Source organism: Falco peregrinus, chromosome 6 (genome assembly GCF_023634155.1).
Source record: "Falco peregrinus isolate bFalPer1 chromosome 6, bFalPer1.pri, whole genome shotgun sequence".
Lineage (NCBI taxonomy): Eukaryota > Metazoa > Chordata > Aves > Falconiformes > Falconidae > Falco > Falco peregrinus.
In genome coordinates this window covers 64,683,469-64,755,023 of record NC_073726.1, presented here as the reverse complement: position 1 = coordinate 64,755,023, position 71,555 = coordinate 64,683,469, and the positions used below count along the sequence as shown (strand labels likewise).

Sequence of the window (71,555 nt, the reverse complement as noted above, 5' to 3'; positions counted from 1 at the left end):
GTTAAATGTTCAGGGTGAAATAAAGCTCCATCGACTACCTTTTGTACTTTACGTTAAAACACAATTCAAATCCATGAACATTATGCAGGAAGGATCAACACTAAAGCCCCTCAACCCTCTGCCCTCTAAAAACTTACAGCAGGTTAGAAAGCTGAATCAAATGCTGAGTTTGTCACAGAAAGCTGACTCAGGTGAAATTGCTAAAGGTCAAATTTTTTGTCAGGACCACGGCACAGGAAGGAGTGCAGATTCTATAGAGATCTCAAAATCCCTTTAATATACTTGGAGTCTAATCATGCTTAGTTTTCTCTGGTACATACATTTAATTTTTTTCTTCACCCATTTGTTCCAGTAAACCTCTCTGTCCATAGTGCGAATTTCCTCTGTACCTTCTTTCTTTCTTGCATAGGTTACAAATGTGTCTTCTTTACATGCCCTTTACTACACCATGGTTGTTATCAGAAGAAAAGGGAAGGGTATTTAAACACACACTAAAAAACTATTTTTTTCTCAAATTGCATTTGAACATATTGCAAAAATACTACAATTTATTAAATTAACTATGAATTAATTCTAAGCAAATTTTATTTGAATAAATTCTGAAACTAGTTTCATAGTAGCATACACAAGCATGTGAAATTCTTTGACAGGGCAAAATACCTTTTAGCCAAAGAAATCAAACATTTGATTATTTTTCCCCCCCCCATTCTTGTAACCAAGCATTTAACAACATGCAGACCTTAATAGATGACATGTACAAACATCTGTCCTTAAATAGCAGCAATTCCATCTGTCAATGAAATTGTTTCTGTTCCCCCAGTTTGGGCCCTGAGTTCTCGATGCACAGGCTGGACAAGCAGATGACAGCGCACAGAAAGACTCCCATTTAATTGAGACTGGGGATTACCATCTGGTTTTCTGCTCCAGCTACAAACTGAGCCCTAATAATAGCAGAGGGGGTGTGTGTGCTCAAAACGCAGAAAGAACACAATGTCCTTTCTCCAGCTGAGCAGGTCTTTTCATTTGTTCTGTTTTTTTAAACAGTATTTTAAAGTACTCAGCTCCTTTTAGGAGGACGTATGTCCTCCCACACAGGAGGAAAGGAAATGTTATCAAAAGGTGGTGCCTACTGGAGCACAGGGTGCCCTGTGGCCAGCAGGACTTCGGCTCCACCAAACCCCATGCCCTCAGAACAGAAAACTCAATGTTCTGTATTCTTATGGCTTGGAACAAGCAAATATTTCATGACAAGCTGTATATTTCTAAACTGATCTGTCTTGCACAACATCACTATGCATTCAGGCAGTTCCTCTAATTATCACTTTATAACATTTTGCATCTGCTTCTGTTGAGGCCTGCAGTTGCTAGTATGTTTTCTTGAGTTGTTTTATTTTTAAACAAATCGTTTCAGTGTCTGGCTGTCAACAGCTGCACTCTTAATTTTACGCATTTTACATATACTTATTTTCTGGAGTGTATCCTGCTGCTGCAGCTCAGTTTCAAACCTGAACCCACAGAAATCCCTTGACAGCCTGCCAATTAGGTTTGTGGGTCATCTGCAGTTTCAGGTTTTTTCTCCAGACTCGTGGAATTTGTTCTTGAATGACAAATAATACAATTTTAAGTCCTCACAAAAGCATGGCAACTGTTAGGGGATCTTCTACAAGCTTTTCTCAGTGTTCCCAACAGCTCGCCAACCTCAGTCAGAAGTGGTCTGGTACATGTAGGGGAGTTGTCTGACTCCTTGGTGTTAGCTGGTCTCAACCACTCCATCATTCAACCCGGCAGCAGCACAGCCTGCTAGCTCCAGGTGGTGCTGCAGATAACCTTGTTAACATCTAACCTCTGCCAGTGTTAGGCTTGGTGTCATCAATAGCTCAAAGTAGGGAACATAAACAATGAGGTGAATTGGGCTTAAAAATCACCAGACAGTGACTGAAGTGCAGGGTTCAGTCTTTGATCACTTCGGTTCTTGACATTGTGAAAACCTGAACAAGTTTATTGTAGATTCCATCCTATTTGGAGTAAAATAATGAAAGACCAGAGAAAACACAGGATGAAAGTATGGTACTTTAAAAGATGGTATTCTTATAAGTTTAGTTTTATAATTCCAAATGAGATGCATTTTCTATGAAATGTTTCCTTCATTTCTAAAAAATAATGGTGTCAGTACCTAATGGGCAAACAGTTGTCTAATATATGTCTGTGGCAACATCTATTGAAAACAGTCTACTGCAAAGTTTCTGATGTTAATGTTCATAGATAGTATCCTGGTTTCTTTCTTTCTGTGGTTCATCAGCGCATTTTCTTAAGAGTGAATTTGTTATTTCTAGTGTTTGTTTTTTTCTAAGTTGTACCAATAATAATTTAAGATGGCGCTGCACCATGTTGTACATTGCCACAAACCTGAGCTGGCTGGCGTATGTCAACAGTGACATGCAGTGTCTCAGGTGTTAAATGGGTGAGGATGCTTGTATGCTCCATCATTCATCTGTTGGTGTTTAACAATGTTTGAGACAGCAATTAAGTAATTAGAGATATGTCAATATTTCCTTGGTCCAATATTCCTGAAAAAACACCTGGACAGTACCAGTTTGGACAAAACTCAGACATTTAAATGTCTCAGGTGGAAAAGCTGAAGTTTGTATATCTGAAACACTGAAGTTCTCTCACTTTGCTATGTGTGACAGACTTACTAGTGACAGTAACAGCAGTTGTTTGTCAGCAGCGAGCACCGTTACAATACTCTAAGCAGTAAGGCATAAGCAAACCACGAGTAATGTATACTGTATTCAGTAATTTTCAGTCCCAAGCAGGACACAGGCACCTCAATTTTAAGATTTAGATTTGGTAAAGTATGGTTTTGAGGCTGGAAAACAACAAAGGCATGTGTTGTCACATATAGGTGGCATTCCAGATTTTTCATGACTATGTGGGTGACAAAGTGTGCCCTGTCCCTGATGGGTATTGTGTCAGGAAGGCTGTGACGCTATGTGTCTCTGGGGCAGAGAGGTTTAAGCCGGGTAAGACAGCCAGTCTGGACAAAGGCTCGATTCATGTGTTCCTTGACGGGAGTGAGAGAAAGAAACATAAGTAAAATACAGCAAAAGCTGTTGTGAAACAAGCCTGTTGCTGTTCTCTGAAAAACAAGTATGTGAGGATTCATTTTGAGAGGCGCACTGAAGCAGCAGGGGAACTGGAGGGTGGTCACAGCCACTCTTCTGCCGGGGGCTGTCACTGCCCTGCAACTGCCAAGGACAAAAATCGGCCGGCTTCTTAGAAGAGGACGTGGTGGTGACCATGTGCTCCAAAAAATGTCTGCTGTACAAAACCACAAGCTATTTCCAACTCCAAAGCAAAATCTTTAGTGGTAGCTGTTCTTGGAGTAATTGGAAAAGTTACTCTCATTCCCTTTTTTTTCTAGAAAAAATATCGCCAGTTGCAACTTAAGCTCTTGAAGAGCAGGTTGAAAGTCGGTCCAGCTGATCTAGAAAAACTCAAAAGCCATCGAAATAGAACTTCTTCATTGATTGCTCAGCTGGAGTCAGAATAACATGGTCTATTACTGAGTGCTGATTACCAAAAAATCAAATTAATTCAGTTCTTATTTATTGCACTCAGAGATGTTATTGGCTACTTCTATTCCAAGAGGGTCTTTCCCTCACCAATGATACTAAATGAAACAGTCAGTCATGTTAAAGGCTGATACGAGGAATATCATAAAGCAGTGTGACTAGGCAAGAAGCACAGTGAACCATCATATCTCTAGGCACTGCGTGAACTGAACTATGGATAACACCAAGAAGACTTTGCCTATGTGCAGCAACAGATCCACTGTCATCTGAAGTCTTCCACAGCCTGACAGTCATCCACAGCAGTGGAAAAATAGGTGTGTCTGTTATATAGCTCTGACAAATTATTAGTATTACCAGAAAATTGTGGTAGCACCTCCACAGTCCCTTGGGAGGGTTATGTCTCTGCTGTTCTTGGTCCAAGAGGCACGTGCAGGAGCATCCCTGTACAAATCTACAGCAGACCCGTGTCACTGCTGCGATGCAGCATGTTGGATGGTATTTGGCCCAGTCATCCAGACTCTGCATTCCTGCTTTTGTGCATGGTATGAATGTGAAGTCAGGCTTTGGCACTTCCTTTGCCAATGTGCGTGAGCTGAGGCAACAGGGACCATGCTGGAGGGCAGGAAGGATGGGGAGCATTGGCCAGATGTCAGCACTCACTGGGGTTCAGACACTGCAGAAGAACCCTGGGCCTCAAAGTCTAGGGAGGTGGGTCTCCACAGGCTGCAAAGGTGGCAGGTGAATGAGACAGAAGGTGTAACATGGCAGCCACAGTGTTTTCCAGCAGTACCTCCTGTGAACCTGACAGCGGACAGAGTCAAGGCTTGATTTGCACTAATACTCACTCCAGGTGTGCACTCACCTTGGAGAAGTTGGGTAGGTGGACAAAACCAGAAGCTACAGGAGTTACACTGACTTGGGGGTGACTGCTGTGTGAAGAGGGCTCCCTCCTGACAGGAAGACCAACTGGGAGGTCAATTTTCAGCCAACAATTAAATAATAAAAAAGCAACTGCAGCTCTAGAAAACAACTGGTAATATGTTTCTATGGTTCATAGCAAGTGCTGACAAATTTTACTACGATGAGTTTATTGATTTTGGCAGCATTCCTTGACCATCAGGAAAGTAGTTAGTACAGAGATTTTTGGTGTTGATTTATTAAGGGGTGGTTATTTAATATTTTGATATTCATTAGTTAAAATAATGAGAAAAACATGGGACTGCACTTCTTGCAACAGGAGGAATGGTATGGGATTGCATTGTATTGCTCATACCTGTCTACATGGTGGCTAATGCACGCATCTTAGCATGCAGCTCCAGTAGTTACTTGCAACTGCAACAGAATGTGCTTTTAAATGAAAGTCAAGAAGCAACAATTACAAATTTCATACAGTCCTAAGTAAGATCATGAAAAATAATTTGGAACATACAGATCTGTGGACTTTATGTTTTCTTACACATACATATGCATGTATAAGTGTATATATATGTATCATTGAAAGCTACTAAATGAAATCACACTTCATGAGATTAAATTCTACAAGAACATGGAGGAATACATGTTTTCATATTTTGCAAGAATGTATTTGTGAGACTGCTATGTCACAACTTTTAAAATTACTTTTATTCTGAAAGTACCAAAACCTGTTAACTTTAAATAAGACTTTTCAAAACGCGATTCAATCTTTTCAATCCAATTGCAACATATTTTATTGGAATACTCACACTGAAACATAAAATGATGACAATAATTATTCCTGGAAATTATTAAAAAGTTGATTGGTATGCATATTTTGAATTATGGCTCTGGCAAAGGTGCATTGCAAGTAAATAGACATGGTATAAACACTACACACTCCTCTAGCATCTACTGCCAAGATCCTCTAATAATTTTAAATCAGTTCAGACCGTTGCTGCGAGATAGCTTGCCTGTACTCACTCACATATGCACAAAATCCAGAAGATTCTTAAAGAAACAGTCAAGAGTACAAAAGTGATTTCTTGAAAAAGTCAGCAAGGGAAGGCCAGAAGTGAAGGTAGTGAGGACTGCACGGGCTGCAGTCCCAAGGACTGGCTGTTCAAATGTCTGAGCGACACAGAGAAACCATATGGGAACTCGGTTGCCAAGAAGTCTAAAGGCATTTCAACAGCATATTTGTGAAGTGTAATTTCATAAAGACTTATAAACTGATCAAGTTGGGCAGGTTTTCCTGGGATTAGCAAAAGATGTGGCCTTGCCATGAAAACTGCTGCTCTGCCAGACTTGATGTTCTGCTACAAAGCATAGTTTTTGTCATGGAATAAATGTTATAATGTTTCTTGGGTATTAATGTTGTTAAATAACAACAATAACTTCACAGAAGCAGCTCTCCAATGTGGGAAATGTCAATATTTACACAGAGCAAAGCTAGCTGCAGTGAAAATCAAGTTGTTAGAGTAGGAGGGCTGAGGCAACCCAGCAGCAGTCGGTGTTATGCCCTCCATCCACCCCATGGACATGCAAGTGTGTATGTTTTGTTGCTATGCCAGCTACAAGTCAGCAATGAGAACTCACTGTCCACCTACAACAATGTGCTTCAAGTAAATAATGACAGCTACAAAAAATGAATGGAAAGGTGTATCAGAGCAGGAATTTCTTGGTTAATACTTGCCCTGGTTTCAGCTGGGGTAGAGTTGATTTTCTTCCTAGCAGCTAGTACAGTGCTGTGTTTTGGATTTAGTATGAGAATCATGTTGATAGCACACTGATGTTCCAGTTGTAGCCAAGTAGTGGCATTATGCTTACCCTAAATCAAGGACTTCTCAATTTTCCATTCTTCACCAGTGAGCAGGTGCACAAGAAGCTGGGAGGGAGCACAGCCAGTACATCTGACCCAAACTAGCCAAAGGGATATTCCATACCACAGGATGTCATGCTCAGTATATAAACTGGGGGGAGTTGGCTGGGAGGGGCTGATCGCTGCTCGGGGACTGGCTGGGCACAGGTCAGTGACTGGTGAGCAGTTGCATTGTGCATCACTTGTTTCTCTTGAGTTTTATTCCGCTCTCTTTTTTGTTATCTCCCTTTTCATCACTATTATTAGTAGTAGTGGTATTGTATTTTACTTTATTTCGATTATTAAACTGTTCTTACCTCACTCCACAGGGGTTTTTTTACCTTTTACTAATTCTCCTTCCCATGCTACCGCAGGGAGGAGGAGTAAGCAAGAGGTGGCATGGTACTTCGTTGCTGGCTGTGGTCAAACTGTGACAACACTTCAGCAAAAAAGAAGTCAGGTATAGATTGTCACCCCCAAAAAAAGAAGTCTTTCTTTTCTCTCGCCCTCTGCATCGTCTCCTCCTCTGTAACAAGCAATGAGCACTGCTGCTCTGGTCCCATACCAATCGGGCTGCTGAACCATGTGAGCAGGAACCCCCTCAGCATGGTACGGAGCTCATGTGAGTGTTTAGTGGTCATAACAGTGGGAGCTGGGGAAGCCTAGCAGAAATGTTGGGGACCTATGTGTTTGCCCAGGTTGCTCCAGTCTTTAGTCTCCCTGGGGTTCAATTCCCAGCCCACAAAATGGGGTCACTGCTTTGACCCAGATGAATGCTGGGGGGGTAAATGCATTTAAGACTGGGAGGTACATCCATCTTGCAGTAATGAGGAACCATCAAAACCAGTGAGAGTCAACTGGACTGCTGAAGCCTCCTTGCCTCTGTAAAAGTCACTGTGGCATGTAAAGGAATGCTGACATTGTTGCAGGACTGAAAGACTTGATCAGAAAAGAGGGACACTTCCCTCACATTGAATTTAAGTAACGTGATGTTCAGCTTGTGAAGAGCAAGGCAAATGACCTAATACAACATTTTACCATCAGTCTATATGAGGCTTACCTAGGGTGCATGCAGCTGCTGGCAGCAAATGTAGGATGCGTTGTGAAATTCCTGAGCTGGGGAAAAGGTGCTATGTACATTTTGTCCAATGTCTTTGGAGTCTTTCTTTCCAGGCCATCCTCCATAAAGCATGCCGAGTGCCACTTGCATGAGGAAGAAGCAGGATCCTTGGCTACCATATGTAGATAGAATGGACGAACTAGGAAAAAGGGGAGAGAAAGGACGGACAGCCTAGGTAGGTAATGGAGCATGTGCTCTATGAATCCAGACTGCCTAAAGCTAAAGCAGACAGAGTGAGCTGGGGAAAGTTACAATGATTTAGATTTTCTAAATGCAACATTTTTTTGTTTTATTTTGAAACAATTTTCCCTTAAGGAATGTCCTTTCATTTTAATTTGCAGAAGGCTGACAACTCATTCTGTTAAATGTTTTTCCTTTTGCTGGAAATAATAATTTTTTTTTTCAGTTAATCCAAAACAGTGCTTTTCCCTCTCATATTCATCAACCACCTTTCAGTGTAACTCTCTCCCCATTTCAGTGTATGACTCAGCCCAGTACCTGATGAGTGTTTGGATAAAATTTCTCCAATGGACAGATTTTCCCTGTTGTTATCTTATTATTTTTGCTAGATGCTCTGATCTGATCTGATGTGGTGGTTTGTGTGCTTTGGGAACATAGTGGTCAGATTACACGAAACGGAAATGATGTCTAACTTGAGCCACTCAGCACCAAAACATGGTGCTAGAAGGAGGTGGACAAGTCATTGAGACCCATTCCCCTTTGCTAGCAAGCTGTAGATGTTTAGTTCAAAAGTCTTGGTAGAACATGTACTCCTAACAGCTCAAAAATCTTCCCAAGGCCCTTGAGACAACCTGGAGGTCTGTGGTAAAAGACCCAGCTCTGCAACTGTCATGTGGTATTTGATGGGAACAGGAGAGAGTGAGGGCAGGCCCACCAGAAGGGCTGAGTCCCTGTTGGACAGAGCAAGAGGCAGAGATCATGAAAGGCAACAAGGGAAAATTTGGTTTAGACTTAGGTAAAATGCTTTCTACCAATAAGGACAATTCAGCCCTGTTACAGAATGCTGGGGAGTGAGGATGCCATTCAGGAAAGTCTTTAAGAATATCCATCAAAATAGTATGGTTGCTTCATCCAGGGGTTGGATGACCTTCTGTGGTTCTGTCCAGGACCTGTCCAGGAATCTTGTCCAGATTATTTACCATGTTTTTTCTATAGGTCACAAAATACTTGTTAGCTGTTTCTTCCTCTCCTGTCATGATTTATCTACAGAAATGACTTCTGAAACAGTTTTCAACCATTTCCTCTGAAACAGCATTCCCTGACTGTTGTGCAAAGCACTCTTAGCATCTTACTGGAGGGAAAAAATAGCAGCTGGAACATCACTATCTAAGATCTCATCCACTGGCACAAGAAACCCTCAGGAGTTACAGGGGCCCGGGGCATCTCCTCCAACTATAGCTTTCAAAGAGTTTAGCTGGCTCGTGACTTCACACCTCATCTTTCTAATCACCCCAAACTAGCCTGGGGGTCACCTTACTCATTTCTGGAGGCACATCTGTCCCACCTATGCCCAAAGATATCATACTATCCACACAGAGATTCTCCAAAAGCTTGCATTGATTAACAGTTCTCATAAAGGTGAAAACTGTCTGTGATGTCTGATCCAGGAGTCTCTGCTTGCTTATGGGCATAAAGTTGATGCATGGGGGCTTGTGAGAGCCAATGACACAGAAGCAGCTTCAATAGGATGCAGGCACCCATGGGTGGTGGAGGTCAGTACAGGCAGGGCACTGACATCAGCTGCAGCCCTGAGAGCCTTGCAGGAGCATTACAGTGTTTTGCTCTTCTGGCACTAGTAAAATGAACCATTCTGGTAAATTTAGAGGTCCGTTTGTGTGTATAGCTGGGAACAGGAAGAGGAGCTAGTAAATAAGACTGGATGTGTTATGGCTAGATGTCTTTTGTTCCATTTGATCACTTGAACAGACAGATGACTGCTTACTTTAGGCTATTAGGCATGTTTATTATACAAAAAGATTCATGGACTTTCAGTTATGCTTTTATTTTTAACTTGCTAGAATTATACTGAGCATTAATTAAAACTCTGTCACTCTGCTTGATGGGAAATAAAGACAGCACTAAGTATCAAGGTGCTGGGTAAGTGCACTGTGCTTTACACTGTGCTAATATAATGCTTCCTTGTATTAAAAGACAACAAAAACTCACAGAAATGTGGATAAATAAAATTATAAACAGAACGGTAAAACTAGGTATAAGCACATACATAAAGAAATAAAGTTTTATGTCTTTATTATACATATATTACAAAAGTTGATATATTTCCAGAGGAACAGTTTTCTGTTTGAGGAAAAAATTATTCTGTGGAGCTGTAACAACATAATAACAACCTCTACACCTCATTTTGGAAGAGGAAATTTTTGGAAGGGGCCAAGTAATTTTATTCCAAGAATTACTAGACATGCAGAAAACAACTAAACAGAGGACAACAGGAAGGGCTTCTTCAAGTGCATCAGCAGGAAAAGGATGCCTAGGGAAAATGTGGGCCCACTGCTGAATGAGGTGGGTGCCCTGGTGACAAAGGACACAGAGAAGGCAGGGTTACTGAATGCCTTCTTTGCTTCAGTCTTCACTGCTAAGGCTGGCCCTCTGGTTTCCCCAACCCTGGAGGCAAGAGAGGAAGTCTGGAGAAAGGAAGACTTTCCCTTGCTTGAGGAGGATCATGTTAGAAATCACTTAAGCAGATCTGACACCCACAAATCCATGGGCCCCAATGGGATGGACCGCCGAGTGATGAGGGAGCTGTCAGATGTTATTTTTGAGCCACTCTCCATCATCTCTGAGAGGTCATGGAGGACAGGAGAGGTGCTGGAGGACTGAAGAAAAGTCAATGTCACCAGTCTTCAAACAGGGCAAGATAGAAGACCCAGGCAAGTGCAGGCTGCTTAGCCTCACATCCATTCCTGGAAAGGTGATGGAACAGCTCATCCTGGAGGTCTTCTCGAAGCACGTGGAGGAAAAGAAGGTCATCAGGAACAGTCAACATGGATTCACCAAGGGGAAATCATGCCTCACCAACCTGATAGACTTCTGTGATGGAATGATTGGCTGGGTAGATGAAGAAAGAGTGGTAGATGTTGTCTAACTTGACCTCAGCAAGGCTTTTGACACTGTCTCCCATAACATCCTCATAGGTAAGCTCAGGAAGCATGGATTAGATGAGTGGACAGTGAGGTGGACTGAGAACTGGCAGAGCTCAGAGGGCTGTGACCAACAGCAGAGTCCAGCTGTAGCCAGTGGTGTTCCCCAGGGGTCAGCACTGGGTCCAGTCCTGCTCAACTTACTTGTGCATGACCTGGATGAAGGGACAGAGTGTGCCCTCAGCAAGTTTGCTGAAGATACAGAGCTGGGAGGAGCAGGTGATACAGGTGATACACCAGAGGCTGCGCTGCCATTCAGCGAGACCTGGACAGGCTGGAGAGTTGGGCAGAGAGGAACCTGATGGAGTTCACCAAAGGCAAGTTCAGGGTCCTGCCCCCAGGGAGGAACAACCCCACGCACCAGCACAAGCTGGGGCTGACCTGCTGGGAGGCGGCTCTGCGGAGAAGGACCTGGGAGTCCTGGTGGACAGCAAGTTGCCCACGAGCCAGCCGTGTGCCCGTGTGCCCAAGGTGGCCAGTGGGACCCTGGGGTGCATCAGGAGGAGCGTGGCCAGCAGGTGAGGGAGGTGATCCTGCCCCTCTGCTCTGCCCTGGTGGGGCCGCACCTGGAGTGCCGTGCCCAGTGCTGGGCTCCCCAGTTCAAGGGAGACAGGGAGCTGCTGGGGAGGGTCCAGCAGAGGGCTGCCAAGGTAATTAGGGGACTGGAGCATCTCCCTCGTGGGGAAAGGCTGAGAGAGCTGGGCCTGTGGAGCCTGGAGAGGAGAAGGCTGAGGGGATCCTATCAGTGTCTACTAATATCTTAAGGGCGAGTGCCAGGAGGACGGGGCCAGGCTCTTTTCAGTGGTGCCCAGTGACAGGACAAGGGGCAATGGGCACAAATTTCAACACAGGAATTTCCACCTGAATATGAGGAAAAACTTCTTTACTTTGGGGATGACAGAGCACTGGAAGAGGCTGCCCAGAGAGGCTGTGGGGTCTCCTTCTCTGGAGACATTCAAAACCTGCCTGGATGTGACTGTGCAACCTGCTGTGGGTGAGCCTGCTTTAGCAGGGGGTTGGACCAGATGATCTCCAGAGGTCCCTTCCAACCCTGACCGTTCTTTGATTCTGTGATTCTGTAATTGTGGGCAAGTCCTCAGAACTGGCTTGTCTCAGAGCTTGTTCAGATAAATGATCTGAACTAATTTATTTACAGAAGATTCACACTGACCACCACACTCAGTAACTAACAAAATACAATTTTTAACGGTGATCACTTAAGGTATAGAAAAAGAAAAAAACACCAGTGAAAGCAAAGAAGAAAAATGAGGTCACTTTGCACACAGATCTCTTTTGCAAAGCTCTTTGTCAAGAGCTTTCAAGAAGCAGCAGCTTGGAGGGGAGACTGATCCCAGAAGGAATGTACTTTTCAGGAAATTTGATCGAAGTATATTGTTTCTCAGATGGGTGGAAAGTCCCATCTTAACACATCATAGTAGTTACAAATAGGCAAGAGCTATTGCTTATAGAATCCTGGAAGCGTTCTTTGAGTTTCCTACTATAAACAGGAGGCAGTTGAAGGCAAACAAACTTTAACCCTCCCAATGAAGTGATGACCTTGACTGCTCAGAAGGCTGCAAGAGTTCTCCAGCAGAGATTGTCATTATTTGTCTAAACTCACTACATAACCTGAAAGAACTGTAGAAACACAGCTTCAGTAGATCTCCTGACATGTTGTGCTAGCACATTTCCCTCAAAAATGTCAAGGGAATAAAATATTTTAGGGTCAAAAGGGGATGAAACCCAGGATCTTCTATGGCCTTGCTTAATGCCCTGCTTATTGACTGGAGAAGTGAGTTGTTTAAAGGGTGGTGGAAAATTCCTTTTGTTCTTATTGAGTTTCTGGAACACCCAACACTTGTCCTCTGGATTTTCAGAAGGAAAACCTTCACATTTGTCTCCAGGGGAGAGGCAAATTGGAAATGTGAGCCTTCCTACAATGAAAACATTAGTGTTTAATTCACTCTGGAAGTAGAGTGAGGCTTACATCTCCTCTCTGAACTTCCTTCTGACACCTCTGCCCCTTGCAGGCTCCCTGATCTCCTGCTGCCCAGAAGAGCCCCAGATGCAACCTTAGAGTCACAAATGTTGTGGAACCAAAAGTTGGTCCTGCAGTGGTTGACACTGCACCATCAAAAGCCCTCACCCTGCAAATCAAGACAGATTGTAACAGATCTTCTTCCACCTCCCACTGCTCCTACACACTGGGTAGGATGACTCCTAAAATCGTATCTGCATGGTCCAATGCAGAGCATGGATTCAAGCCCCAGACCCACATGTAGAAGTAATTTAGAGTGGTAAATGTAATTCATCTCAAGCTTCTCTTTTTGCCTTTTCTGACCTGCCTGCTTTTATTTTCAATCTAAGAAAACTGCAAACAAAACAACATCCCGGCCCCAGAAGCACGGAGTGTGCGTGGGCTGTGCCTGTGCTGTGCTACCCTTACAGGTGTGGATTCACCCACTGTCTCCTGGTGCTGCAGGGCATGTCCAAGCCCCTGACCAAGCAGTTGGGCTGACGCAGCCCGTGAGCATGAGCTGCCCCCATATGCAAGCAGCAGCAGAGCTGTGCACAGGTTGCTTTCCTGCAAAGCTGCCTGGTGAGGCAGCCAATGACCAAAGCATGCTCACTGCAGTGCTGGAGGCTTTGGTTTCCTCAACTCGGGAAATACAAGGAAGTCAGGGGGGAGGGAATTATATCACAGCAATGCCTGCAAAGAACATGATTCATGTATTTATTCTTCTGTGAACACCCTAGCCGGATGACTAAGGCAGATCTGCAGACTGATGACCCAGAAACAGTAGAGATAAATTTCATATGTAGGGGAAAACAAAAATAAGTTAAAAGCCATACACAGACTGTTATTTTCCCAAGTTCAGTGGTTTACCTCACAGCCTAAGCCCTAGGCAACGCAAAGAATATAGCAGAGACACTTGCTCAGGGGCTTTTTTCCTACTTCTTCCCCCTCCCAGGGTGGGGTAACTGAGATTAGCGGCACCTGCGACTTCTTAAATTAGCAGCACATAAGATCACCATAGCTTCATGATCTCTCAGATACAAGCGTCAGGGTGGCCTGCTTTTCCTGGTTCCAGCTCAAGCTGCTGAGGTGAGGGCTGCTAGTTTTACTGTACCTTTTCCTTCCTTCAGGTAAGATATTTGCACAGGGGGGGAAAGAAAAAGGAAGAAGTGTCAGGTGAAGTAAGTTTGCTTTGGTAGCTCAGGCTGCTGAGCTCCTACTAGGGAGGCAGGAACCCACCTTCTCCCTGATCAAAGGGTGGGTCTGCGAGGTGGGATGCTGCAGTGATTTTTGAGGAATTGAAAAAAGAGTGGATAAGCACGGGGGGGGGGGGGGGGGGGGCGGAATGCTTCTTGGTTTTGCTTCTGGCCAGTTTATGAGAAAACTTTGTGTGAGAAGAAAGTGTCAAGCTGCAAAGAAAGCAAAGTGGGTGTGAAACAGTCTACTGCAAGTGAACTGGTTAAACTGTGGCTAATATCAACCTGGTGTAAAGCTAATGCAAAGGACTTAAGTATTTTGTTTTACTTGTTAGACCTTAGTGATATTCCCTGGGAGGCTCTATCTGCAGTGCAGGTATTGGGTTTGGGCTGTTGTGCTCCTCTCAGCCTGTGATTCCTTAATGCCAGTGAAGTGCTGTATGGCTGTAGCAGATGCAGAGCTCTGGGTGCCTATGGAAGCTGATGTGCTTCATCCCAGCACCTCCCTGTGGAAACGTGTGGCAAGACTCTGCAGTGGGCTGCATTCCCAGCCTCTGTGCGTGCGTGCCTATGTGAGCCTGTAATCATAAATATACTCAGCCTTCTGGCTGCAAAACTCCAGATATCTCTGTTTTCTTCCTCTGGAAGCACTGAAGTTACTTTTTTTGTGAAAAGTGTTTTTATTGAATGCAACTTAAAAGTATTGAGCCCTGAGCAGTGTGTGAGCACCACGCAAATCCCTTTTTGTAATGCCTGGGTCATGTAAGGCCATGTGTAGCATGCAGGGCAAGGTGGGAAAGTTTTCCTCTTCCCATCACGTTCCTGTCCCACTAGCTAGGCACAGAGGTATTCAACACTGGCTGTTAGACAAGCCATTAGGTTCAAACCCCAGCACCCTTATCTGGCCCTTTTAATGACTGTAGCCATGAATTCTGAAGAGTGGCCCTGCATAGTTAAAAACTCGTATCTTGACCAGTCTTAGGCTCTTCAATTTCTTCGAGTGTTTCCTCATTCCTGTATCGTGATATAGGCTGTAAATATAGAGGATAATTCATATCCCTTATTATATGGTTTGCAATGGGAGACTATTGCTTCTCTCCATACCACTCTACCCAGGCCAGTCTCCATACCTGTCAGTTGGTTTACTCTCCTTCCCCACCACCGTTTTTACCCTTTTCCAGTCTTGACTCTGCCAGAGGCTGTATTCTGTAGGGCACATCAGGCCTTTATTCCATGCAAAGTTCAGAATCCTTCACAGGGATAAAATTACTGAAAGATGTATAACGTTGTTTCCTTTTATTTTCTCTCTCCTAGTTAGTTTTGGTCTGTAATTCTTATGGCCTAGCGCAGCGTATCAACGCTTTAATCATAAATGCCACAGGAAAGATGTTTCACACCCAACACTCTTCTTAAATGCTGGGTTTTACTGGAGCTGGGAGATAGTTTAGGTGTTTGACCTTTCCCTGGAGGTGGGCCACATCAAAACCTTTTTCCTCAGTGGATGGGAGGAAACCAGGAGAATCAGGACAAGTGTCCAAGTGATCTTTGCAGGGAGTGACAGTGTGTGAGGGGGACCCTCACTCAGTTGTCAAGTTTGATTGAATTAGTTGTTCAGGTATGTGGCAAAACGAAACCTGGGAGAGAGCAGAGAATCTGGATGGATGTGTTTAGCTGCAAAGAGGGTCAAAGGAATAAGGTTTGGAGGGGGCAAAGATAATCGCATAGGGTCAGTCACTAATGTTTGTGGAGTGCTGGAGCAGTTGGGTGAGAGGGAGGTGCAAATCAATGTCTTAATTCAGTTGGATCTGTGGTATCTCTGTGCAGCCTGCTGGGGTAAGCGTTTGGTTGAGTGATGCTATAGGGTTTGCTCTCACTGTAGTAATGAATCCTAGGAATGCAGTGAAATTCATGTTTACACATATTGCGATGGAAGGGGCATTTATTTACATCATTCTTTCCAACATACAGAATCCTTTCTGATAATATAACTGGTGGTACGTGAATAAGAAACAGCAGAGAGCAACTCACATAGCATAGGAATGAGCCATGGCACAAGCGGGGAGGTTTTGATCCTTGTTCTGTGGGAGTGTTTTCCAGTCAGCAGTGACCTGAGTGACAGCTGCACTGCAAGTGCCTTCCTTCCCAAGAAAGTACTTTATGTTCCTCAGCTACCAAGTCCTTTCACCCTGATGCATCTGCAATTCATGTGAAGTTGAAAAGTTCAGTGGGGTGGATGGAGCCAGATCCCTTACAGAAGGTTGTGCAGCTTGGTAACTGGATAAGGTGAGACATGTAGGTTTAAACCCCCATAAAGATTTTAACCTGACTCGCTGCTTTGCTTCTCAGTGCTCTAACTGCTAACAGAAGGGAGCTATAATGCCTGCCTTTAGAGCACACCAGCAGTCATGAGCACAGGGGCTTGAGCCAAGCAACTTGGTGGTCTCGGGCCTGGAGAGGTACAGATTGCCAAGGGAATTCATGACTGCTGGTGTGCTCTAAATGCCACGCTTAGGAAAAAAAATAGTAGAAGTGCTAAATCCCATGGGTATTTCTAGTATGTTACCTATTACTTTTCTGCTTTGTTTTTTCTACTCTATACTGAGGGGACCGTACCTCAGAGGGGACCAGAGAAGTTACACTGGCTGTTTGAATGAGGGTGTGGATTTCTGGTCAGTGACTTAGAAGAACCTTTCCAAACGTTGGAGATTCCTTCTCCTACAGATCAATGTATTCAATGAAATGTAAAAGCAATCTCCTTCTCATGCTATAGAAAAACAATGCAGGACTGCAGTCCCACCACTGTGGAAAAGCAGGAAGGAACTGTGTTCTGCTGAACAGCTGGTTTGGGCTATTTGGGGCTGCCTGGGGACACCAGTACCGGGCTTGTGGGGTCACCTTGCTAGGAAATGTCCCTGTTTCACGTTTGAGGATCTGTGGGTGTTGCCCTGTAGGTGGAAACCGGGACATGTATGCATGAGGAGAGAAGCATTTTTCCTAAAAGATCACAAAGATGAAATACTTCTTGCAAGCTTTTCCCAGGGTCTGTCCCAAGCTGGGAGAGAAATATTGGTCAGGCTGATTGGGGGAACAGAAAACTTAGGAGACTTCTCTTGCACTGAGGGCATGGGGACTCTGTTTTGTGCATCTATACTGGTGTAAACCTTAGTCAGCAGTCATTCCTGATCTGTATGTGATGAAATGTTAGCAAGATCCTATCCAGTGTCCTCAGCACCCTGCACTTGCATGGCCTTTTCCTCGTTATGCATGAAGTTGTTCTCTGATGTGTTCTAGGTCATTGTGAGCTCTCATTTAACTTGTAACTGAGTGCACATTTGTCCTGTTGCAGGATTTTGCTTTTGTTGTGTTCAATGACCTTGGACTGATCCGAGGCCTCCATCCAGGTAACTTGGCAATCTACAGAGCAAAAACTGAGCTGCTTCATCAAGTGGTGCCCCTCTGTGTGCCTGTATTTGTGTTTACACACACATGTGTAGTCTTACTTTCCAGCTCCTTCTCTCCCTCCTCTTTTTCCACTTGGTTCTGCTTTGCATTTTATTTGCCATGTGTTGTCCTGTTGTGAGTATTGCTCATGCATGTTGAGTTAAGGCTCCCCAAGGAGTCTGTCTGGCATTGAAAAATTAACTTTTTTGTTTTTTTGCACTTTCAAAGCCCTTTATAAGCTACACTTTTTGCTCCAGGGTAGTAGGATGTTGGGAAGAGCTGAAATATGGCACTGGTGAGAATCAATTAGTGTAAAAACTGCACTAGTACCCAACTGCGTGCTAATTACCACCCCCCCACCCCCAAAGTTGAATGTGTTTGCAGTTTAGGTCACAAGTGAAATAGGCATGTTGAATCTCATTCTAACATGTTGCTCTCTTATGGACTTTCTTCTCCACCTTGGTGCTTTTCTCTAGATGCGTAAATTGTACCCTATTGACAGTTAGGCAAAATACATCTGGCAGCAGCACTCTCCCTTAGAAAATAAGGGAATTGTCCAAACAGATTTATTTCAAAGTATTTGAGCTTGGCAGATGGCAACAAGGGGACTTCGGTACTCCTCATAGTGAGGAAGGAGGTATCTAATCTTAAATCTGCAAATCAGGCTTACTGTACGTGAGGGATCTGAATTTGTCCTCTTGGCTTGCTGCGGAGACCCTAGAGAAGTCTTGCACATCCTAGGCGTGTGAGTTCTTTTCCTTTAAGAGTCCCTACAACACTAGCTTTGTTTCTACACTTAAATGATTAACATTGAAGAATCAACTCGGATTCTGGTTACGAGGTGATCTTAATTAGTTAAGGAAATTGCAGCCTCTCTGCTGTTGAATTTCTTTGCACATCCCAAGGATATGGTGATGGTTAAACACCTTGGCAGTCTGGAGGTGAGCAGCTTTTGGGGTTTGTTGGATTTAAGAAAGGAGTGAAGTGAGTAAGCTTCATTAGGTGAGGACTCTGCTATATGTGACTAAAGGCTTTATCTTTTGATTAAAAAACAAAACAAAACCAAACTCTGATCATCTCCTATTGTTTGAAAAACTTGCTTTCTGTCTTCGGTTAGTGTTACACTTTGACCAGGAGAAGCGAGATCTCATTTTTACTGCAGAGCACCCAAGCGACTCATTTCACACCAGGCAGCAAGTTCAATAAGCCTCTGAGACTTGTTAGATGTGAGCAGATCATCCTTGGGGTTGGGGTTTGGGTTTTTTCTGTTTCCTTGTGCAGTTGCTGGTGGAATGAGTTTCCTAAGCCCTCATCTGTAGGCCTGTTTATTTTCCCTCCTCTAAACCTCTTCTTTGTAGGGCAAAATGGAGAACAATGGGGAGCAATGGTCTGAAACTGAGCAAAGCGAGCGGAAAAACTAGGCTAGACGTCAGTAGCAGTTTCATAACCAATGGAAATGAGTGTGGGAGTGTTTGCCTCTGGGAAGAGGCCGAATATTTTTTTCAGCAGATTCAAATGAGGCAATGCAAAGGAGGAGGAGGATTCTATTAAATTTAGAGGTGGGGGGAAAGGGATTTTCTGGCATGACTTGGGCTGGAGGAGCTCTCACAATCTGTCCTGCCTGTTAACTCAGTACAGATTGAAAACTTGATTATAGGCTATTTCCTGTTAGACAGTCATATCATCTTCCCTGCTCACATGTATGAGGTCACCTGATTTATTAGAACCTCGGGCACTGCCTAACCTCTGGAGGGGATATCTGGAAAGAGCAGAGAGCTGTGTAGGGGGTGGTGTGAGCCCTTAAGCTGAACGTTAGTTGGCATCTGTAGTGTAGAAAACAAGAGCTTTGCCAAACCTGGCCTGAATGTTGGCTGTGGCTGGAGACTTGCACCTGGTCAAGTTACAGTGCAAAAATGTGTACAGTGCTACTGTTAAGCAGTTGAGACCTGATAGCTCTATTTAAGGCTTGTACTTGTGGAGCAACTGGAATAACATGTTGGGTATGGTGGTAACTGTGCTCCTCTGGTTCTTGAATTTAGACTTGGATTTTGTTCAGGTTTCTGGCCAGGACCTCAGCTGTTTGCAAAGGGGCAAAGCAAGGTTGCAATAGCTGTTCCGACCACCCCTGGGAGCAGAGCTCCAGCTGACCATGGGATTGTCCTTAGGTCTACCCCAGCAGATCCCCATTATTTTTTTTATTTTTTTTTTTTAAATTTTATTTCCCCCCTCTGGTCTAAGTGGGCAACAGAATAAAATGGAAATTGCCCTTGGGTAACCTCCAGCAAGCAGAATGCTCTGTTGACATAGTTTCATAAATGCTGTGTGAAAGCCACCCCCAGTGAAAGAGCCTGACCTCTCTAGTGGTGTCCACTGAGCTCATCCAGAGAAGCATTGGCACTAGACCCATTTGGGAGCCTTGCCACCTGCTCCTGTGAAATGGTCACCTTGTACCTCTCTGCCTCAGCTCTGAGGAGCACACCCTGACCCAACAGAAGTGTCTCGGTGAACTGTACAGTCTAGCATTTTCCTGCTGCAGTCACTCCAGGGATAACAAATAGCAATGGTAACCAATAAAAGAAATGCTATAGACTGAAGATTACAGATGAACTTTTTCCCAATGGCAGGATGTGTGTGTTAATACATGAAGTACTACCTGTATACAGTTTAGTTTCTTCTCCAGTAACTCTGTGGTGCACCCGCTCTGTGGCAGGACACTGGAGTGCTCAGGCACCGGAGGGAGGAAAAGCAGCCTTCTGCCAGTGTGGGTATTGACTAATGTACCTGTAGGCTGCAAAACTTGTTGAGCAAACAAGTGGTCTGAAAAAGCAACACTGGCAGGTCCAAGAATGGGGTGTCCAAGTTTCAGCCTGACTGCTTCTGCCTGATTCCTGCCCTTTCTTAGACCTGCCAGTGTTCTGCATTCTCAAAGCACAGTAGCAAATGGTATTTAACAACTTCTCCTCCTTTAAAACTCAGCTTCCTAATTCAGTATTGTCTTGGTCAGGAGCTCTTCACTTAAATTCTTGCTGTTTTGTGTGAACAATTTTCTTGGGTGAATTGGAGCTTGGGTTTGTGGAGCAGGAAATAAGTTTAAAGGATTTTTAATTTCATGAGATAAGGCTCTCAAAGTACTAGCTCCAGGATGGCTCCAGGTTGCATAGGTAACGCTATGCATTACCATCCTCATATAGCAGCTGAAATATAGATGTACTCTCCTGTGTTTACCGAGGTCATCAGCTGGGGTGGGGGTATGGGGATGAACATGTTCATAATGCTTTAGGGCTTCAGCTAGTTGCATGTAGAGCCAGCTGGGGTCTACCTATGGAATATATAGCTCATGTACACAGCTGAAGAATACCCTGGTCAGAGTGAAACAGGCTTTGCTACATGAAGCAGTGAATATATCTATCATCTCAAATCAGATTAGTTCACCACTAAATTTCACTTGAGCTGTGAAACAAAATGATATTGCTTCACATCTACTGAAGCAGAACTTCTTGTTTCAAATCTGAAGAACGTGCAATTGAGTGAAGATTATTTGGCTTGTTTCCACAAGAACTCTTCAGTTTTATCAGCCGTTGGTTTTGAAGCTTCAATGCTGAGTTAAAGCCTCCTAAGCCAAAACCAGAGATTCAACAGGTTAAATAGATCTGCTTTTCCGTAGCAATAAGAGACTGACAAGACAAGAGGAAGTAAATGTCTTGATGTTTTTTAATGCTGATTTGAACAGTCTCCCATGAAGTCAAAGCACCCCAAATGTCAGGTCTCTTTCAGTGAAGCTTAACAGCACTGAGGAACCTGCCCGGACACACCTTGTTCTCAGTATTCGTCGTTGAAGGGATACTCGGGATGATCACGCCACCTGTGAATAGGTCAGATTGAACAAGTGAGCTTTTCAGGTGAAGCAGGATGTCACATCACAGATGCAGTTGACCTGTGCCTGGCAAATCTTTTCCTTGCAATATATAGATGGCCTTCATGGAAGGCTCTCCTGCTTATTCAGCAGCTGTCTGCTCTGAATAATCTTCCCTGCAGAACTGGAAGCAAACCTGTGCATTTAAGGAGAGGGCAGTGAAGGACCATTTTTCAGGCCTACAGGCTGCATACCTTGAGGACAGTTGGGAAAAGCCAAGAGTTTGGATCTCTGTTATTCTTGCTATTTAACTCGGTTGATTTAACTTGAGCTAGTAGGAGTGTTCTAGGGAAGGAGGATGGCTTCACTACATGTACATTGTGGAAGAGGAAGAATTCTTTGTTCAGATGTCTACAAAGACCATCAGAAATTGATGGAGAGGTGGAGACACCAGATGCTACTACTTTGGCTTATGTACTTAGAGCTGACATGTCTGGGTCTGGTCTGGTGCTTTCTCCAAGTGGCTGTCATAGCCAGACTAGGTCTGGCTGTCATCTAGCTCAGCCTAGATATAGATGTCCTACTGGGTTAATATCACCAGTGGCAGAGAATTTACAAAGAAGCTTTACGGTGACCCAGTTCAGGGGAGAAAGGGATGTTCATGGCTGTATACTACCAAAGGTAGCGATGCTTCAGGCTTCATCTAAAAACCTGCATGCTCAGGGAAGATGCTGGTCCAGGATCATTATAGAAGGCAAGGAGAAAATTACCAGTTGTCAACTGCAAGTGAAAAAATAACACCATTTGCTCATTATTGGCAGACTTGAGAGAAAGGTAGTTGTGTTTTGTTGTGGGCTTTGTTGGTTGTTTGAGGAAGTGATGCTAAACCACAAGCCCTGCTTTGACAGATACTTTCCATTAGCAAAATCAAAAATTTCTGAAGAACATTCTCAGGTGCACCATGGCAGCTGGCTGCCTTGCCTTACAGCAGAGCACAACAAATAGTGGCATTTATCCCAGTTGTGAATCATTCCAGTAAGGGAAGGATACATTTCACAATATTGAAGGTAACTAACTGGAAGGCATCAAATATTTTGAATTGGTTGTGCCAAAACATTTCATTCCAATATTCAGCCAAACTGAAGTGTTTACACATTAACATTGAGTTGGTTCAGAAAAAAAACCCAAGCCACAAAACTTTGACTTGTTTGATTTCAGTATAATTTGACAATATCTGAGTTGCCAGTGTCATCTACTTTCCATCTGTGGAGCATGCTTGCTAATCAGATCTCACATGTTTGAAGGTCTGAGTCTTTTGAGTGAAAACGATTCACTCAGAGGAGTCTATGCAGCTTGGAATAACTGGTATGGAAGAATATCCATAGCAGAGACTGGGAGGACAAGATAAATCAAGCAGACAGATTAATGAAAAACTCGCCCAGCATAACACTACCAGACTTCTCTGAGGGGGAAAAGAAACCATTTCAGACTGAGATTTCCTGGAGTTCTCACTTTTACAAAACCTCAATTTTCTGCTCAGATGCTTAACTTGTCAACTCCTTCTGCAATATCCTGTTTGTATGGGCTTATAACATCAGAAGAGATCTGCACACAAGTATCCATGGTAGATGATAACTGGAAGAGCCAGAGGAAAGCTGGAGTTTTCCATTCCTGCTGGCATTTGCATCACAGCACTTAAAGGTTTTACACAAAACTGACTAACCAAAAATATTTCTGTATGATAGTTTGACTTTTCATCCAGCAACATGTATCTGAAAATAAGAAATCTCTTTAGGCTGGTAACTCATCTGTTGCAGTGTCGATTCCAGACACCTCCGTGCAAGAACACATAGTAGGCAGATATATGTTTAGCTGCTCCTTACATGGCAACATCACTTTTCTGAGAAGGAATTTTTCACAGTTGAGGTCAGACTGTATTTAAACGTTTTCCTGAAACATGGCACTCATTTGAAAAATAGAGCCGGCAATGTTGATCCTATGCATTCTGTTTTCCTTGTCCTCAGTGGCCTCCTGTGACCAAATTTAGTCTAATAAAGCAAAGCATTTCATTTATTAGTTTTTGGATTAATGGCTTAAAGTTCTTCTGTGAGTGTTTGCAGCCTTCAACTTTGCTTCTGGAAAAGGCTCTTGCATTTGCACTGAGGTTACATTTTGTGTATATACTCACTAAAAGTTTAAATTATGTTGTAACTCAACTTAGCTATGAAAAAGCAAACAATTTCAAATACCAAAACACATATAAGAATCTTTTGGGCCATATGTGAAAGCCTTCTGGAACTAAGTGCTGCTAATTGATGGAAGGCTATTTTAAGTTTTAAGAAACTAAAGCCTCGGAGCACCTGGCTGAGCTTAAATGTGAAAGATGGGCCCCATTATGATGTTTTTAACTGAGTTCATATTTCTTATCATATTTATGCAGCACAGTAAGTGGTTTATTTGCTCCTTTGCAATGTTTCCCCCCATCTTTTGGGCAACTGTCAACGTTTTAGAGTGCTATTGATGCTGCTATCCTGCTTTTCATTATTTTTAGTGCTTGAGCATGATACAGTTTGGCAAGACACAGATAATCCAAGGTAACAAGAGAAATGCATGGAAAAAATCTCTAGCATTTGGCTACATATTGAGTGCCCTGAAAAGGGGAAAGCATAAAGTCTGGCCATAAACTGTAGGTGCTATTGAGCTGAAGGAAAAACAAATGGCCTCTTTCTCTGGAAAAGATGATGTTGGGTCAGTCTGAGTTTTCTGAGGTAGTGTAGCCTTCCCATGAAGCACAAGTACATTAGGTGGTAAGCTTTAGATCACAAGAAGTAAGAGATCAAGCCTTGTTAGTTCTCGGAGGAGATCATTAGGAAGTGGTCTAGCAGTCAAACAAGCTGTATTGTTTTCTGCTTTCCATGCAAGAAGGTACAACTCACATGACAGCAGGAGAGGGATATTGCTGAAGTTGACAGCATCAAAGAAGAGGCCAAAAGAAAGTTTCTGACTGCTTGTGGTCACTAAGATGTACCCTCTTTAATAAGGAAGTTGGGTAGGTGAATCTTGATACTCTGAACAAAGTATTAAGCAAAAAGGAGCAGAGTTCTCCCTAAATCAGCCTTGTGGTTTCATGTAGCAGTGTTCTTAATTCTCAGCCTTCCATGTGGCAATTTAGGACAAGCTGCCTCTGGAAACACCGGGTTTACAATCCGTAAGCCATTGTACACGAGCAGCAACACGACTTGCTGAGCACTGGAAATGAAGGTGAGAAGGAGGGGGAAGACAAAGTGCTCCTATTTGAATTTTAGCTCTGTCTGCACTGTTAGATGGGGCAATGCTACACCTCATCAGTGGCTGAGGCTGTCACTACAACACATAGCAGAAAGTGTTTAAGGAGATGGAGCAGAGGTGGAATAACCAGACACAGTCACTTTCTACGCGGTGGGCTTTTGACATCTGAGCTGTGAGCAAGTATTGCACGCTTATTTTTGCAACAGGTCCAGGAACATATTCAGGCTGCATTAAAGACCTCCCATATTTAAGCCTTATCTAAAAATAAGGTGATTTATACAAAAATTACTATTAAAAGGAAGTGTTTGTTTGGGTTTTTTAAAATCCTCTGATAAGACAGGAATGTTCTGTGAGGATCTAGTATTCCTCCTGGACTTACATTAACAGTTCCACATAACGAACGTTTTTGTTCAGGGCTTCAATTTCTTTCATCTCTTTCTCAGTGAGGCAGAAGTCAAAGATCTAATGGAAGGACATGTTAGGAATAAGTTAGTGTTTCATGTCATAATCAATGTTCATATGTTCCAGGTTTCAGAATTACAATCCCCTCCCCTTCCCCTGTGTCCCTCACCATACTTGCTTGCACTTGTAGGAAAGTCTTGAGGGCATGAAAAAGTCCAGTCACATTTGCTTATAGTCTTTCACAAGAAGAGAAAGGTAGTCTGGCAAGTACTGGGTCACCAGCTTTGAAAGGAATACATTGGCAGGGAAAGCAGGGAGCAGTGCGGGTACTCATTGCTGCAAGGGACATGGGAACAAATTCTTCATCTTATTTTGGTGTTAGTGGGCAAGCCAGATGATCTCTGGTGGTGTGGTTATTATGAGCCTTTCTGGCACACCTGTAGGCAGCAACCCTTCCCTGATAAAGCTGCCCTATATCTGAAGACTGAGCAGAACAGGTCAGTCATTCCTGAACACCTACAGCCAGCAACCTTGGGATGCTGACCTACTGAATTGCTTCATTTTGCTTGTGCTGCTTACTGCAACAACTGGTGTTCTGGGATATACCACCACCTGAAACTTTATCTGTTTCGGAGGATTAAAAGACACCAAAATTTAGTCTACTTTGCTCTACTAATGTCACATTATGATACCATTAAGTGATGGGCACAAAAACCATAAAATACAGCAAAGCTTGACGTTGGCCAAGCCTTATGTCTACAGAAAGAAATGGGAAAATAACCTTCTATAAGGGCTAAGCCAATGTAAGTGGATTTATCCATGCACCATTGGAGTACAAACTTACCTGGAAATTCTCTCTGATGCGTTGTGGATTGAAACTTTTTGGGATGACCACTACCCCTCTCTGGATGCTGAAACGTAAAGCAACCTGTGCAGCTGTCTTGTTGTACTTCTTGCCAATGGCATTCAGCACAGGATCCTTCAGTAAAGGAGGGGAGGACACGTTTACCCTGGAAGAAAATTGGAAAGAAAGAAAATCAAAACCCCCTAATCTTCCATGTCAGAACATAGTAATCTACTTGTTTGTGGACAGAATACTGCACCTTTTTGACAAGCAGCGTGAAAGATGGGAGAAAAGCTTTGGCAGTTAAGTTGGTGGGCTGTCAGTGGCAACTTCCTATGCGATGTCCTAATGTTGTCTTAGTTTTTACTTCCTTACTTCCTTGACATTCCCAGTTACAGACACTTGCTTTCTGTCAGAGGGGAACTAAAGCAACCTCCTATACAGAAACCTGGCATTTTTTGATGACAGCGTGCGGCAGGAGCATTGCAAGTTTACATTCACAACAGAATATTTAGACATTGAAGTTCAAAACTACTTTGAAAATGGGGACAAAAGTATTTTGCACAGAGATGCAGCTGTGAAGAGCTATTATACTGTTCATGGATATTGTCCTTTGATTAGAAAGTAACATGGGGACTTACCATGTTTCATCTCTTGAGGTTCCCAATGGGCTGTACCCAACAATAACAATGTTGTGTTGTCTGCAAAACTCCAAGAGTTTTGGTTGGGTAAAATAGGGATGGCATTCGACCTACATGAGTAATGCAGAAAGAATAATTAACCAACAGGGCCAGATATAGAAGCAGATGGTGTCCCCATATTTGTGAGAGCTACAGACCAAGCGGTACTTTCAGGAAAACATACAGGTAAGTTAAAGAATAGGGAAACTCAGTTTGTGGTTACTGTTCTAATTGCACATTGCTGGGTGATGGATTTTTTTTTTTTTTCTTTTGTGGACAGCAGATCAATATCCATGACTACAATTTGTCTGCAGGGAATTGTTATTGGCCCCCAGTGGAAAGGTGGCAATGAGGAGGGGGGAGGGAAGCTCACTAGAGAAGTAGGCTGAGAAGGCAACCCATCTCATCTGGGTCAGATCTTCATTTCTCTGCCTCTTGCATTCAGGGTGACTAATCTGATGTTGTTATTAGGGGAAGTGTTGGCATAAGCTGCCCCAGATAAAAAGGTGAGAGGGAGATATGCAAAAGGTGAGACATCCCCAGGATGCTTATGATGACCTTGTTGGAAGCTCTGCCCTCCCACATTGCAAATACTGTTCCCTTACAGGCAGGGATTTTCTGGCTGCATTCTTAGTCTCTGGGAAAGGGATGTCTACAAGGTGACAGAGTAACCACTGTTTGCAGGCAGTCTGAAGCTAGCTGGCACATCTATGTCTGCTGGCTAGCTGCCCGAAGCTGGGCTTAATCTTTTGCCTGGTTTTCCTCAACCCCAGGAAGCAGCAGCAATGCTCAGGGCAGTCATAAGGGCATGCCAGAAACAGCAATTGCATTTTGCGCCCACTGGGCATATTAATACCCAGTGAAGGGTGCTGGAATTTCCTCCCCTCATAGGCTGCCTTTCCCTGCAGGCCAGAGACTGAACTGAAGGTGATGGCCAGGTTCCCTGCCCTGCTCCATGTCAACCCCAGCCCTCCAGGCCAGGCGCTGAGGGTGGGAAGCTGGTCCCAGTTGGTCTCTGGCCTCTTCTCTGATATTGCTAACATGGATATCTGTTTGTGCCAGATGAATTAGAAGAGCTTCCCAGTGATTTCGAGGAAATGCAGAGACCTGCCAAATGCCAGAGTCAAAGTACTGGGCATTCAGATGGGTCACTGCCGCTTACTGCCTTCTCTGAGCTCTGCTGCTGTAATTTAACTCAGACGTGCCTATCGTCTTCACAGGCTTGCTCAGCTCAAGTTGGCTGCTTAGTAGGGTCTCCTCTGTAATTTAAGTTTTTCTCTAACTCTTACTGACATCTTATAGGAAAGGCACGGGAGAGCAAGTACAGGAAATCTAGGAGTTACTTCTCATGGCTTTCAGACTTGGAGCTTAGAGTGACTCAGGATCTCTGATACTTAGTGTTGTTTTGGTGTCAGCTGAGGCAGACGTGGCTTCACTGAGAACTGGCTAACTCTGAATGGATTGTCTTGGGAATTTTTTGGACTTTAAGGTACATGGCAGAGACTTAAGATCTGAATTGACTCAGCATTCAACCTTGTTATGGAGCTTTGGCACAGAGGCACTAGTTTTATAGCCCTGGAGCAAGAACTGAGGAGAGCAATTGTTCCAGCACCTTCAAATATTTATCTTTGGCCTAGATAGGATGAGTAATATTTTCAAGCTAGAAATGGAAGTATGACATTATGGAAGGCAGCATCTGTGGCAAAGTGTACGTCACCTTTCCACACACGGTGGCAATCCCTACAGGGCAGGGGCAACGTGGCAGGCACTGCCTGCAGTCATACCTGGTTGCTGACAGGTTTGTACTTAAGTCCTGGCTTGTTCAGGATCATCTCCAGCTGCCTGCGGTTGAAATTGGATACTCCAATAGACTTTGCCAAGCCTGCATCTTTACATGCTTCCATTGCCTGCAAAGAAAGCAAAAATCAGTGGAGTCCCACATGTTGGCTTGATTCCTTGGAGCATGCATTTTAAAAGTAGGTAGAAGATGGACTTTTCTTGAGACTGCAGAAAAACCTTTGCTGCAGCAGAATGGACAGCTCTCTTAGCATGAGGGCTGGTGCTGTCCCGCTATTCTAAACTCCATTCCTGTGTGGATCTGCTTTCCAGACCAAACCCTTATGTTTTATACCTCCTATGAGGATAGAAATTGTCTGGGGAGCAGAAAGATTAATCTAAGATACAGATACTTAAGTGCCAGACATCTGCTTTCAAAGAGCTTTCTTTACCTTATGCTGCTTTAGTGCAGCCTCAAAAGCTGGAGAAAGGAGAGTGAACAAAACAGATTGCTTTCCTGATAAGTCAATTTATTCCTTTTATTTCTGCAACAGCATTTATATGAAGTCTCTATCCAGTGAAATCCCCTGCATATCTCACAAGGCACATGACAAAACCAGCACAGAAAACTTCAGTACAGTATAAAGTAGAAAAAATAGGGAGGGGAGAGGAATTCTAGGTATTCTGTACTTCAGACAAACTCTAATAGCTGAGCAAGCCTTATGAATACAGGATATGAATACATGCCATGGTCTTCATTAGCTTCATCTGCTAGGATGTTAAGGGGGAAAAAAGGGTCCTTTCCTGTGGTACTCCCCTCTCCTCCCAGAAACTGCACCCAAATGATTCAGTGCCTGTTTGAGGCAGAGCAGACCCCACTGTGGAGCTGGATGCCCCTCCTGCACGTTTTGTTGTTTCTTTCTGTCTCACAGGAGCTGAAAGCAGGGAGGTAAGAGGCACCATGTATTATGACCTCTAGTTGGCCTCGTATGCTTTGTATCACTCAGTGACAAGTTGGCAAATATAATCATGTGAAGCCGTTTTTGTCTGCTAGCACCATACGGAGAGGGTGAAATTATCTGGATTGAGTTTAGCCAGTTTTTTTAGACTGATGTTACTATTTGCAGGCACTCACCATCACCTATTTTTTCTCTTGGCTTACTAGCTGAAGAGAGTAGCCTGCTACAACATACCCTTTACAATAAGCACCAGCTTGAAGATAAAACCGTAACGGTGTTTGGACAGCTGTTGCTCTTAATGTTTGAGCAACTAGCCTGTGAAACAGGAATGAACAGTACCAGCCCAAGACAAGGGTTAACAGCTGACGTGGAAGCCCCCGTTCCCCCTCAGACCCAGCCTGGATGGCTCAGCTGCCAGGGGAAAGCCCAAACCTGCCCAGGCTCTCTCCCATTCTGAACTTTCACTCAAGAGTTTCACCCGTCCTCCACCTCTCTCTGCTGCACCTTGAGTAAAGCTAAACTGGGATGTGATTACCCGGCTCTGGACAGTGCAAGCTGAAGTGGAGCATGTAGTAGCCCATGTTATTTCCCTTGGTGTGAACTGGGATGCATTAGTGATGCTTCTGCAGCAGACCTGGTGCAGAAGGAGAGCTGACCAATTTTGGCCATGACTTAGAGTGTCCAAGGCTTTGAGAGGCAGGAATGTGAAGAGATTGCTAATCACACACATGTGGCTTCACCTGAGATCCTGAAGCCAAGTGGCAGTAGGCTTAAGGAGACACCTGGCTAAAGGACTAGAGTGATCGCAAAAAAACCTAGGATGCCATCTCTCAGACAAATGCTACTTTCCTCCAAGTCGTCTTAGCAGAAATACCTTGTGTTCTCATCTGATAATTAAATTTGAATGAATTTGTTCTGATGGCAATGGATTTGCTGTTTTTTGTGTAGTTTTTTATGGTGAGCTGTAGGACAAATTGTGGTGATTTTTTTTTTTTTTAAGGTGAAAAGCTTCCTTTTTTCCCCTGCTTTTTTTAGGAGGATCCAGTCACTTAGGGCTCCAACTTTCTCCTTCTGTAATGAACTGATAAAGAGGAGGGCTTGGTAAAACCTACAGATACCTCAACTACCAAATATAGAGTGCACTCTGAAAGAAGGAATGTGGATGTCAGACACTTCAGCAATGTTTCATTTTGTTATAAAAATAATTAAGTGATGGCAAGAAGCAACATTCTTAGGGACAGAAGTAAGATTTATCCATGGAGCTAGTAGAATTTGAGTCATTTGCCTCGTCAGTGTGCCTCAGCTCTGTTTACAAAGGCCACAAGTAAAACTGAGAATGAGGATGTGTGGGTTTAAGAGCATGTGTGGATGGATGTTGTGCTTTCTTACCTCCCAGGTGGCACATAAGTCTGTCTCATGGTAGATAATTTTCCCATTTTCATCTTTAGGGTAGATGGCATCTCCAGGCTGAAAAGCAAACCCACACTTTTCTGCTTTAAAGACACATTATCACTCCTCAGAGCAAAGATTTTTTCCAAGACTGTTTCTACTACCAAACAAAAAAACAATCAAGCTTTCTGAAACACTCAGTGTTGTCACATAGTGTGCACTCAGGAGTTCACAGATGGCCTCAATTTTCGGTGAACTTCTGACTTTTACACTATGGCATCCGAAGGATTAGTCTCCTTCCAAAGGGCTGGGTTACAGTACCAAACCTGCATACTTTACTACTACTTCTTTCCTTTCTTCCCAGCCCTTCCCTTGATACTGCTTGTGACCTAAGCACCTGGGAAGAGTACCAGCTCAGTTTTACTCCCAACAATTGGAGGGACTATTTACAAGAACAATTTACTAGTGGTAAAGGGCTATGTGCATAGCTATAGTACAGGCCATGAACCTCTCTAAGTGCATTACCCACCTTTCTTTAGGCACTAGGAACTTTCTTCCTCTCTCTATACCCCACAAACAAGACTTCAGAAATGAGTTATGAGCTGATATCTCATGAGCACGGCTTTCTCTTATTTGCTGGTCATTTCACTGCTGTTGCAAGTAATGCATTAACACTTCCCACCCTCATGTCTGATTGCAATTTCACTTATCTTCATAAAAATGCTTCAGTGATGTTTGACACTTGATCTGACTGCAAGCTGCTACATTTCAAAGGCGTGAGTACAAGATGTTACCATGGTAATTCCTTGGGAACATGCAGCTGTGACTAATATGATCAGTAACTGGTGCCTCCCAATTCAATCAAGTTCAAATTCAAGGCATTTCATGGGGGAAAAGTGAGCCTAAGGAAAATACAGCCTCAGATTTCAGAGGCCAGGGTCTAAGTTACAGGCAAAAGCCTGTCTCCTCCAAATGTGCTCATTTTCCTCAATGAATTCAACAAAGATGACTTGTTGCCCCTGAAAAAAAATAATAATTCTTGACTAGAAGGAGGTAGGTGGCTGTTGCGTACATTCTTATATAATTTTTTCTATTAGAAGGCAAGCTGTTTGCCATCATAACTTGAAGCAAAGCCCTATTTACAAAACTGCCCCATGATATTTTGGAACAAACCATTAATCCTCATGACGTTCCAGACTCTTCAAGGACTGTAAGCTCAATGCATAGCAGCTGGATGTCTTTGAGTTCAGGGGATGAGTCTGAATTCATCTTACTTGAAGACCTTCTTACTCTATTCCACTTCTTATTCATTAACTTCTGTTCAACATTATATAGTAGTCAATAAATGGCTATTGCATTAGCTAATTTATCATTCCCCTGCTTCCCTCTATTTCTATTGCTCATGTTCCAGAAAGCGGACAAAGTCAGAATGAACGATGCTTGAAGGTAAACTTATCCTAAGATAAGTGGTGCCAGCTATTGTGGATTCGCACAAGGATCAATCCTCCTGCCTCCAGGGAACTACACAAGGTATCGGAGCACAGTTGTCACTGCTCAACAATCTCCAGGCAATACCTTCTCGGCCAGGCTCTCCCTTTAAGCAATTCTTCCTGAATGGAAGAATTGCCTGCAGGTGGATACAGTGCTGAAAGAACGGTAGTGTTTTGATGGTGACGAGATGGTGGTTACTGGGTCTTTGCAAACATCTTTCAGAAGTTAGTCTCGTTTCTTAGTTTTGGGTTCTTACGGACTATACCACACCAGTCACTCCCACAAATGCTGTGGTTTTCTCTTGCAGTCAGCCACACACCTTAGACTGAATGCAAGGTGGCTTCTTACCATGCTGCCGTATGAGCACTGAAGTAAGTGGGACAGCACTAGCACTGTACAGTCACTGTCACTATGCAGGGATCACATCATAGCATGTCATTTCAAAGTATGGAGGTATTCCAAAAGCTACCAGACAACTTGCATATTTAAAACACAGCAGTTGGTAACTACTGATAGGAAAAGCACTGCGCCCATTATAATAATTTCCTCGTCAACACAGATGCAGGAAGAAACGTCTGCACATTCTATCGCTTTTCACAAAAAAGAAGACTTTGACAAGCAGGCTTTCTTGAAAGCGCAATTTTAACAGCTTGTGAATGTCTATTTTATAAACAGAAAGCAATAGTAAGTCAAATAGTGAGGCCAATGGTCTGTTTTGATTTAGTCTTTTAAAATGACAAGAAGATACTTGGATGAGACTTGCTCAGTGTAGGGCTAAAATACCTGCTTTCCTGCTAGGTAAGGCAATGTAGTTGGGAGAGATTTGGAGATCATTTTGTGCACAGGTACCTGCTCACTGATAGATCAGTCACCTTAGCAGAGCCCCCTAGAAAACCTTCCAGTGGGTATAAGCTCCTCAGGCAGAGGGCTTTTGGTAGCCTGCAGGAGACCTGTTCCTGCTGGTCGTCTGCCTTGCTAGGGTAGAGGGGCTGAGCTCCACCTCTGGGCTAAAGGGAGGAAGGACAGAAGTCCTGAATGGGGAATCTCTGTGAGGGAAAAAACCAGGGAGGTGCAAGTTAATGTTGACAGGTCAGTGAAAAATGTCACTCCAGACATTATTCTTGACTACTCCAATCATTCTCGGCCACCTAAAAGTGCAGGCATGGTGAGGCTTTCCTCCTCCGAGTGGTGCTCTCCAAAATCCAGGTTATTCCTCCTAAAAGCCCCTATAGCAGTTTGCACTGCTGGGCTCTGCAGGGGCATGTTTCTTACTGGTTTCAGAGTGGGCTGTAAGTTTTGTCTCAAGTACTTTACTGGTTTTAAGCAAAGACTACTATTGCTAAGAAGGCTTTTGGGGAGATAGGAAAGCACCAATGTTTGCAGATTAGGGCAGAATAGAAGTTTTTTAGTACTACACCTGCATGCCCCTCACCAAAGGCAAGCATCACATGTGGGATGGGTGCACTTGTGAGAGAGGAAGCAAAGAGAGGAAACCAGTCACCATTGCAAAAGGGTGCGGGTTTTTCCTTTAGTATTTGGCACAGGAAAATGTATATTTTTCAGGCGGAAAGCAGCTTTTTTCTCTCTCCTCTCATGGGGGACTTGAATGAATCTCTAGGACTGCTACTCCTTTAACAACTCAGATTGTTGATACAGGCCTCAGGGAGTCAGATGTACATTACTTTAAAGCCAGCTGTCTATATCTTTGTATTGTGAGACAATGACCTTCACTATGTGGGAGAATGAACTACTAGAGAATACAAACACAAGCAAAGGGAAACAGGAAATTGCAAGTGGTGGGAAATTTTTAAAAATGCACCCAAAAGGATTCCATACATGGGACCATATAAATAAAGTTTTAATATCGGAGTCTAGTTACTCCTATACAGGTCTTAATGGGATATGGCTTTGTCGGAGGAAAAAAGGAACCACAGGTCTAAGGTGATTGCTTCATTGGTAAATTGTTTCCTATCTGATGCTTTTGGCAGTTTGGAGTCTATAGCAAAATACAATTTTAGTAATCAGAGAACTACCCTCCTTGCAAAAAGAGGCCAGTTTGGAGCTTAGACATCCCTCAGACGTAGTTAGCCAGCTACTTGCCTGACCCTGTTCTCTCTAAGAAAAAGGATTTAATGGGTTCAAACCCACTTAAATACTCTTTGAATCTCATTCTTCTAATTCAGTATTATTAAATTTGCCTTTATATCATGTACTTGCAGAGGAAAATTGTAAAGTAAGGTACAAATGGGTGTGAAGCCAGAAAGTTTAGGGACTTTTAAGGGAGGCATGCAACTCTGATGTGAGCTCCTTGCATTCAATGATTTTGGCTACAAGTCGCTCAGAGCCAGCAGTATGAAGAAACATCAGCCTCTCTTTGCATGGGTAGTGCACAGAAATGTATGAGTGTAATATATATCAAACACTATCTGGCCAATGTGGTATTTTCAACGTGAACTGGAAGCTGCAAGTAAGATGTTAGATGGAGACCTTGGTTCAAGCCAATCATGCATTTTTCAGGCAATTTTTCCTTTTACCTTGAAAGCCATTGGCAGCTCAATAATGTAGAGGTCAACGTAGTCCAGCTGCAGGATCTTCAGGGTTTTCTCCAGTGTGGGACGCACTAGCTCTGGGGGGTGGCAGGTATTCCACAGCTGGGGAGGCAAACACAAGTTCTTTTCTGGGTGCCAGGAGGAACATATGCATCCTGCAGCTGACACACCCCCCCAACCAACACTTCTCTTCTGACAGAGCCCTTTGTACACAGTGCAAAGACATTGTGATCTACATCACTGCGGGACAAAGGTGAGGGGCCTTATTCTGTCCTCTTCCAGAGGCAGATGTAGAGGTTAAGATGGACTCTTTGCCCAGGACTGCAGTGCCAACCCAGTAATGGCAATATATATTTGTTTATTACAACACAGGTTCTTCTGAGTCGAGATATTGCAAACTTCTGCTCAATGAGCTTAGGCAGATGCTTTTTGTTTTCTGAGTTTTCCAAGCATATGCTTTCACTGGAAAACTTTGTTCCCACAAGAAATCTGTGGTCGGTTTTATGCTTGAAGGCAGAAGCTGGGATGGTGTGGGTTAGCTATTGAGCAACCAACCACCCAGCATAAAGAATCTTTCTGTTTTCTCCTGTGGTCATGGAGCTGGAGTGGGTGCCTGACCTAGGGAAGTTTTAATTTACTCCCTAGTCCTCAGTGAAATATGTATTATAGTTTAGTTACTGTAGTGCAGGTGTGACTAGTTAAAGTGCAGCCTTTTCAGCCGCTTTAATCACAACTGCTTCCTTGTGGGCTATGCCCTGAGGTTGCTATGGAGTGTGCTGAGTTGATTAGCTTTCAGTACTATCTCTAACTGAACTCTGCTGATGCAAATCTCTAGCAAGAATAAAACCATAGCATGGTAATTAGTAACCAAGGACTCTCTGTAAACCGATTGCTGCAGTTAGAATTGACAAAACCCAGAATTAATACACAGTAGAAGGTTTAAAACACCATTTGTTTGCACGCAATAAGCTGTATTATTTTATCTTCTTTTTTCAATGTGCAAAACTGACGTGTGGAGCCATGTTGAGGTTTTTGGCACCTTTATTGGCTGGGAAAACCTGCTGTTTGTTGGTACGGTCATTGTCTAGCCAGTTCTGCCAACAAAGCTGGCAGTCAGCGCATGCCAAGGTATAGAGTGAATTCGTTCTTAAGACACAAAACACTTGAATTACCATTTTCAGAGGATAATGATTATAGGTGTCAAAGCACATAGCCTGGGTAAGTTTTAAAGTATTTCAGATGTTTGGCATTTTTAAACCAGATTATTGTTTTCCTGGGGAATAATAACTGTCTACTCAGTTTTGCCAGCAGAGGCAAGGACCCATTAAGTTCACTTGCACTGAGAGCAGCACATCTGACCCTGCCCTAACCTGACAAACCAAAACAGGCTTTGCCATCTGGAAATTCATACTAGGCCTTCCCCAGCTGTATGTTGCAAGGCATGAAGAGTTTTATGATCACTAGATGGTTGTTACACAGGCTGAAGGTATACTACAGTAAAGGGACCAAGGTTCTGCTCTCGGAGTTTCAGGCTGTTCCACTGGATTTCCTGAAAGCCTGTGGTCTGGTGTTTCTTTTAAGTATTTTACATGTAAAATGAGATGAAATTAAATACAGGTAAGGAAATGAATCTGTATACCCTTTCTTCTAGTTTGTTTTGTTACTGTGTTTTAGAAATTTAGTAGCCTGAGTTATGTTGATAGTTTAGAAGCAGTTTTTCCAAGTGCCCTTTCTAGCCCAGTGCTATTGAGCTCAGTACTTGCCAGTGAGTATACTTTACTTTAAAAAACTGCAGAGGCTCTAAAGAAACAGTCTTTAGAAATAGCAAACTTTTGTACTATGTTAATACATAGATGCCATGGAAACTTAAGTTTCATAACTGTTTTCATGATTTGTACAAGTTATTGTATTATCTGCCTAAGTAGAACCCATGCAGACATTTGAGCAGTCAAAGTTGCCAGCTGGCTTTGGCATTTCAGGACACCACATTTCCTGGAAATGTTACTTCTAGTTTAATGAAAGAAATATCCTGGGATGAAAGAGGAGACCAAAAAGGTCTTGCTATATAAGCCAAGTGAGATGTTGGCAGTTGATATAAAACCTCTAAAATTTCTGGATGCTGAGCTGCTCTGCCTGATCAGCCAGCCAGCAGCAAGAGCCAAGTGCAAGTGCTGATGATTTCAACTGGCAGATGCAGCCCGACTGCACCAAGTTGCTTTTCTAGTAACACTGCCACTCAGCGGGGCTGTTCTTGTTAGTCCCTCCTGACTGACCAGCCTTTGGTTTGTATCATCTTTAAGGAAAGATCTGCATGAGGGGTTTGAGTCTGAAGGGTCTCGGGAATTTCCAGTACTTCTGATGTCAGCGTGGCTCAAAACAAAACCAACTTTCGTTATACAGACCGCTTCCAAGAATGGTCTACTGTATCTACCATGTTTTCCAGAAGATGCAGCAATTCCTATCAGTCAGTTCCTTACCAGTGGCTTGATATTTGCCTGAAGTTCATAAGATACATAAGTTTGTGAGGTACATAAAGCTAAAGACACCTAAGTTCATAAAGCAAAGGACATCCAGTCTCGGTCCTCCTGGGAAGTTCAGAGCTTCTGTGAAAATACTCAGTGAAACCTGTGAAAATCCTGGACTGTGACAGATTGAATTGGTTGCAGACTATTTGCCACTTCAGCCTTTGAATTCTTTAAAGACTACAGAGATACTGTAATGAACTATTACTCTGGGCACCTGAAATTTTGTCAAGCACAAACAGGACACAACTGAAAGATAAATTCACACTTATCCTATCTCACAGTCACAAGGCAGGCTGGAACCACGGTGCTCCATGGTACTGTGTGTTGCAGCCCTGTAGCCGGTGGGATCTGCAGTTTAGGGAACAACTGAACTTACAATCAAGAAATCAAATGCAGTTTCACAGATGGCTCAATGTTTAAGTAGTGATTATTAACTAGGCAGATCATCCAGCGATTAGATCAGACAACTGAATATAGAAAGGTTTAATAAATAAAGTGAGTTTGGAAAATCTGCCAAGAGACGCGCTTTTACAGAACCTAAGGTTTTATATGGGAAAATAAACTTCAGGGGAAGCAGTTGGGAACGTGAAAAGACTCAGCGTTGTTAGGACATCTCATTCTAACCTTTTGGCACAACTTTGTGGTTTTGATTTGAAATATTACTGGTAATTTGCAGTAATGAAACTGTAAAACAACTGAAACCAAATATTTTGACTGATCCAAACATATTTTGCATATGAGAGACTGAGAGACTACCCTGATAAAGGTGGAAGATTTGAGGACATGAAGCATTTCTCTGGATGGCAAGCTTGTTACCAGTAGAACAAGCAGGGGACTTGGAAAAGAGTTGCATACCTTACAGACTGGAAATGGCTGTACTTTGATAGCTGCTGAAAATCCGTTTGATCTGCAAACTACCCAATCTGAAGCTTAATTTCCCAGATTATAGAGCTTAACTAAATTGCTCACAGTAAAATATGTCTCTTATCCCATAGGATGTTACTCTAGGAACCATGGTATTTATTTCCAAGGCTGTTGAGTAACTTTTGTGGATTACATCTTACTAGAGAAAGGAGAAACGGAAAGTATTAGGCTGACATCTTCAAAGAAGCACTGCAGGAAGGGGAACGAGGTCATAAACTCCATAAATTAGACAGGCATCATGAATTTTCTGGGGCCATTTGATCTTTATTCTGCCATGTGCAATGAGCTTTCTCTCTCATACCTGGGATACAGCCATCATAGTTGTAACAGCTTTTGTCAGACACTTTATTGGAATTGGACAAGGGATTTCATTTTTCCAGGAGAGGAATCAGCTTTCACAGCTAAGACTTTAAAGCATTAGCTAGCTCATGCATTACTCTGGCCTTGTTGCTCTAAAGTAGAGACGTGATGACATCTTCTCTCCAAGCTGATTCATCATCATAAGAACTTTTTAATGACAAGTGATACACTAACTAAGGGTGTAGCTTGATGAGTAATTTTCTGTCAGTAGTACCAACCTAAGCACTTGATGTTCTCCTGTACACAGACACTTGCATGCACGTGCTTGCTCCCACCCCTTTCATTGTGCAATCTCACAGCAAACCTGTATGGGTTCTAACAGAAAATAATTCAGTTGCAGGATCATTGTCTAGGTTAGGTTCAGTGTGTGACTATACAAATATGTGTGCTAGCACAACACGTGCAACTGTAACAGCTTAAGCAGCACCACTGAGTGTAGCAATGTCTAAATTTGCAGGTACCTACAATACTAAGCAGAATGGATGTTGTGTGGTTTCCATTGTTAACAGAGCTTTAAACTGAGAACAACAGTGATTTCCTGCACTTAACAGCAAATCTAGTGCTCATAAAGCTCCGCAGCATTATGGTAATGCTAGGAAAGAAAAATAAAGGATGTTGGGTCTGGAAGCATGCTAGGTGTTGACCACTGACATTCTTAAGAAAGCCCATTCACAGAAATCCTGGATTTAGCGTGAATAATCTAAGTGCAGCTTCTCACCTTGCCACAGTAAAAAATGTCTTCTCGCTTGATCCTGCCTTCAGCAATCTTCTCCCGGATGGCTTGTCCCACTTCATGCTCGTTGTAGTAGACAAAGGCACCATCAATATGGCGGTAGCCAGTATCAATGGCAATCTTCACTGACTCCAAACAGGAACCTTTGGGAGTCTAATGGGAGAAGAATAAACACAGTTTCAGCCTCCTGCTCACCTCTCCTGCAATGCTATAGAGTCCCTGAGATATGCATAAGGTTCATGCTGGAGTTCATCCAGCCTAACCATCCCTTACCTCCCCAGACACCTGTGTTGCAATTTCTGAAGAAAAATGTGGTGGTGCACTTTTATTCAAAACTGTCGTGAATGCGGAATTACAGTGGAAAAAGGAGCGATGCAAAATATTCACTGTATGTCTGGGAAAGAGAGAGTACTAGAGTTCTTGGAAAGTATAACTGAATGTCTTTGATAAGAAATTCTGAAATAATTTGCCTATCTGGAGAGCAAGTCCCTCACTTGGGTGGAAGAGGGCTTTCAGCTGAGCACAGCTGGTCAACCACCCGCCTGGTCAGAGGCTGTTTGAATACCTTATGTCTCAGTAAAGCTTTCAGCAGAGCAGGAATTTGGTTTTGACTTCTTTCTCCTCAAATCAACTTCCCGTTGAGGGTATCACAATCCAAAGCGTGATAGCTCAGGACTGTCTAATGGTATGGTCAGTTTGGGACAGTTGCTTTACCGTGTGACTAAGAACTAGCAGATGCTTTAGTGTATATTTACATACATCTTCCTGCTTCAGTTTAAGATGAACCCAAGGAACCTCTTAATAAGTCCAAGTGGCATTTTTGTGCTGTGTGCCGCATTTGTTTACTCATCTTTGCTGAAATTCAGAGTAAGCTTGTTTTTTCAAGAACAGTCATATTTTCTATCAGCCAAGGTGGCAAGCAAAATACAGTTAGGCCAAAACAAGCAAAAAAGCAGAAGACTGGTCACTGAAATTGTACTGAAAACATCTTATTCTTGCCACACTTTGTAGAATGAGAGGGCAGCTCAAAGTGGTGGTGGTCAAGGGCTCTCAGTGACACATGGCAGCACTATTCTTCCACCCTTTTCATAGGCATTGCTCTGCTGTGACAGAGACATCTGATTCACTTAAAGGAAAACTGAAACAGGGTGAGTCAACCTGTTCTGCTGTGCTGCTGTCAGCAGCAAATGCCAAGAGATGGATTTTGCTACCTCTGAGTGAAGGGCCAAGACTGCTTCTCCTATAAAGAAAACAGATGCCAGAGAAATCTGGAAATGAGACAGCGTATGAAGAGAGGATGTCAGATTTGTTGGTTTTACTGATGCTAAGGAAATACATGAAGCAGGACTGGCAGTAGGTGCTGTTGGGAAGGACCACAGCAATCGGTCTCCCTCCCCTCCTTCCAAGCTGCCCTTTTACAGCAGCCACTGGTTTGGCTCTCCAGGACTTTGCCATAAAGCAAGCAGCTGCTTTTCCACCACCTGCTGAACTAGATGTGAAACCCATAGCTGCCATAGGATGCTGCAGTGACTAAGGACACTGGACTGCTCTTCCACATTCATGAAAGAAAGAACTATGAAGGACTGCTGAAGACACGTGGGGGTCAATCTGTCTTTCAGTCCCAGGGCTGTAGGCTGGTGTCAGAATATACTGGTGTAACATCCTGGCCTATTTGCTCTGCTCTTCAATGTTCCGTCAGGGTGGCTGCTATCAGTCTTGACTGGACCAACTTCTGTTCAGGCTCAGCGGGACTTCCTGCTCCAGCATGCTGTGCCTAAAGGTTACTTAAAATGCAAAGTCACTTCTGTTTGCTCTGATTTATTACAGGCATGAATGAGGGCTGAGAGGCAAAATGGCACAATTTGGCATGCTAATGTATTTACAGCAGTGATGATGCAATATTGTCTGGTTAATTGAGAGAGACAACGAAACACTTGTTTGAATGCTTTGCTGCTTTCATTGTGGGAGCCCCCCAAAGGCATGCTCAGCCCCTGCCAGGGCCTTTTCCTAATTGTTAGTAGGATATAACAAAGATCATGGCAGCTAAAAGCCTTTCAGGCACAGTCAATGGCTAGTTTTCACTTGGGGCATGTCGGACAGTGTTACAGAAGTGCGAGGCATGAAGCAGCGACAACCTCCAACACGTTCTCTGCTTTTTCCCTGCCTGAACATGCAAGAAAGAACTTTTAGGAAGGCAGCAGGTAAAAAGCTCTGACACAGGTACTACAAGCCTGCAGTTACTGATGACAGTAACCTCAGACCTCTGCCTCAGCAATGAGCTGCATGCCAGCTGTAGACACAGTTGCAAAGCTCAGGCTGACTAGTTCAGCTTAAAGGTCTTGTGAGCTCAAGCCTAAGTGATGACTAGTTATCCAAAGGAGAAGTATATTTTACGAAATGTGATTGTGTTTTCTCTATGAAATCTGATTTTTCAAACAGTGTGACTTCTAGATTGTTTCAGCCCATTTGACATCTATCGTTCAAGTGTATAAAAGCAGAACATTTAGAGTACAGTGATACATTACCTTAATACGGATTTATTTTTTTAAGGAAAAGATGGGGCTTTCTAAAAACTTTTTTTCCATTTGTTGAAGAGCCTGAAAATGGGGTGTGGACCTGATCCTAGATTTTCCTCTCTCTTCTCTGTGCACTCTTGAGAGATTGCATGAACACAGCTCCCAGTTGTCTCCTGAAGCTGTAAACTAAACTCCACCAAGCAAGGAAATGTTGGTTATTGAGTTGCATGTTTTCTCAAACACCATGGCCAGTTTGGTCAGTAAACAAAAGCAGAAGGCATAGGTAAAGAAACATAGAGTCTTATGTATAGGGGAACAGCATAACTGCAGACTTGGGAGGAGGGTGGAATAGAGGAAAATGAGAAAGCTTGCAGTTACTGCAATTGCCTTTGGCTGAATCAGTTAAGTTAGAGCTGAACGTCTATGTATTTCTTAATCTTTTGCATGGGACTTGCATACATCTGTACAAATAATCTTGTGAAAGACTTCCATCTCAAGGAATAATTTGATTCTTTAGGGGCTTGAGGAGGCTTTTTTTGGATCAGACCTTGATTACCAATGGCTGGAGATGAGTTTACATTAAATATAAATGTTTTCATTGCACTATTTCATTTCATGTGATGTGGTATATTAATTTTGACAGATTCTGGTGTAAGGTGCTGCATATAAAAATGCAAGCAAACTTAGGGAACGCTTTTTGGAAAATCCTGCCTCTGTTGAACTGTCCCAGCTGAAGGCCTGGGACATCTGTGAGTCTGGAAACTTTATACCATATGTTTATTTTTATTCTAATGGAGAAACTATCATTTCTAGAATTTCACATATCTAATCCTTCCAAATTCTGCAGTAATGGGCTGTGGTAAACTGTACTGATGAGTTGCACAGGCTAGACATGTTGTGGTTTTGCCACTTTTTAGAAGTGTTGCTTCAAGTGTCATATCTTATTCCACTGTTTCCTGACAGACCATATTAAAGATGGGTGACTCGGATCACCACTGCTCATCCATCTTTCCATCAGAAAAGGCACAAACCCAGTTCTTTCCCCTCTACCCTGCTGCTCAGTCTGAGGTGTTTTAATCTCTTCTGTCTTTCATGGAAATAAAGTCTTTAACTAGTAGTGATCAGATCAGAGACTACCAACTGGAAACCATCTTTTACTTAAGTGCAGATAGAAGTTTGTGACATGACTTCTCCTACATTTCATGGTGTTGTATAAGGGTCGGCACTTCAATCGCAGCAGCTGATGGGGCAGTGCCTCCCAGGCTGCCTGGCCGTGGAGCAGCCACCTTTAATCTACCAGGAAAGGCAGACCTCCTTCTCCTCCTCGGTTATACTCACTACTGTATGTTATCTAAAATGTGGTTGTCTATGCTGTCTGCTCCTTTCAGGTAGGCCTTTATTCTTCCACCATTCCCAAATAAGCAGAGCTCATGATTAGAGCAGCACAAATGCCAGATGAGGTACTGAAATGTCTCCATGCTATAAACCTTTGTGCTTTGTCAGTAGTAATTGAGGATGCTTTGGCTTTAAGACAAATCTTTGCTTCTTTATTGCTTTTTATTTAAGTGTAGATAAGGGTTATGCTTGATCCTTAGCCGTAATTAATGTTTCAGCTTCTAATCAGTGTGCCCTGCAACTATGCTACTTTGATCAAGGACTGTTGCTTTAGAACTGGAATTTTATAACCACTTGTACCCTGGAAGTCAGATTTTTATCTTCAGTGCTCTTACAGTCAGTCACTAATTTGTGCCAAAAAAGTTATTAAATTTATTATATGTTTTATTATGAAATAAACTGCTTGGTTGACTAGAAACGCTCGGTCAATCACTAATAACTTCTTCAAGAACCTCTAGGTTATTTTTAAGATCATATTGTTTAAGGAAACAACACACACAGTTATTCCCTTTATCACTCAATAGCTTGTAAAGCTGCTGATTTACCACCACATATGACAGATTAAACCAGTATCCGTTTCCTTCAGGCTCCATGGTAAATAAATCTGGCAGAAGGGCAGGTGGAGCAGACTTAGATTTGCACCTTCACTAAAAAAAAAGAAGCAGCAATTTGGCCCCTTCTCCAGAGATGAAGTAGCCAACTGGCCAGTTACCACGTTTTAAGAGTCTGAAAAAGCAATGTGCTTCATCAGTTCTGCATGTCTGAAAGGGTCTGCTCTCTTTTTCCTCTGAGACCGTGAACTTTTCATTTTTTTTAATGTTTATTCCAGGCGCCTTCCATAATATCCCATGTTGTCAAAACCTATTCTCCCTACCGTAGAAAAAGTACAGCTTCAGTTTTGCTCACAGGTTGCATGTGACCAAGCTACAGGAGAATATTTTTTGTGCAGGCATACCCATGAATTTCACTGTTCCCTTTCAAGCAGAACAGGATTTGCTTAGCAGTGTTAGTGGTTGTCCTACTCATTACTGTTATTTAGTGTCACATTTCAGCTGTCCTCCAATTCTTTTGCTTTTTTTCTATAGCATCCTTTTCTGGTCAGCAATTTCTATCAGCTTTCCAGTTAATACAGAGGGATTCTGGTTACCTCCAAAGACAAAGCTGACAGGACACGTTAGCAGCAGATTGTAATCTGGGAAAACCATGTGAACAGCTACCATAGGCACTGCTTTTATAAACCTCTTAACATCACTATTGACATTTATTCTTTATTAGTGCATACAGTAAAGGAAAACAGTCTGACTCAGGCTCCCAGATTCTGATTTGCCTCATTCCACGTATGCACCAGTCTTGGCGGCATGTGGGAGCTGAGGAAGCAGCGCTTCAGGGAAGGAGCCATTTGCCTTAGTCCTGAGCACCTCACCTGGTTGGCACAACGGGATCCAGTCCCTCAGCTGGAAATAATGATCCTTGGAGGAAGAGCTTGAGGTGCTGGGAGAGACAGGGCCATCTCCTGGAAAAATCTGAATTTAGCTGCAGCTGAATTACACAAGAAATCCAAACTCTGGGCTAAGTGCTCCAGTCCTAACCTATAATTTAAGATGTGGAGCTGCTGTTTAGGAATCTGAGTCAGCTAAATACAGGAAGGAGAAAGTAGGTACATTCCTGGGCTCACAGCCTCCTTCACCAGAGCTCGGCACTTGCACACAGATTTTTATGCAAGTTTCTAGAAGCCCAATTGCTTATTTCCATTTGCCTTTTTTCTGGACAAACTGGCAGAGAGGACTGGCTTAAGATGTTAGGAACAGAGCATAGAAAACATGTGTATTGAAGGCATTACAGGAAAGTTCAGGTTGAGTTTACAAAGCCAGGATGTGAGCCACACAAGGGTACATTCTTAGAATTGTTTAATCTTGTAAAGGAGAAGCTGTACACCTCTTTCTTGGAAAATGCAACCGCCAGCACATCCCCTTTCTCGTACACAGGAAAATCTGGCTTTCTTCCCCCGGAAGCATTGGCAGCCACCATCCAGGAAGCAAAACCCAGTGAAGGGATCTCTGCAAAAGCAGGTAGAGCTGAGAGCCACCAGCTGCTGTGCCGGCCCAGAGCTTTGATTTATTGTCATGGAGTGTGCTGCCTTAGAAAGCAGAGGACAGCAAACGTGCCCAAATAAGATGGGGGGAATGGTGATGCTGCCTTGTGTCACACTGTGAATGAGCATGGGCAAGGGGTGCCTTTCTCCTCTAGCCTGATGTCCTGTCAGCGGCCTGAAGCATGAGGTTTGATTGCCTATAAAGCAGAAATTAAGATTGCATAACTGCAGATTTAGCATTACTAGAACTCCTGTGACACTTACTCTAAGATTTAGCCAAAGCTGTCATCACTAAAGCCTTATTATTGTAGCTGGCAGAGGCTGCTGGAGTTATTTTTACCACTTGATTGCAGAATCCTCAGTTTTAGGATTGCTGCAACTTCTGCCTTGATGCAAATTCACTTAATGCAAGCCTAAGCTAAAGGGTTGCTATACCTCTCTGTGAGCAGCTAGAGGATTAATGCAAACCAAGCAAACAACGTGCATGCCCGGGTCCCATGCCTGCAGTGCTAGTGGGGTCAACTGGGACAGTTTCCTGAAGAGTTGTCCTGAAGAGCTGGAGGACACAGCCAGCCAGCCAGCCCTGGAAAGCACAGCTCTAACTGGAAGGGTGGCTGCTATTAAAACACCCTTCAGACAAGAAATGTGATCCCAGGGTTGCATGACGTAGAAGGTGAAGATAAAGCACCAGCTTGTGTAACGGCAGAGGAGAAACAAAAGGTTGCCAGTAGTTCTTCTACTTCATTCCCTAGAGTTAAAGGGGAGAGGTTTCTGGCGCCAGTAGGAGTAAGTGTTTGCAAAGGCATATGTAAAACTTGGGGAATTCCACCACCTAGTTAGCTGAACCAATAAAAGTTGGCTTTGATGAAGCCTAGAGAGGCATTTTCTGCACAGTGTTTTCAAGTTTTGACAAATGTGGCCTCCTAGGTCAACCAGAGACACAACCCAGATGTTAGCTTCCTGAGTGAGCTGTAAGAACATGCTCACGCTGTTTGGAAAACTGAAGGGAATTGGTGACACATGGAGTCCACAGCCATATTTAACGTATGGAGTCAGTCAGGGTTGTTTTAGAAAATGGAGGTTTGTCTGGAAAATTGGGCTTTAAAAGTTCTAGCCAAACAGTGTATCTTTCAGTCATGTTAATTCAAATTACTCACTCGTAGGGGTTCAGCTTCTCCTCTCTTCAACAATGCCAGTGATTCCCTGTCTCATCTTCTGTAAAACAATCTTCATAACTTTTATTTACATAAGAGGGCTTTCCCTGTGGCTTTTGTTCAGGGTTGAAAATCCAGCATGTTTAGAAAGCCAGAGGAAAAGAGAAAATAATAATTTTTTGTGTGTGTCTGTCAATATTTGGCCTTGATGTTATTGCACTGGTAACAGCTAGCTTTGTAGTTTTTGGAAGAGAGGTATATTGAAACAGCTAGTGTTTGTCACTGAAGTATGTAGCTCTGGACTGGAAAAGTTCTGCTTTCTGTTTGGTTACTTTTCAAAGAAGCCCTATGACTGGTTTTGGGTAGCGCTACTGTCCTAAAAGCTTATCTGGATTAACCTGCTATTAGTTTCAGATCTGGGCTGATTAAACACAATTCTACCCTGTGCTGTAGCTCGGTGGGTGATGCTGGCATCTGATATCCACCATTTGAAAGCTGTACTGACTCCCAGACAAAGTTGTCATCTCCTAAATATCACCTTGCTCTGGTAACGTTTTCCTCTGGAGTGCTCTTGTAGTATCCAAGTCCGCGTGTGTCAGTACCGGTGTTGGGAGCCAAGTGATGCGTTGCCAGGTCGGCTGTAAGAGCCATCCCCTCTGCTTGGATTAGGCAGGCATCACTGCACAGGGCCAGGCGATTATCTGTCTGTCAGTGGTTTCATTAGTAGAAGTCCTCTGCTCTGCAAGGGGATATGTGTCTTCATCCTGGCGTAGTCTGAAAATGTTTTCACATAGCAGCTGAGATGTCAGCTTATGTTAGAGGTGCTATCTTTTTAAGAAGAGTTTTTTGAAAGCTTATAGTTTAAGCATGCTCATCGTTAGGGGGGAGTCATTAGAGCACAATTTACTCCTCAGAGCAAACAAAAAAAATACACCATTTTCCAGGACTAGCAATTTTGTGGCCATTTTGCTCAGAAGTCCTCCATAGGTTGATGAACTTTGTAGCTAGAAAGTTAGTCTTTCATTCACCCTCATCTACAAGCTTGGGCCCATCCTCATCAGGAATTTTACGCGTTGACCATTTCAGTAATTGTAGCTTTTAATCTGCCACACGTGATTAGACGCTAATTGTGTTCATAGCTGGAAACATCACGGAAGCCATTGGCACGAAGTAGAGATTAGTCATACTATCAATTTGTTTTCTATTAAGCTTCAGGATTCATAGAAATTAAGAACCACAGAGATTTCAGCAGAGAAGATACATGGAGATAAACAAGAATTCCTGCAAATTCTGCAGTGTCTTAGAGCCATAGGTTTTGTGCAAATTACCGCCATAAGAACAAAGCTTGTGTCGTCAAGAAAGTTGCATGCAAGAAACTTTCCTCCAACTTGACAGAGAGTAATAAGTCATTTTATTGAATCTAACTTTGAAATCCGACATTAATTGCTAAAGTACAGTTCTCACACCTGTTTTTTCTAATTAGATGATGTAGTTTTCCTTTTTCAATGAGGTAAAGATGCAATCTTGCATTTACACAAGCCAAAAATGTGCCATTGTATAACATGAGGTTACAGGGAGCTAGCAGGAGCTGAGGTGTCAAGAGGTGGCTGCAGACAGGGGAGGAGGGGTCAAGGCTGAACCACCAGGAAGACAAAGGGTTGAAGGCACAGCAATGTAGAAAGACTGTTCCAGTGGCAGAACAGAAAAGTTGTTTGGCAGAGGAGAAAAGACAAATGTAGGCTAAATGAACTCGGCTTTTCATAGGTGGTAAGTACACCATTAAAGCATATATGAAAGGGAAGTCTAAAATGCATCATGCAATATTAAGTTTTTAGTAGAAGTCATTGATGAAAGCAGATTTTGTCCAAGACCCTTCTGATTTAATGCATTCCTCTACTCTGTACTCTCACCTCTTTGCTATAATAAGTCTGATCAACCAAAGCAGTATCTTAAGTTTTCATCCCTCATCCTCTGGCATATTTGCCCTCTTCGTAGGAAGCAGCAGAGGTGGATTAGGACAATGATGCAGTCCAGAGCCGATGCAGTTTCTTGAACCCTCATGCAGACTCCTTCTCCTGTATCTTCTTACTCACGGTGCTTTTGATTGTGTTTCCAGCAGGCAGCTGCTCTCCTGCCTGAGAGCTGTGTTGTTTTGCTGCTGGCTAAAAGTTGATGCCTGCTACTGTGCCTCCTCAAGGCATCTGGGGACCACATACCAAGAAATCCTGCCTTTATTTGCTCTTGGCAGCTGGGTCTTGCCAGTAACTGTGACTTAATCAGGGAATAAGGAGTAAAATCTAAGAGGTGAAGCAGCAAGAGTATCACTCACCACCAGGATACAGCCACCAAAGGAAAGGCATGCCACCTGTGGTCTGTGCAAACAGAAGGACCTGAGGATGAGTCCTCTGAGCAAGAAACTAAGTCATGACTTTGTCATTGAGCAAGTTGGCTACAGATATATGGCTTCAGGATAAATATCATTCATCGTGAAGGCTAGGCTAAGAGTTTGCTAACAAGAAAGGACCCCTCCAGGATGTGTTGTAGATCGGGCACAGATCTTCTTCTGGGCTGTAGTAATATATCTCCCTCCCTTCTGCCCTTGCCTCAAGTGTACAGATCTCTGTTTGGGAGCATGGATTAAGGACATACTCAGAGGCCAAGGGAACATAAGGCCACCCTCTGAAACATCTCAGAAATCCCAACCCTGAAAGACCGCGTGTTGCTATGTGTTGGCCAGCCGTGGCTCCGCTGCTCCAAAGCACTCCCTGAAGAATTAGTGCTGTGTGAGGTAATACTGCTGCTTAAAAAGCAAAAGGCTTGAGAAAGCCAGTGGTGGTTACTGAAAGGGACTGTAAAGGGCCACAAAATGTCCTTTGGAGATGCTTGGTCAGGGGATATGGCCCAACATCTAAAAAAAAAAAATAAAAAAATATCTCATTTGGGGAACTTTCTTCACTTTTTAAGTTCAGGGCATAAATTTTTATGCCCTTTTTTATCTCCTTAGCCAAAGATGCCAGCTGAATCCCCCCAGCTCTGTTCAAATCAGGTTCCAAATAGCCTTTTTAGGGAAGAAAAAGGCAAAATATCTCCCTGGCCTACATCTGTGGTGATTTCATGTAGGTTCATAAAGATTGCTTCATTACAGAGCTAACTTCAGGCTCAGTACTTGCTGAGTTCAAACACATATTCATGTGTAGTTGTTCATGTTAAAAGGACTGTGATTATTTTCCTTATATGTTTATTTTAATAGCATATCGTGGGAAGTAAGCTAAGGCTGTAAGGACACTTGCATGTTAAGGCAGTTCCTGCTCTTGCCACTGCATCTATCTCTTTCAAGAAAAAAAATCTAGAAGCCAAGTGGGAGGTTTACCTCAGAAGGAAGGAGGAAGACAGTTGTCTGAGTCAGAGAAGGAGAAATTTGTAGTAAAAAGATCAAGAAATGGAAGTCTTTAAACTTCAGCTTTGTTGCCAGAGATCTCGGGTGTCGCTCCTTCCTGGGACTTTCAATACACAAACCATTTTGTAGCTTTGGGTCGGGCCAGGTGACTTTCTCAGCAAGTTACCTGAAATCATTGCTGTCTCCATGTGTCAGACAATGCCTGACAACCATGTGTCAGAAGGCATTGATGGCCAGAAGGAAAAACCGAGAGAATTAAATTGTGTGTAATCCCCGCCCTTACTGCAGCTCAGAGATCCAGATCACATCGGGGGGGGGGGGGGGGGATAAGTTGCTTATTACCTCTTTTGACTTAAAGGTCACTTACAGCAGCTCCAAAAGCAGGCGCCCTGCAGCAGAGGTGTGGCTTGCACTGTTAAGAGCAACTGAAGTGGTCTGTGTGCACGCATCCTTGTGCAAGCAACTTTGTGGCGTAAAGGTCCTACAAGAGCACTGTTAGGCCTGTACAACGAAAAGTTACTCTGTTCAGCTTCTAGCTTGGGTGTAAAAAGTAATTCAGGGTGCCAAAACAGTGTTTTTACTTATCCAAAACAGATTCTTTTTTTTTTACTTGGTCACTCAGATTGGATACGGGAGCCCTGGATGAACTTTTCCTCTCCCTGATTCAAACCAGCAATTTCTTCTTAAACAAAACCCAGACTGTCTGGGCACTCACAAGGGTTACTTTGTGGTAGTTAAGGATTTGGGGAAATGGGTCTCTCTCCCTCCTGGCTGGATGCCATACTGAGTCCTTCAGCATCCAAAGCTGTGGGGCTGGTGGGCAGCATGTTTTTCTGTAGGGAGAGTGCTCCTCCTGCTCCAGCCTGAGCATGTTTCTTCTTGCCTGTCTCTAGCTATCACATACCCCCACAATCATGTTATTTCCCTGGGTTGTGTGATATGAATTTAATCCCCAGAGGCAGAGAGGAGGACTGAACCTGGTTTCCCACCGCCCATGTGGATTCCCTCACCAGCAGGCTATTCAGGGAAAGGCAACTGCTACCTCCAACTGCTTTAATAATCCTTTGATTCCTCAGCTTGTACTGCCAGTGCCCAAAATGAAATGCTTTGCCATTTGTTTTGCCTGAAACTATTCCACAAAACTGCTTCCAATTTATGAATGAATTTGGCTACCTCAGAACCTCATTTTTAGCAAAGTCACAACTTGCCAAAAACCCTCACCCAGTGCTATTCTTGATCACTTTGCCCAATCTTCTGTTTCAGAAGTAGTGCCTGTGTACAGTGTGGTTGCTACAACCTTCCCTCCAAGCCCTCTCCTCCCTCAGTCAAAACAGGAAGGCAGGAGAGAAGTTGCGGCCAAGGCCCCTTGACCTTCCAGGGAGACAGTGAGTATTTATGTGGAGGCACTGGGCTGATGATCTTTGCTGTGTTGACAGGGATGAGTTATAAAGTGAAGTAGGCATAAGTGCCATTTTAACAAGGCATAGGATTTCCAGGATTTAGGAGTGATTTTAGCACCTTTCTTCTCTAAGCCTGCTTGTACCTGCACCCATCCACTTCCAGACGGGTACCAGCACCACTCCCTGGGCTGTGCTGGGAACTGAGCACCAGTGCTGGGAGGTTGCAGGAGCCCAAAGAGTTGATCTGGCTCTGCCATGGCACAAGGTGATGCTACTGGCTCATCAAGGGGGCTGTCTCCTCCACCCTCCCCTGTTAGGCTGTCCTCTCCCTCCCCCCATCTATTTAATACCCTAGAGAATTGGGTCAACGGCTTTGGGGCCCTTAGGGAGGGAAAGCTGGAAACGGCGCATCTGCTGGAGCCTTGGCAGAGCCACTCCTGCACGCACAGGGCTTTGCCAGAAGGATCCACCAAGCCAGAGAAAGGCACAATTGGCCTCAAACTTTAAAGCCATCTGGAGGGTCTCGATAGTCCAGATTCACTGCTCCTGCTGTGGTTCCCCTCCCCCAACCCATGAAGAGAGGGGATATTTGGTGAAAAGAGAACAGGGGAAGGAGTCAGTGCTGAGATTTTCAGTGTTTCATTTGCGTCCATCCTTTCTGTGAACAGCCTAATTCATACAGGTAAGAACCTAATACAACTTACGCACTTCCTTCCCTGTGTGAAGGAGAATGCAAAACCAACTTCAACACACTGAAGTCTGCACCAAAAAGTAAACTAGGCTTTTTAGTGACACAGTTATTAACTTCCCTTGAAAATAAGTATAGGAAACACCAATTAAAGCAGCAAAAAATATTTCTAAGTGCTTTTCTTGATAAACAGCCCAACTTTATCACTAATTCTATGACCCAGTGAAGACTCCTTCCTTTCTGCTAGCAGATGAGCTGATAGCAAATGGATTCATTGCACTTTCTTTCTGTGCTAGGAAAGTAAAACAAGAAGAAACCCTCAACATTGCACTAACAGTGTTTTCAGTCTTAAAGATTTAGCTGAATTCTTGCCACACTGACCTGTATTCAGTAAGAAAAGCTCCCTTACACCTAGGGGGAAAGAGCATTCAATCAAAATTAATCTCATCAAATAGAGGTTTTCCACAGTGGTCCAGCTCTGCTCCATGATGTACTTCATTGAGTCAGTAAACTTGTACCAGGGACCAAATTCTAGTCAATAGATTCGTTTTTTGTTCAGTGTTTCACAACTGGAGAAGCATGACTTATCTCCCAAAGCTGTCTTTGAGAGAACAATTAAGTTATTTAAGACAAGCAAGGCAAGCTGCTGACACATTTCAGTTCTGAAGGCACTGCTGTGCAGTGTATCCAGACAGAGTCCGAAACATGAAAGCTGGCCTCCTGCCTCTGTTTTCTTGTAACCGACTGTCAGAGAAGCAGATTTCCCTGCTCCGTGGCTAACTAGATTTGCCCAGTTTTCTTAACCAGTGAGCACATTCCTGCACTTCAGGAAGAACACTCTGGGCTCATTATGAGCTACTGGGCTATAACACGAGATTGAGAAAACAGATTTGTTTTGGACAAGCTGCTCTGACATGGAGGTGCCAGGGTGAATAATCTTTGAGGGAGAAAAAAAAATGAATAAATTGCCTCCAAGAGCAAGATGAATAATCTGACAAATGAACAGCTCTGTATTTTGTATCGAAGCACAAAATGACTAGAAGTCACAGAGATCTGACTCATGAGTAGAAATAGTGTGCTAGGGACAGCTGGCACCGTAGCTACCACCAGCTGCCTGCCCCCACCGCTGCAGAACGGGTGGCTCAGATGCTGCTTCTCAAGCAATTCAGCCACAAAAGGCTACCGCTAGGCATTTTAAAGGAAATGTGTCAGTGCTAGTTTATAGCCTCACTCCTTAAGATAAACTTCGAAACGGTCCCGAGTCGCCACTGAGCCTTTCAGCTCCCCAGGCGGGAGGAGCAGGACAGACATCCCGCCAGCATCCCGGGGGAAGCCGCGCCAGACGCACAGGGCAGCGCTCTGCGGAGCGGCTTGCTCCGGAGCGGCACTTCGCTGCCACGGCAAGGTGCTGAAAGAAGCCGCCGCCTCATCAGCACAGCAGCTTTTTTGAGATGGGCAAGCTTTAAGCCGTGACCTATTTAGAAGTCCTGCCCCATCACCAACCAGCAGCTGCAAACAGTTCTGCAACAAATCCCCGGCACCCTGCTACCGCGCTTCCCCAGCTGCCCTCCGTGGCAAGTTCCCTGACTCAAATACGCGATCGTAATCCTAGCGTAAAGCTTCAGCCCAGCTCCTCCAGATAAACTTACAGTGTTTCACCCGGTCTCCTGCGAAAACGAGACTTTCGCAAGCGCCTCATCAGAGGGAAAGCGCTGCTTTCTCTGCCTCTTCTCAGCTCCCCCTCCCACCCGTAACTTTCTGTCACGTTTACCATATAGAAAGAGAAAGACAGCTCAGAAAACCAAACTCCTACAAACGCGGGGGGAGGGAGTATGGGTGGTTGGGTATGTGCACCCATCCCCGCTGAGGGTGCAGTTACACGGTAGCTTTAATGGCTCTAAATTGGAGTTGCCATAGCAATGTCCTGCCTGCAACATCCTGTCCTGTCGGGTGTCCTGTCCCCCAACCGTCCCCCCTCCGCCTTTTGTCACCAGACAACAAAGGAGGTACACGCGAAAAGCAAAAAGCCGCTACCTGGGGCTAATCAGGCTGAAAACCAGCTCTGCCTAAAAATAATTCATTTTGGCTGGTAGAGCTCCATGCAGAGGCTCGCTATCCGCCTCGACCCGCAGCAGTGCGGAGGAGGCAGCAGGATTTTGCAGGACGGAGAGAGAAGCAGAACTGTTTGTGGTGATTTTGGGACATTTGAATTTCTGCAGAACGAACTCTTATCAGGGTTATGGCATTGCCCAGAAGCTGCCTCCTAAACCTGCCTCCCCTCAGCTCCGGCAGGTCACTTGCCCTGAGCTCCCTGCCCGAGCCTGGCTAATGCCTCGGGCCAGGGCTCGCCCGGGCTGCAGGCAGGGAGCGCCTCTTCTGCCGGCAGTCCCATTTTTCTCAGTTTAAAGCTACCGTAAAATTGCAACTCGAGGGTTGAGGGCACGATACACAAGTCTGAAAAGAGGCGCTTCAAGTTTGCTCAGATATTTTGTCACTGAATTATGCAACGTTCTGCTTTGCTACATTAAAACTCCTGTTGGAAAGCTTAATTTTGTTTCACTAACGGTTATTCAAGGAACGCACTAGCTGAAAATACCTCCAGAAACTCTAGTGATGTGAGGGACGGTGCCCAGCCTCTGAAGTTGCAGATTCCCATCCGTTCTTCCCACATAAGCCAGCTGTTAATCAGGGAGATCCGCAGCCCTGGGGATTTCTTAGACCCTTTCTGCATCACTCCCGCACTGCTTGCAGCAGTGTTCACTGAAGATTTTCTTCGGCACTGTTGTTAACGTACCGTAGTACAATTAATAGCTGTTAAACTGCTTAAATTAAGAGTTTTCTTCAAAAAGGTATTTTTAAATACCTTGTGGTATGTGGAGCCATACACACAATATTGCATCTCAACTCGGACACTATTATACAAGAAGGGTTCTGGCCACAGTATCTCTTCCTACTCTTCAAAGGAGGAAAAAACCCCAACCAACCAACACAAAACAAACAAACAAAAAAACCCACAGACCAAAACCTGCTGGAAGGTCAGGCGGTTTAGGAGAGCGATAAGACAGCAGCTAGCGAGCTGGCTCTGCGCTCCCGGGTGTGCAGAGGGAAGAAGCATCAGGTGTGCTCCCACAGCCTCGGCGCAGCCGAGTCAGCGGCAGACAGACGAGATGCCTGCCCGGGACACGCAAAACCGAAGGATGCAGAATATTTGAGAGCGGTTTGGCCGCTGGCAGTCAGCTGTGGGAGCCGCAGGAATCAGGATGCAGGAATCTGGGTCTTTGTTTCAGGAACATTCCTTGGAATGTGTCGGGGCCAGCTGCAAGACGGTCCGAAATCCCCCATCCCATCTGCGTTCAGCGCGGGGGGCGGCGGGGCCGGCCCGGGGCACCCGGCGCCACCGTCCCCCCGGCTCCGGGCTTCTCGGGACCGAGGGCTCCGGGCCGCCCTGCCAGGGACCCGGTCTCGCTGGCCCCCACATCCCCTCCCGGTGACTGCAGCGGCCCCAGGGATTGCACCGTCCCGGCCTCCAGCCCCCGGGGCAGCGGCAGAACCGCTCCCGGCCCCGCGCCCCCCGCCCGCCAGCGCGGCGCGGGAGCAGCACCCGGGGGGTCTGCGTGTTTCCCACCTTTTTCTCCTCTGCGCGCCGCCCGTGCTGCTCGGGGAGCTCGGGCTTGTAACTTTGCACGGGGAGCGGAGCAAAGAAAGGAACAGCCGGGAGGCGGGAATAGGCGGGTAGCCCCGGGTCGGGGGGTCTGCAGCGAGGGGTGGCCGTCACCTGCCCCCGCCAGCGGAGCGGGGGCGTCCCGGCGCCCCCGGACTTACTTTCTGGGGGTCGGCGTAGGTGCCCAGCCCCAACAGCGGGATGCTGTTGCCGTCGCTCAGCGGGACGCGGTGGCTCTCCGCTGTCAGGTTCATAGTGCCGGCAGGTAGGGCCGCCCCGAGCAGCCGCTCCGCAAGCCAACCGGCACCCACCGACCGACCGGACCGACGGCGCCTCCGCAGCGGCCGAGGTACGAGCCGCCCGCTCCCGCCGCCGGGCAGCGCCTTTTGGGGGGCTGAGCGGAGCCACGTGTGCCCGCGGCGGCCCTGCACCGCGCCCCGCCGCGCCCCGCCCCGCCCCGCCCCGGCCCCGCGGCCACCGGCGCCCCGCGCCCGGCCCCCCGCGCGACGGCTGCCCCGGGGGAAACAGGGCGGGCCCGGGGGCGCCCGGCGTCCTGCGGGGCTGGGGGGCCCTGCCCGCTGCCGCGGAGCCCCCGCGGGGCCGCCCTGCCCGCAGCTGCCAGCGAGGGGTCCAGCCCCCGCCGGCCGGGGTGACTGCCCTGCCCTGCCCTCCCCTCCGCAGGGCACGGGCTTCCCACGCTTTGGGGGGGCAGGTCTGGGGACTTTTCCCACAGGAGCGTAAAAACCTCTTTCTAAACCTGCAAATTCGGGGTTACCAACGAGTCCTCCGGGGATAGTTTCCACCTCCCTGCCCCAAGGCTGCAGGCTGCCGGCTGGAAACCACTGCCGTGGGGGCGAGGAAGGAATGAAGAAAATCCCAGACGGGAGAGCGGTGAGCAGTTCCTCCGCCTCAGCTCGAGTCCCACATTACAGTGAACGTGCTCCCAAGTTCCTCACTGTCTGGTTCTGCTCCGCTGTGGAAAAAAATGCCTGTGTTTCCTACCCCTGACACCCCAGAAAGGGTCGAAGAATGCCCGTTGTGAAATTCAACCCACTGCTCTTACTGCCCCTTCCGCCCCTGAGGGCTGTGCCCTTACACCGCTCTGCAGGGAGGTGCCCTGCCCCGAGCCAGCTGCTTTGGGTCCCGCAGCCCTGTCTACGCTGAGTTCTCCCCGTTTGATTTTGAAGTGTACGGTCTTACATGCCTTCCTAGATCAACCTGAAATTAAGCTCTCAGAGGACATTATTCCTCAGCCACAACCATGTTCTTTGCTTGGCAGATTATTTTATCTCCTCTAATATGCAAATTAGGTTTCTGTGCATGGTTATAGTTCAGCAGGTTGCACAATTCCAAGAGGGGCTAATGGATCTGTTGTGATAAGTTATCTTTGCAGGGTTCTTGAAATCAATAGGTGTGCGCTATTTGCATTTGGTGAAAGGGTTAGTGGCAGTTAAGGCTGGGGACCTACCTGGAGAATAAGCTCCCTACCAAGGGACCCTTGTAGTGTTACAGATTAGATACCTGCAAGGGTCCCCAGTGGAGGTGGAAAAATTGCCACTTTTACTGGTAGGGATGTGCCAAGCAGCTCATGACTAAGCGCAAGCCCACTTGATCCCTGCCCAAAAATTACTAGATAGCTGGGACAGCCCGTGGGACAAAGGTAGCATGCTGTGGTGTAAAATGCTCCTTGGAAAGTGGCACGAACGTGGCTGAAGCTTTCCTGACAGCCCAAGCTCTATGTAAACAACACAATGCAAAGAACTAGCTGTAAGGTGACTGGGTTCTCATCTCAGGGAGGGAAGCTGGGGCAAACTACAGCTTGGCTGTAGTTACTGTGGGCAGCCCAGGCCGCATCTGCATGCCATTGTAAGCTGTGGGTACCTGCGGGTACAGGTGTTTACATGTGACAATAAGGAAGGGAAACCAGTGTCCTCCTCCATGCCTCCCTTTTGTTCCCATGTAGCTGGCTACCATTTTCTTGCTACAGGAGAAGCTCTTATTTCCTCTCTTCGTGCCAGCCGTGCCTAAGCACACTCTGGCTGGTTTTAGTAGGACAGGTCGATGCCAGCGTGTAGAATGGAGTGCTGCATCTCTGAGCCATAGCCCTTGTTCTGCAGTATTTCCAGCAGAGCAGCAAAAGCATGGAAAGGGATGGAAATGGGCTGAGTAGAGAAGATGTGGCAGAGGGCATTGAGACACCTCACTGTTTTCAGCCCTGTCCTAGAACCCGTGAAGAGGCCCTGCTGCCAAGTGGCTGATTCCTACCCCTGAGCTCCCACGCTGCATGTCCACCCCAGAATCCACTTTTCCATAATTCCTCCTAATCCAGCAGTTTGTGGGGTGGGTGTGTATGTGTGTTTGTGGTGCAGGTCGCACATTTGCTTCAGGCTCGGAGCACATCCAGCTAGCTCATGTGCTCTGGCATCAGAGCAATGCATACCCTGAGCCGCGCGTGATCCCGAGCTAAGCAAAGCATGACTGTGTCTGCAGTGCCTGTCCTGGGCACGTGAGCAAGTGTAAGGAGCCTCTCTGGCAAGAGTGCACTGGCCCTGATATACGATACCCCTCAATGACAACTGAGAAAGAAAGATTGAAGGACTTGCCATAATTCGCAGAAATGGGAGCTTGGGCAGGGGAACAACTCCTGCTTCTAGGAACAGTTGGGCAAAGCAGCCAGTCACCTGGCGAGGCAAGCCAGGCAGCCCCAGGCACCCCTGCCCTGCTACGGGCACGAGCCCCCAGCACACGGCAGGGTCAGGGTGACAGACAGCCACGGGGTAAGAGGCAAAAGTCACCTCTCTCTTCTAGATTCATTTCTAGACCAGACCTTCTAAAATTCAGCCAGAGTGCTTGTCAGAGAAATTGGAGGCAGGGGGTTTTACAAGTCCTTTTCCCCACTCCGGTGCCTTAACCAACAGCAAACAGCATGAACGCTTTTTACACACATGACACTTTAATTCCCCTAGCAGTTCCAGCTCCCTACCCTACTGGTTTAATGCCTTTGCAGGTTTTATATTAAACCCCAGAAAACAGACAGGAAAATGCATTACTTTTTTTCATTTACATTGGGGTTACTCACTTGAAATAGCCTCGTTTCACAGAAGCTAGAAATACTAGTGGTATTTGAGCTGATGATGAGTATCCTTTGAAGAACAAAGGAAGCCAAATAATGCAGCCCGGAGACTGTTGCATATAATTCTTGTTAGTAACAATTTCTGCTAGCTGTTCAGGGGAGTACAGTTCGCAGTTTTGAGTTTAAATGACTTAACCAGACTTTTTACGAGGACACAGTATCTAGCAACTCCAACTGCAAAACAATGCAAGTTTCTAGAGGCAAAGCTTTGGCTGCTGGTTGTTGTTGATCAGCAACTATTCAGGAGCTTTTATAAAATGCAGATGTGATCTCAGTTCTTTCTCTAGGAAACAAAAACAATGAGGTTTCAGCCTGGCCTTACTAGCAAGTAATGAGAATTGCCATCCTATCAACACAAGTTTGCCATCTCTAGTGAAGCTTGTAAAGCACATAAAAACATCTTCAAAAGCAACTAAGGCAGATTTGTGATTCCTGTATCGATGGCACAGAGTTTTATAGCTACATTAGTCATCTCAGACAATTAAAGAGCAGGAATTCGAAAAGCAGCATCTTATACCTGAATGTGTTTCCCTGCCCCCCATATCCACACGCATGTGCGCGCGCGCACACACACACAGATTTAAAATTGTAAAGCAAAATTAAACGTAAGTTTTTACAGGAAAAGTAGGTCAGTAATCTGAGGGTGCTTGCTGTTAAAAACTTGCAGAAATCTCAGGTAAAGAAAGTACTTAACAGCCTCCTTATCTGAACAAAACTTGTCAGTAATCTTTTAAAGTAAAGAGGTCACCCTTTTACGCATTTTATCTCAAATTGCAGAGTATCCTGGGAAGAGGAAAAAATGCAAAAGGCCCTTAAATACAGCTTCCCAAGTTCTTGAAGGATAAAAAATGGGAATAAGAAGGAGTTTCAGCTGAGCAGGACTGGTCTTGTCATTTTTTAAGTTTCATGTTTTGTCTGAGATTTGTGGTCTTCCCCACCCCCACCCCTTTTGTTTTTTAGCAAGCTGTTATTTTGGACAAGGAAAGATGTTAAACCAAGTATTCTGCTGGATCTCGTAAATCTGGGTGTGTTTACACATTGTAGATGAGATTAGTGAGATTCTAGACCTGAATGACCTGTAGTGCTTAAAAACTATCTTTTTAAGAAAGGAAAATAGGAAGTGCTTTAATAATACATGTATTTATTAGATAAAAAGAGCACATTGATACACTGTTTCTATTTTCTGTAGGAGCTGTGCTCCCCTCTTTGTGTAATTATCTGCTAGAATGCATACTCTGCATGTGTTTTTAGTTAAAATTTCTTAAAACATGGTCTTAATGTCTGCATATTTTCAACCTACTCCTTTAACAACTCACATAAACTAGCATGTGTCCATTGTGCATGTGGAATATCTATTTGTAATATATGTTTTCAGCTATTTATCTTAAAGATTTTGGTAGCATATGTCATGACTATTATTTCTTTTCCTTTCTTACCATTAAATATGATAAACTAATACATATCAAGAAAAACTTCTAGTTTCACTTTTTAACTCTAGGAAATAAGGTCTGTATAGTGTTTTGTAGGGGGACTATAAATGAGTTGAGTCTTTTTTTCTTCTTGCTACTTTTTTCAGTGTGGAAACAAATGGTATAAATTGAAACTGGAGAACTCTTCTCTGGTCAAAAATGTCCGTGCATCTTCTTACTCTTTATTTGCAGATTCCAATTATCATCACATATGTCATGGTATAGTTCCCAAGGACATCCGATGAGGTGAGTGGTGCCTTATACTGCCTGCATGATTCCCTCCCTTAGTGGTCAAGGGATTTGTCAGATGGAAGCATTTGTGATCTTTTTGCTTTGACCATTTTTGTTGCACAATGAGGCTGACCACAGCCAGGATAACAGCCCCTGGGCTTTGTGGGGAAGTGTGATATAAGAAGGGCTTCTTAGCAGTTTCTATGCAAAGGCTTTTTTCCCTAGCTCCCATGGGTGCATGTAAACTACTTAGGAAACGATGAGATACTTAAGTGACATGCTCTTGTTTATTTAAATAACTTTTATGTCTGCTAAGGACTTGTTCTTGCTGAGTCCTCCTTTGAAGGCCCAAAGCCTGCTTTCAAATTGTATCTGACTTACAGCTTGGTAGTAATGGGAGCATAATACGTGTGCACTTTTGGTGAAACTCTTCACTGCAAGACCCCCAAAGCAGTACCTGTCCTCCAAAGACCTCATCTGGCCTTGCTTTTCCAGCAGTGACACAGCACTTTTGCTGGATCCTTAAGGAGAACATGAGGACAGGGAGAAAATGTGCCTACCACTTGTGCCTGTGGAGAGAATTAGGAAAATACTTGACAGCTGGGTCACTTATCCCTTCTGCTTCAGATAAATGCTCTGTGGCTACAGCTGCGATAAAAGGGAAATTCCTAGGTATCCTTGACACTGTTCCATTGCTCCTAGTAACACTGGAAAAGTCAGGCCACTTCTGGGCTTTGATCGCTCCTGGGGTACAGGAGGAATGCCAGCAGCTGCTCCAGATTATCCTCCCGCCGCTTCCAGCGACCGTGGGGCTGTGCTTGCGCTGCATTGAGGCACGGGGACTTCCCCGCGGGCTGGGCCAGCGGTGGCCATCCCGGTCTGTCCCCATCCCTGAGCCATCCGGGAGCAGGCACAGAGCCTGGGGCTGCAGCGTCACCTTGAACACATGCCACCGCAGCCCTTGCACTGGGTGCCATGGGGTGCATTGGGTGCTCTGCCAAGGCGAGTGGTTGTGCAAACAGCGAGCGCCCGCTCAGCAGTTTAACCCTCCTCTTGTTTGGATTGTAGTAGCCAAGTGCGTCTGTGGTGGATACTGTACTAGAGCCAGCAGCCTCTCGGAGAGCTTGTTCCCTCCACAGCTGAGGGAGAGGAAGCAAAATCTCACAACACCAGAGCCAAAATTAGCCAGGCTGCTGATACACCACCACCACTACAGTGTTTCCTATGGCATGATGGCAGGGTGGCTGGCACCCAGCAGTACGGCCCCTAAAATGTGCTTTTTTTTTTTTCCCTTTGGGGTCCACTTCAGGTGATGAGCTGCTCTGTTAGCCTGCAGGGGCTGCTATGGATGGGCTGAAAGGCCCTGTGGGAGACCAGGAGCTCCTTTGGAGGACCAGCAGCTGTTGGGAGAGGGGAAGAGATGCTCCATTTGAAAAAGTAGTCTTCCTAATGCTTTGGAGAGGTAATCCTCTAGTCCTTTACCAGTGTCGTTTACATGAGCCTGCTGTCTTTTGGGCACTGTCCTTATGCTCGAATGTGCTAAGAGCAGGGCTTGTAAGGAATCAAGCCAGAAGCTAGCTTATTTTTTTTTCCCCTGGTCTGTTTACTGATGTTATCGCTTTCTTCTAGCAACAGTATCTCAGTTTCTGCTCCAGACTGTCTCTGCCATGGCTCATGCACCCCTCTGGAGCTGGTGAGGTCTGTCTGTCAGATCCCTGGGCAAAGGTCAGTAGCTGCATGGTGGCCCCTGGATTCCTCAGATACTGACCTTTGCCATGTGGGGAGGCATTAACCTTTGGCCCTGAGTAAGTGTCCTCATATCTCACCTCAGTTAGTCTGGCCTGCTATTTGATCCTGTCAATATAAAGCCCTTTCCATTGGCATCCTGCAAATCCAAACCCTGTTTTGATGCCGGTGGAAAATACCCCGTGCATTGCGCCCGGCTCTGAGTCAGCAGTGGCAGAAGCGGCAGCCCGAGGAGAGGTGCTCGTGCATTCGCAGCCCCACTCACTTACAGGGCAGAGGAGCGGTGGGCTCCCTTCCTCATCTTTCTTCAGGTGCCTGTCTTCAGGGTTAGGCACTGTGGGAAGATGTTGATAATGCTCATGTCATGCAAGTTTTGGGAGTTGGGGGGTTGTAGTTCTGGGTTTTTTTTAACTCCTGATTCAGTGGTAGTGACTCACCGAGAGGGTCATGCACCCATGTGAGCCCCTCACTTCAAAACAGGCTCTTGGGACAGAGTAAGATGCATCACCAGATCTCAGCATGTTCCAATACCATGAGATTTCTCGTCTCTTTTCAATACGGAGCTTGGTCAGGGGCTCACCTCAGTACACCACCACCCTTCCAGTCACCTCACATGCTTACGTGGCTTATAACCTCACACAGCTCCCTTGGGTCCACCTCAGGGCGGTCCAGGAGGTCTTCCTAGTTCAGCTCTGATGAACGACCATTTCACTTCCTTGCGCTGGATGAACAGCTGTTTTCTGTGACACCTGCTTTAAGAGCCTTGCTGACACACTGTTTCTTTCCTTGCCTCCAGCAACAAGCAGACACGTCTGACTAATTACAACAAGGTCACGCTGGCAACTTCTTGCAGTCGGGAGAAAAAACATTTTTCCACAGCACACCACCTGTCAAATGGTCTTGAGGTAAAATAGCAGAGAACAGGCACATGCAGTTTCTTTCCCTTCTCTTTTACTATTCAAAAGGGTGAAAACAACACAGCCTTGGAGATGAGGGTCCCAAACTGGCCAGTTCCTGGTGAATGCAGCACCTCCAGCTCCAAGTCCCTACCAGGGAGGCTCTTCCTTTGAAGTACATCTCGCCTGGGCCGGAGCCAACCTCAGGAGGAGGAAACTATCAGCTTGTAAAGAGAGCTCCCCGGGTGAAGTCTAACAGCCCGCTGGTTCCTTTGCTTGCAGGTATTTCCTGGGATGCTGTAAAAACAGAAGGTGGTGGGGGTTTTGCTGGTGCCAGCTGCTAGTTGGCAATGCTCTCTGTATGCAGGAACATGGAATTTGGAAGAGTAGGCTTTAAAGCAGCCCACTGATGCATTTTCGCCTACCTGCTTGCTTTTTAAAGTGTGCCAGAGTGCTTTAAAAAGCCAGATAAACTCATCTTTGTGTGGGTTAGTCCTTTTCCTGGAGCTGGCAGGCGGGAATGGGACCACCTCGGCAGGCGGGGAGGGGGGCGGTGCTGGGGGGGCAGAGTGGCACTGCCAAAGGACATGAAGTCCCACTTGAATGTCTGTGCTTTATGAACAGAGGTTTTAGCGGGCCTGACGGGACTCACAACCGCATTCAACTCTTCATTCCACATTTAGTACCAAGGCAGTGCATGCTGATGAAAGCACAAGGTGTTTTTTTCCTTTCAGAACTCTCTCAGTTTGCAATGGCCACTCTTTTTGTCGGCTTTGCAGTGGAGGTAAAAAAATTTATTTTTTCACCATCCGCTTTTCCCACGTTGCCACTGAATTTTTGATGTTCACATGTACATCAGCAGATTGGGAAATCTCCTGATGTATTGTGAAACGTACTTATCATATTCTGCCAAGCTCTACCAGCCTATCACTTGTCTTCCATACCACCTTGCCCATTTGAACTTCATTATCAGGTTTATTCAAGCTTATGCCCAAATAGCTGCCTTTTATGAAAGGCCAGTCCTTCTACCCTACTATTTTTCTGTGCCTCATGTCATCTTGTGTAATTAGGCATCATGATGTTAAACCTCCTCTCTCCATGGTGTTGTGTAGCATCTTTGCAAATCAAATGGTAGTGATCCAATTTAGGATTAGGAAATGGAAGCAGACGAACAATTCCTTGTTTGCATAAGACTGGAAAAACAGTTGGGGCAGAGCTGGGACTAGAACCCAGAACAAGTCATAGGGCTGCTTGTCGTAACAAGAATGGGGAGCTTGCAGCAACTTCTTTTTCTGAGATGATTTACTAAATCTTCTGTAATTAGTTTAGTAAACAGTATTAGGTGGGAAACAAGGAACAAAATGTTCTCTTCCAGCTTCCATAGGTTACTTGGTATCTTTTGTAGCCATAAGGGATTAATGGTGGCCCTAGGGGAGGATTGTGCCATAAAACTTTTATTAAATGTTTCAAAAGCAATAAAGAGACATTTGACCTTTCTAAAATTTTGCAAAGTAATTTTTTTCCCTTGTTGTCAAAGCACCTTTGAAGTGTTATATCCTGAAATTTTTAATCATTTAAAAAAATAGCTATGTATGCTCTGCTGATGCTGACTCTGTCCTGTGACAGCGATTCAACTAGTTATGCACAATACTGTTGTGGGCAGACAGCAAATAAAATGCTTCAAAGTGGAATACCATCTTTCCTAGATTCCTTCATTAACAGAAGTAATTTTAAATCTTGTAATCTCACAAAGTGACACGCTAGGCCAGAGGGTCTGGGTTCTCCTACCAGTTTGATGATCTCTTTCACATAGGCCTTCCTGAAAATTATCAAGTGTCCAAATTGAGAAATGAAACTTTTGTGAGCATAATGATTATTAATTAGATAGTCCATATGTCTGAATTTCATGAAAAACTGAGCTGCCATTTCAGGTATATTGTTCTGCTTATTGTGGACACAAAGGTAAAATGACCTAAAATCCTTTTTTTTTTTTTTCACTGAAGAGCATTTAGCCTGGATTTTCAAGCAACAACTGGCCCTGTGAAAGGAAAAGACTCTGCAGGGCTCAGTGTTTAGGGTAGAAAGGAGGCAAGTAGATGTAGATGCATTCACGGCTGGCTTTTTGCATAGTGATGTACTTGCAGCAATATGGGAAATATGCAGAGAAACTACAGGGAATCATTGATGCTGGGCATAGGAATTGCCTTGGGTTTCTTGCAGTGCAGGCCAAGAGACAGAGTGTGAATAAAAGGTGGAGGCTACCAGAGCCCTGTGTCCTCCTTATCTTCATAAGGTGCAAACCTATCCTTCGGGATATAAACTTGGAATTGAAATAAAGTACCCCTGAAGTTATGGCATCTGCTCAGTGTGGAATAAGATAAGGAACAGCTTTTTAGACTTGATAACTTTGTTGTGACATTTTCCATCACATTTTGATTTTGAAGCAGAAATTACTTTCGTTGGGATCAATCAAGTTGAAAAGCATGCGTGCTCTGTTAACCGTCTCTTTTCTCTCCAGGAAGCAGTTGTTTTAATCCACTCTTTGCTTCCTGCTTATGCTTGTTCCTTGCCAGTTCCACACATATCTCTTCAATTCTAAATTCCTTTTCAGTTGTTACTGTGATTAAAACTCCAGGATCCTTGCTCCTTAGAAGGAAGCTTGTCAGGGCACCTCTCAGGCTGCTATAGCATCCTCTGAAGGGCAAAAGCATCTCCTTGGTACCTAGAGTCCCTTGGATGTGGTCTATCTCTGTGTGAAAGGACAGCAAAGCCTGGGGCAGCAATACCTTGCACCTCCCATCCCGTCCGTTTACAGGATGCTCTTGGTGCCCATCCTCAGCTCTACACACTGCAGAAGGTGGACACGTCCCTGCAACATGCCTGGTGATCTCTTGCATACTTGCAGTGCTGCTGTGTGCCCCAGGGAGCCCAGCAAGGCTGGGGGTGAATGAGCCTTGGCACGCCGTCACTGCCTGCTCTCACAGCTGGTTGTTTGTCTCAGCTGGGACCCAACAGACCTTTTCTCAGCTCTGTTTTGTATAAATCCTCATTGCTGTAGCACTTCATCTGATGTTACTAACATGCATGGTTTTTCTCTGCTCTTTCCCCTGAGGAAGGTGGGGGGAGACTGGTGTGGGCAGTGCGGTATTTCTGTTTTACTCTGGTTATTTTAGAAACAAACTTAAAAACATATGTTCATTTCAGTTCATTTATGTGACAGAGACAAAGTCGAAGAGACAGGCCTGTAAAGTGGAGCTGAAACCTCTCTCAGAGCTGGGCTGTGTTCAGGGATCCTGTTACACCACATTTATTGCAGGCTGGTATTTAAATTCTCTATAGCCTGCCCCATCATTGTATTTTTAAACGCCCCTTTCTTTTAGAAATCTCTTCATTTTGTCATCTCCTCCTTTGTTCACTTTCTTCATTTGTTGTTCCCTTCAGGACAATTTCATTTTTGGAAATACTCTCTGTTCTGCAGAAACCAGCATATATACTACAGAAACACATTTGTACACATACTGATAGTCTCAGTTTTCTCCTTATCTAGATCCTTGTTGTGTTGCATGTTGTGCCCTTGCTCCACAATTCCTATCTAAATTTCCACTATCGTTGAGGCAGTCTGTACCCCTGAAATACATACGTGTTAATAAGGCAATGGTTGGGGTTGGCAGGAAATGGTGATGGAAGGTTTCCTTATGCAAAAGTCAGGTTTGGCACATTTGGTTTTCATTCTTCATCAAAGCAAAAGGAGAGCTTTATAAATGATGGTGGGAAGAAGTCTGAGTGGGGGAGATTTCAGGAGATAAAGCCCTGTCTGGTGGGGAGGGAGGTGAAGGGGCAACAGACTTCAAGTCACAGCTTGGGTGGACCTTGATGTAGATGTGAAGCCCCTGCCTCTGTGAGCTTGCTGAATGGGGCTGCTCCCCTCTTGACCAATGTTTAGAGATTTAGCAACTGAGAAGAAAAATAAGATAATAAATGATGATTAACTTAATCATGAGAGGAGAGCACCTGGGTGTGATGTAGGAGACAGAAGTTCAAGCATTTGCTGAAATCTGTCACAACAAGGAATTAAACTTTCTCCTTCATGTTTGCCTCCAGTGCTGTAATCCCTGTGGCTGCCAGGGCTTGTCCTGCTTCTCACCAGCCAGGCCTTCCCTGGGGCTGGGAACTTGCAGCACCTCAACTGTTTCTTCTGGGAAAAAGTTGCCATAAAGTGCTTCCCATCACTTCTAGGAATGCAAATGGGATGAAGACAGTTGCCACTTCATTATACCTTAACACAACATATTATGGTCTTTTTTGCAAATATAATCAGAAACTTGAATAATGATCAAAAAATGGCAAATTGGGATTTTCTCAGCCATGGTAAAGTTATGGAAATGTGATTAGTGGGGCCAGGGAAAGTCTAAGCACATTTGTGAAAAAAGCTGAGATTTTTGATAGGCGCACATGGTTTTGAGCACTCCTTTTTGCTCTTCTTCCTAGTGATATTGGTGAGGATTTAGTTGTTCATTTCAATGGGAGCAGGGTCCAGTGTACAAGCCATGATCAGCCAGCCCTCCACCAACAGAAAGCTGGAAAACATCTACTCAACCACTTCTGAAATGTCTGGATGTAAGTAAAAGTGATCAGAGACCTGTTTGTTGCTCAGAGAATGTATTTGCCACAGTGGACTAATAAACTTTCCCAGATTTTATGCCTTAAAGAACTTAAATAAGAGGTCAGTCCCATTTGTAAATGAAACTGTCTGAATTCGATGTTAATGGAAAGCATCAGGGACTTTTACAGTTTTTTTTTTCCCTGTGGCTGAGTGCCTGTACAGTTGCTTTTCAGAAAACTTAGTGCATGTGATTCTTTTTTATTAGAAAATAAACAGAAAACACATGCCAATCAACAGCTTCAAAAAGTCCTTGCTGTAATATCAGCACTAGAGCTGTGCAAAAGCCTCCTAATGGGAAAGCAGACAAGTTGTTTTCAGGCACTTTGGTAGAAAGCTGAAGCTCTGGCCAGCTTAGTGAAAGGTTTATGAATCTTTTGGGGAGCCTCTGCTACATATAATGAACCTTTGCTGATTTTTTGCTGCTGCTTTGAAACCAGGTGAAAATCAATAGTTTGAAGGATTCAAACCTAACAGAAAAGAAGAGGAAGGGATGCTCCTAGGATGGGAAATCTTGTACACACCTGCAAAAACAAAAGCAGCTGCGTTTTTTGTTGCACTGGCAGGAATGCTGGGCAGAGGGCAGGGGGGGCAGTTGCCTCCCAAACTTTCAGGTGATGACATCCTACTCACTCTCCCCTACCCTGTGGCTGATGTTGGCAGTGCCACATAGTGCTTTCTGTTCACACCATCTGCCCAGACTAGATGTCTATCAGGTGTGCAAGCCCCCTCCAACACGGCGGGAGGAACCAGCTCTAGGTAGGGACCCAGATGCATGAGCCCAGCAGCTGCAGTGGTGGCATTACCTCTTTCAGCTATCCTTAATTGCTTTGCCATGGCAGTGCCGGGTTTAGCATGGGCTAACATCCTGGTTTTTGGGCAGGACCTATAGCTGGGGTATCATCATTTAAGGCTAGTGTGGATACCTCTGTGTCTGGAGCGCTTTGTATTCCGTGCCCTGTGCTTCCTTTGCTTTTTATATAGTGTGGCTTGTACATGGTATCATTTTACTAGAAAAACGCTTCTTAGATGCTGCTGTAACCAGAGATACCCTGACCTTACTGTCACCTGCTGGCTATTTCTCATGCCAAAACAAAAAGGTAAGAAAATAGAAACTAAAAGGATAGGGCAATCACTGGGTTTGTATTTGCATTTCTTTCTCTTGAGCCTGTAAATAATCTAGTTCATGGCAATGTTTCTATTTCGGGTTCCTGCTTCATTTCTGCTTGGTAACTGGCTTTGAAGAGGCTTGGCGGTTTTCTTTGCTTTTTCAGGGGAGAGAGAGGAAAGGTAACAGGAGGTTGATTGAAGCTGTCATGAGGCTGGTGAAACTGCAGCACTCAGAGGACCGGCCGGGAGCATGGCTCACCCTTCACGTGTACTTAGGGAGGCAGGCAGGCTCCCAGGCAGGATGGACAGCTGGCAGGGAAGAAAAGGAAAGCACAAAAAATACCCTGCAGTCACATGGCCAGGTCTTCCTTGGGCTGGCCTTCAGTCCCTGTCCCCACCACCTTTCCTAGGCAAGGCTGTCTCCCAGGTTTGTGTAAAAAAGTGCTACACCCTCTTAAGTAAAGCTGTGTGGTTAAGCAGGTTTCTGGCAAACCAGTGCAAGGGTCTGGACTCTTATTTCAGCATGGAGGTGAATTAATATTTTTGTTTTTAAATAATTGACTTTTGAGTTATTTTATCTTAGGTAAATCATTTAAGAGCAGACTGCAATTAATATTCCATTTCCACAGCTCCATATAAAAGTGTGAGATGCAGTGCTTAAACTTGTAGAAAAGTGTGCTGGACAAAGCTTGATAAACTTTGGTTCCCAGAATGATGAAGAAGAACAAATTTCTCCTCTGCCAGGTCTTCTGGACCTGGCTTTGTGGAGTGATGCCCAGGCAGCCTCTTCTGTGTCTCACTGTACCCAGACTCCTTCCTATTATATTATATATACTATCTCATATCGTGTTATATACTTCTTCCCTTGTAGCGGCTTCCAAGATTTTAGCTTGTAACCTTCTTTAAGAACAAATGCATTCTTCTGTATGAGAAATGCAAGGATGGCAGCATGGAAATTTCTAACATTTGAAATTTCATTTCAGTGTTTAAGTTTTAGAAATGTAATTCTATTAAGTAGCCAAGAGACTGTTGAGGCCAAATGAAAATCACTGGAACATTAACTTGTGTGGGAGGGTGGCTTCTTGTGTGTCCCACCAGATGACAAGACCTTGTAATAGCCCAAAAGCTCTTCTGGGATCCCCTGCCGAAGGGACACAACTTTTTTAACGGCTGCCTCTTGGCTGTAACAGAGCTTATTTCTCTGAGAAGCAGAGCTCTTTTCTTGCCTATTCTGTCTTTGAACCAAACAGCATGAAACCTAAATGATGCCATGTGACTTCTTGAGTTTTGCGATACGCATGGATGATTTTGGAAGTATTGTTGATGTGAAGTGGTCAGATAAATGGAGAGACTTTGCGTGTGGCGTGTCCCCTCTGAATTGTCCCATAGTGGCCCGTCCCGCCGGACCACCTTGACGGGTGAATGAACAGCAGCTGTTCATTAACATGGAACAGAGATCCGGTGCTGGCTATAGGAAGTAAAAGCCCTAGAGCACACTGCAGTAGCCTTGTTCTCCTTTACAAAGCTCCTCTCTGTTAAACTATGGTATCAACCCACACTGGTGTACAAATGCCCTTCGTTAGAGTTTGCACACTGTGTTGTATCAGGCTGCAGTTAAAAAGCAAATGAACAAAACCTGCTTCTGGTAATTTACTATTTAATGATACTGGAAGTGAGTTTATCAGGAAAAAAACCCCTGATTGGGGTGATTATGCCCAACTGTGGTGCTGGAAGGAGCGGGATGCTCAAGCTCTGAGGTGGTGGTTTCACTGGTGACTCTGGAGATGGATTATTTGCAAAATCGCAGCCTAATGTGGCTTGCTCTCCCAGAACGCGGTGTGTTCCTAAGACACAGATCTTTGTATGTTTAATAAGATGTTAAAAGCAGAACTCAAAATGTTCATTTACATTCCCCTGTTCTGGACCATTTCAGTGACCATCTGGTGCCCCCTCCTTTTTTTTAAAAGACGCTTTTGTGTCCTGCATATTAGTTTTTGCTTACCCTTTGAGGCCCAGTTTGGCAGAGTGCCTAGGAATGTGCTTGGTGTCCTGTCCCTTCCTAACTCAGCAAAACACTGAGGATGGTGCATAACAATAAGTTGTCGTGATTCTGCTCCCACCTCACCAGAGAGCCTCATCCTACCAGCTGCTAGAGCAGCCTTTGGTTGGAAGGTGGGAGAAGGATGCTGGAGTTTGTACAGTGCTTTTGTTTCCAGGGAGATTTTTAACACTTGTCCTGGTGGCTTGCTCAGATTTGCGTACTTGAGTAGCTACAGCAGCCTGGCATCAAAGTGAAAAAGCATCCTTTTCAAAGAAAAAAATAGTTCCTTTCATGGGTCCAAGCAAAGTTACTCTCTGACATGGAGAGCTGAAAGACTTTTCAGCTGAGCCTCTGTTTCCACTATGTATTAGTGCTACAATTATTGATATAGCTGGTTTTGAGGTGTCATTTGCTTAGCCAGAGGCAAAGCAAAAACTCTACCCTTTCTGAACTGACCAGAGCAAAAGGCCATATTTTAACCTCAAGAAGAGTTGGCAGCCATGAAGAATGTCTGCTGGAAAGTGAAACCCAAGAAATTAAACTAAATGAACGCTGCACTACATGCCTTTGGTATGTCTGTGTGTGCATGGATGTGACTCAGAGGGAGAGGAAGGATGGATCTGATACCAACTGTATTCAGTTTAGGAGTGAATGCAGAGGCAGCTGCAGTTACCGACTGATTTAGGAAGGAGTTCAAGTCCATTGAAGGAACCTGGTGTAGATGGCTGTGGGTGCATGTTTTTCACTTGGGGCAGCAGCCCTGCCACTGTGGCTGCGGTGCTGGGGGCCCATGTGGCCAGGAAAGCCGCGCCACCTCCAAGCAGCCCAGGCTCAGGCAGCAGAAACCATT

General features: G+C 44.6%; 1 protein-coding gene across 1 annotated transcript; it reads right to left on the bottom strand.

Moving 5' to 3' along the window:
• Positions 1-21,036: 21,036 nt before the first annotated feature.
• On the bottom strand, positions 21,037-56,018 carry AKR1D1 (aldo-keto reductase family 1 member D1). Its single transcript, XM_055808431.1, has 10 exons — positions 56,014-56,018; positions 55,581-55,701; positions 39,102-39,269; positions 34,560-34,676; positions 30,535-30,612; positions 28,195-28,317; positions 26,372-26,481; positions 25,731-25,896; positions 24,864-24,946; positions 21,037-21,205 (listed from the first exon to the last, which is right to left on the bottom strand). The coding sequence occupies exons 2-10, from the start codon at positions 55,671-55,673 to the stop codon at positions 21,163-21,165; spliced, it is 981 nt and encodes a 326-aa protein (XP_055664406.1). The 5' UTR covers positions 55,674-55,701; positions 56,014-56,018; the 3' UTR covers positions 21,037-21,162.
• Between the last annotated feature and the right edge of the window lie 15,537 nt (positions 56,019-71,555).

Coding starts and splice junctions, on each gene's coding strand:
- AKR1D1 (XM_055808431.1), bottom strand. CDS start 55,673: ATGAACCTGACAGCGGAGAGCCACCGCGTCCCGCTGAGCGACGGCAAC. Junction 26,482..28,194: donor ACAAACCTGTCAGCAACCAG/GTATGACTGCAG, acceptor TTACTCATGTAG/GTCGAATGCCATCCCTATTT. Junction 21,206..24,863: donor CGTTATGTGGAACTGTTAAT/GTAAGTCCAGGA, acceptor ACCTATTCACAG/GTGGCGTGATCATCCCGAGT.